Below are 70,770 nucleotides of genomic sequence, written 5' to 3' on the forward strand. Positions count from 1 at the left end.
TGGGGTTGCTTCTCATCCAAGGGAGTGAGCTCACTCAAAATTTAGCCAAAAAACACAGCAATGAATAAAGAATGGTACCAAAAACACCCGCCAACAGCAACTTCTTCCAACAATCCAAGAACAGTTTGGTGAAGAACAATGCATTTTCCAGCACGATGGAGCACCGTGTCATAAGGCAAAAGTGATAACTAAGTGGCTCGGGGACCAAAATGTTGAAATTTTGGGTCCATGGCCTGGAAACTCCCCAGATCTTAATCCCATTGAGAACTTGTGGTCATTCCTCAAGAGGCGGGTGGACAAACAAAAACCAACTAATTCTGAGAAACTCAAAGAAGTGATTATGAAAGAATGGGCTGCTATCAGTCAGGATTTGGCCCAGAAGTTGATTGAGAGCATGCCCAGTCGAATTGCAGAGGTCCTGAAAACGAAGGACCAACACTGCAAATACTGGCTCTTTGCATAAATCTCACGTAATTGTCAATAAAAGCCTTTAAAACCTATGAAGTGCTTATAATTATATTTCAGTACATCACATAAACAACAGAAACAAAGATCTAAAAGCAGTTTAGCAGCAAACTTTGGGAAAACTAATATTTTTGACAGTCTCAAAACTTTTGGCCAGGACTGTAGACTTTTCTCTGCCTGAAGCAATCTTGTGAGGCTGTGCAGATGGCAGAAGGCACATGGAGAGAAGGCAGGGCTAGCAGAGAGCAGTGCATATTTAATTAAGGGGCATGCCAGCACACACAGACTCAGTGCTCCATGAGTCAAGCAAAAATAGCAGCAAGAGTAGAGGAAGAGACTGAAAAAGTTCAGCTGAGTGTAGAGATGATGCTGCCCTCTACAGTCTGCCGCCCTGAATCATGTGATTCAGTCGGCTTCATGGTAGAGCCGGTCCTGTTTCCATGTTACTCAAATCAAGTACTTTTTGGCTTCTGCTTATGGCTATCTCAGAAACACCACATTCATAACCTGTTGAAGCAAAAGCGCAAAACTGATTGGACAGTGAGGGGACAGCACTGATTCCTGAGTAGAATTGATATTGGGCACACTTGTGAATTAGGGTCCTGTATATCAGGACCGGTTATGTAATTTTATGCCTGCAGTGTGTTTTTTAACTATTTTTTTGTAAGTGAGAACATTTTTCATTGGAAATTGCTGTACAATAATAATAATGCCAATGTTTATATAGTGCTTATCTCCTGTCGGACACAAACCGCTTGAGAGGCAGACACTGGAGCGCACACAGTAGGCAGTAGCAGTGTTAGGGAGTTTTGCCCAAAGAGCTCCTTACTGATTAGGTGCTGGCTTAGTGAATAGAAACAGCTGATTTAAACCCAGGTCTCCTACATCAGAGGCAGAGCACCACTTCACAACTGAGGGGTTTTTCTCCATCTGTACCAGAGCAATTTTCACCTTTCAGCGCTCCTTCCATTCATTCACCTATAACTTTATTACTACGTATCACAATGAAACGATCTATATCTTGATTTTTTCACCACCAATTATAATTTCTTTGAGTGCTTCATTTTGCTAAAAATTATTTTATTATAAATGCATTTTAACTCAAATAATAAGAAAAAAAAATGCAAAAAAAATATTTTTGTAAGGCTTGACAGGCTATGTCCACAATTATTTTCTCTGCCCCAATCTATTGACACAGGAGACCTAGGTTCGAATCTTGGCTCTGCCTGCTCAGTAAGCTAGCACCTATTCAGTAGGAGACCTTGGGCAAGTCTCCCTAACACTACTACTGCCTATAGAGCACGTCCTAATGGCTGCAGCTCTGGCGCTTTGAGTCCGCCAGGAGAAAAGCACAATTTAAATGTTTTGTGTGTGTCTGTGTGTGTATTGCCATGACTCTGAGACCGGCCCAAGGTCTTCACCTATAGACAAGCCCCCGCGTGAACAGGACACTTTATTTGTCTCCTGACCACGGTTACTCACAGGTCTTAACGCGCAAGGCATCCAGACTGAAGTAGAGAGGACAATAACCCCTCAGAGCCCCACTGAGCTAGTATCACTACAGTCACAAGTTCAAATATGAAAGTACCTGGGATGATGAGAATGAGGCCCACAATGGTAGACAGGTATGCAGCAGTATGATGATGCACAGTCCATGCAGTATGCAGCAGTATCCAGGTATTAGACAAGGAAAGGTTCAGGCAGCAGGCAAGAGTGTCCAGGTAACAAGCAAAGGTCAGTCCAGGCAGCAAGCAAGAGGTTTCCAGGTCACAAGCAGAGGTCGGTTCAGGCAGCAAACAAGAGTAGTCAGTAAACAAGCCAAGGGTCAAACAGCAATTCAGCAATCAGGATTCAGAGTGTTCACCCAGCAACTAGCCACAGCTATGCTCATCACGGGCGATGACTGGGAGCACTCAGGAAGTTTAAATACAACTTTCATCCGATCAGTGGCCGGCCACACTCCGCACATCCAATCAGAACACACAGCTGTAACCTATCTAGGTGTCAGCTGTAACGTCATCTGACACTGCGATGTCAGCTGACCGTAGTCAGCTGACTATTGTTTACCTTTGCGGAGGGTGTACTGGGAATGCGCCCTCCGCCTATCAGGATGTGCATTGCATTCCAGCAGCCACGTCATCAGCGGGGAACAAGCACCAAGACCCGGAAGTAGCCGTCTCGCATGAACACTCCCAGACACATGTAAGTTCCTTACAATTTTTCAGTTTTAGGCCATTATAGTTTTAAAAGAATACATCCCAATCGTAATTAAAATCCACACCTTTTATTTGCGCAGTTGTCCCAGTTATTAAAATGTTTAAAATATTTCCCTAGTACAATGTAGGACGCCAACAATTTATTTGGAAACAAAGGTGCATTTTTTTCAATGTTGCATCCATCCCTAATGAAAAGACTATAATTTCATAAATTACATTAGCTTGAGCTTAGTGTTAGGCAAAGGAGAGTGGAGACTAGGGTTAGGCATTAGAGAAGTGAAGTTAAGTGCAGGTCACACATTTGGAAGAAAATGTTTTGGGTTTTTTTTCTTGTTTTTTTTGTCACCTCAGCAGCCAAGGTAGGATGTATTCTCTTATTTCTAACCTTGGCCACATCTCTTGGCCATTTTGCACATTGGCTGGCCAATTTGGGAACTGGCCACACTCTGGGCTTTGGCCAAAACATACTGTATACATAGACACAAGCAGGGGCATAACTAGGTACCCCCGGGCCCCCTGCAGAAATTCTGACTGCCCCCCCCCCCCGGGGCCCCTCGGGGGCCGTTTTTGGGGGCTGGAGGGGTCGCAGCATGAGGGGAAAGCCATACTGCACTTTGGTGGGGACCCCCCCTTCCTCACCTCGGGTTCTCCTCTCTGCGCTCCCCTCCAGCATCAATACATTTGTCTGTGCAGTGGCAGGCAGCGGCAGATACATACCTTCCTTGTGCTCAGGCGTGGATGTTCTTCTCGCTAGCCTCTGATGCGACTTCCTGTATAAACAGGAAGTCGCGTCATACACTAGAGGGAGAAACATCCACGCTGGAACGCATGGAAGGTGTGTATCTGCCGCTGCCCGCCTCTGCACAGATAAATGTATTGATGCTGAAGGGGAGAGCAGAGGGTAGAGCCAGAGGTGAGGAACGGGGGGACTGTCCCCCCTTCCCGCCAAAGTGCAGCATGGCTTTCCCCTCATGCTGTTACCCTTCCAGCCCCCAAAAACGGCCCCGAGCGGGTCCCGGGGGGGCAGGCCCCCCGTGGCTGTAGGCCCTATTGTTACGCCAGTGGACACAAGCACTCTCATAACTTCATGTTTTTTTATTTTTATACAGGTGAAATTCAAAAAAATTTGAATATTGTCCAAAAATCTATGTATTTCAATAATTCAACTTAAAAAGTGAAACTAATATATGAAATAGACTCATTCAATGCAAAGCAAGATATTTCAAGCCTTTATTTGTTATGATTTGATGATTATGGCTTACAGCTTATGAGAACCCCAAAATCAAAATCTCAGACCATTAGAATATTGTGAAAATGTTCAATATTCTAGGCTCAAGTGTCAGACTCTCACCAGCTAAAGAATGCAACACAACTGCAAAGGGTTCCTATTTCACATATTAGTTTCACCTTTTAAGATGAATTACTGAAATAAATGGACTTTTGCATGATACTCTAATTTTTTTTGTGTTTCACCAGAACAATAAATAATGTTTTCTATATACTGAATAGTTACATACAATCTATTCAGTTTGAATACAATTTGACAATCTATCACACACCATACAATTCTTAGTAAAGTTAGTCTGAATTTTCCAAAACGTCCAATCTCAAAAATGTGAAGAAAAAAAAAATGAGAAATTGAATCAGATTTCTCAGGACAAACAAACAAAAACCTTCTTGTAAAAAAATAAATACATTTTTTTTATTGTTCTGTACAACCAATCGTTTTCATCAAATTGAAGTAAAATTGAACAGAATAAAATTGTAATGTGTGTGGCTACCTTAACACAGGCTCATATCTATTCTTTCCAATTGATTAAACTGTATCATCCAATAAACTGTTAACTGCCTTTGGCCTGCAGGCGAGGGTTATACTGCCCTACATAAATTCAGGGACAGATAAGCAGATAACCAGAGTTATTGCAAAATCCCTTACAGATTGTTCTCTCGTTCACCTGCTCAGAGTCCAAAAGCTCGTCCAGTATTATAAAAATAAATTAGGTGTAATAGTTACACAGTCCAAATATTTGTCTTTGAGCTGTGCATAATTTATGAATGCTTATTTAAAGTGAAAACTAAAATTTCAGTAACTACTCTCAAGGCCAGATTTATCAAAGCATTTTTTCTAAAACTGTTCTAACCAGCAGGGGGAACTGTTTTGCATGTTAGTAAGAAACTTCTCAAATCCTACTTAATATAGCAGCAGTTTAGTGTGGATTTATAGAGCTGCACTACAGTTAAGAAAAGTGCAAATGCATCCCTAAACTGCTGCAGATTAAGAAGTGCTTCACAGCAGTTCTCCAGATAGTGCAGTGCATGATAGATGTGATTTGTGAAGGGCTCCTCCCCCTCACTCTGCTGACAGCAGGTGTGTTGGTTACCTCAGCAACAGTAATTTCCCTCACACACACACACTTCACTGCCTGAGAGACCTTCCTAACTCCTCCTATTCCTATCAGTTTAAGAAGGAACCTGCACTATTTAGTGATTTCTTAGGATATCTGAGACAGTTCTCCATGGATTTCTAAAAACCTACCAATATTTTGTCTCAGACATTGTTGATAAATGTCCCCCTTAGTTACATGAAAGAACATTTGAAGGCATTCCAATCTGTTCCCTGTGTGTAAAATAGTTTATTTTCCACTGCAGAGTGCGGTTTGCATACATTAGCCAGAAATGATAATTTCACCCACTACAATGTAGAAATGTGAACATGCCCATAATCAGGGCTGCCATCAGAAATTTCTGGGCCCCATACTGGATACACCTACTGAGCCCCCCTCACTCACTCCCCCCCCCCCCCCATATTCCATATTTAAGGTGAACCCCCTATATTTATGTGGTCGCTGTCAACTACAGATGGCCCGAACCGTTCGCCAGGCGAATCTCCCTGTGCTATGTACTACTTCCGGGGCGCTATGACCCGGAGTAGTATGCCTGCGCTGGCCCGGCGGTGCGCGTCCTAGATCGCGCTCCTGTTGCTGGGCACTCTCTGCGCATGAGCATGACGTCACGCACATGCGCAGAAAGTGCCTGGCAACAGGAGCGAGATCTAAGACGTGCACCGCCGGGCCAACGCAGGCGTACTACTCCAGGTCATAGCGACCCGAAAGTAGTACATAGCACAGAGACACGGAGATGTTCGTCGGGCAAACGGTTCGGGAACCGTTCGCGACATCTGTACTGGCAACCAGCAAAGCTTTATGATACATGTAATCCTATGGGATTACTCTCACTGCAGTGCTTGAGCAACACTTGCGTAAATCACAAATGTGCTGCATGCAGCACATTCTTAGCGATTCACTGAAATGAGAATGGCACAAACATGCCAAAATCACACACAAAAAAAAAAAAAACCACAATGCACCGCCACATTCACTCACAGTCTGTACTGTGAAAGACTTGCAGCTGGGGCCCATGTGCGTCACTTTGTTCACCGAGCCCCAGACTCACTTGGGCCCCATACTGTAATCCCATCTGTGATACCCTAAAGGCGGCCCTGCCCATAACAGTAGTATAGGCAATGCTGTTTTTTAAGGGTATTATATTCTTTCCATGTCGTTTTAAATTCCTGTATTTTCCGGCGTATAAGACGACTGGGCATATAAGACGACCCCCAACTTTTCCAGCTAAAATATACATTTTGGAATATACTCGCCGTATAAGACTACTCCTCTTGACTGTTGGACATTTGTATACTGTACTCTATGTACTGGTGCTATCCAACCTAATAAGAGACAAGTGTCCCTGCGTACACTGTCTGTGTCCTTGGGTCCGTGCTTTTTCTCACTGCGCATGTGCGCAGCACGGACCGTTAGGACAAGAGGATGGAGCCAGTCAACCGTGCGGGTGCGCGCATTCACGTGCGACGGGTGCGCGCGTGCACATGCGGTAATACACTAGAGCCTATTTTTAAATGGGCTAAGGTGGCTAGTACTGTATAAACAGGTACAGATACTGGTGCTGTACTGTATGTGGTACCCAGTATACAACAACCAACCAATCACGGCAAGCGATGTACCTTACCTGCAAATGATCTGCTTGGATTGGTCAGCTATCCCTGTCTCCAAGACTATCAGAGCAGTAGCGCAAACACGCCTCTTTCATCCGTCTGACCTGCCCTTGTATATTATTACCTCCTTCTCTACCTCTCAGAACTCACACATGTGCGCCTGCTCCGCTTTACTGCAGTCCTCAGTAGTGAGATCTGAGAGACAGAGAAGGAGGTGTGGTAATAGGATACAAGGGCAGACCAAATGGGTGAAAGAGGCGGTTTTTTCTGGGCACAACCCCGCTCTCTTTTTTCCATACCCCGGGCATCCCGGACGCCTGCAGCTTGCTCCCCCCTTCACTTCAGCAAAAGCTTGGTATACAGAGGCGCCAGAGTAGAGTAAAACGTTTTAAAAAACCGTTTCAAAGCAGAGGGGATGTTAGGGTGGACTTACCTCCCTCTTACAAAAAAACAAAACTCACTTGAGTCACGATAGAACAGAATTAACAAATAATTTATTGAACTCCACAAATGCAACGCGTTTCACGGGCGTGACCCCGCTTCCTCAGGCAAAAAGTGGCGCACAACTGGAATAAAAACAAAATGCACACAAAATAACTACCCACAGAACTGCAACAATCAAATAATTGCTACATAAAGCATTGCTACAAAAAAGATTTTTGGCCCACATAAACACAGGGCCATGCCAACAAGCTTAGATGTCAGAAATAGCTAAGGCTTAATGCTCACAGATTAGAGGGTTCATATTGTATGTCTCAAAGTGAAACAGTTACATGGTAGAGCTGGGTATAGGCCACGGTCTATTCCCAGACAGCATATAAAGCTTTATATGGACACAAAAAGGATTAATATAAACTGCAAGCATAAAGTATATGATAATTTACCTCGGTGGGTCAAGCAGTAGGTTTGAGTGCCTCTGTGTCACTATGAAGTGAGGCTTGCTTTAAATAGGGAGAGAGGTTAATCTGACAGGACTGAAGTCCAATCAGGAAGTGTTTGGTAACAGGAAGTGTGACTAACGTCACATAGGAAGTGAGTGTTTCCAGTGGGATAGTTATGGGATACCCAGCAGTGGCTGGGATATGGGATAACCAGCAGTGCCTGGATAGTGTAATGGTCAAGGGCTCTGCCTCTGACACAGGTGACCCAGGTTCAGAACCCAGCTCAGCAAGTCAGCACGTAATTCAGTGAGACCGCGCATGTGCGGAAACTCAAAGACAGGGGGAAATGGCTTTCTTTTGGGCAGCTAGACAATTCATGTAACCTTTAGCAATGGATGTTCATATAAAGATGTCACTGGGTGTGCACTTGTATACATATGGATTCAGGTGTAAAAATGGTAAAATATCACAGTATGAGTGTTTTTAAAAACCATATAAACATGCCAACAGTATATAGTAAAAGTATACATGAGATAGAGCATAAGAGGCCACTAATGATAAAAATGCTAACACAATGTTATTATAGAAATGTGGGTAATGATAATATAAAAAAAACAATATAAAACATATAGACGTATAAAAGCAACATATAAAAATATAGAAATTAATAATAAAAGGGGTCAAGAGTAAGAAAGATATAAAAGAGAGGACCATTAAAAGCATAAAAAAGGTTTGGAGTATAGATGGATCTATTTAGCTATAATTAAACACTAGGGTGGTGGGATCAAAATACTTTTTCTAAGACCTCATTTAGCCCTGTTGGTGTTAGGGTTTTGAGGATTTGTATCCACATCATCTCCCTATGCCGTAAAGTCTCAAAAACGTTAGTGGTGTTGGGGGGTAGAGATTCAATCAGAGTGATAGTGAATAGGAGTGGGTTGTTTTGGTGATGGGTGCCAAAGTGTCGGGAAATGCTGTGGAGTGCATAATTATTAATGATGTTCCTTTTGTGTTGCCTAATTCTGGTTCTGGTGGTCTGGGTGGTCCGACCGACATATTGCAGTTTGCAGGGGCATGATATTAGGTATATTACACTTTTGGCTTCACAGGTGATGTTTTGTTTGATTATGTAATGAGTGTTGGTGGTATATGATTGACTACACAAAGAATTGAATGTGTGCATTAAACACCAAGTGAACACCTGACATATCTGGCTAAGCAAATTTGGCCTAATTGGCTATTCATGAGGCAATGCTCATGCAAATATGCAGGGTCAAAAACCAATACCGCAAAGCGGTCACCCTGCAGGAATTAGTTCATGCTGCAATAGCACTATCCAGGAGCGCCACGGGGAGGCTTCCCAATGCCCCCATACAACTGGCCAGTGCCGGGGAGAGTTGTCCACACCCACCTCCCAATATTTAAAACAGGCACTTACCTTAACGTCTAGAGATGAGCGTAATGACCTAATTACGATTTCGCGAAATTTCGCGTAATTAGTGTAATTACGATTATGGCCGTAAGTACATAATCGTAATGAAGAAGGATTTCGCGAAATTTCGCATAAGCGTAATTTTCGCGTAATTTTCGCATTACAGTCGTATCATGCCGTACTTTTGCATTAAACGCTACCGTAATTTCGCGTTAAACCGTAATGCTCCGTATAATATAAAAAAGCCGCAGACTTTAAGGGTTAATAGCAAAGCCCCCTTAAATGCTAAGAGCCTCAAATTTGGAGAATATATTAAGGAGATCAGGAGGAATAAGAGGAAATTTTTTTTTTTTCAAAAAGACCTTATAGTTTTTGAGAAAATCGATGTTAAAGTTTTAAAGGAAAAATGTAAACATTTAAAAACCCGCCGACTTTAACGGTTAATAGCAAAGCCTGCTTAAAGTTTAGGAACACCAAATTCCCAGGGTATATTAAGGGGATCAGTGGGAATAAGAGGAAAAAAATTTTTTTCAAAAAGACCTTATAGTTTTTGAGAAAATCGATTTTTCAGTTTCAAGGGCGAAAATGTCTTTTAAATGCGGAAAATGTCAGTTTTTTTTGCACAGGTAACAATAGTGTATTATTTTCATAGATTCCCCCAAGTGGGAAGAGTTTTACTTACTTCGTTCTGAGTGTGGGAAATATAAAAAAAAACGACGTGGGGTCCCCCCTCCCAGACCTCTTTAACCCCTTGTCCCCCATGCAGGCTGGGATAGCCAGAATGCGGAGCACCGGCCGCGTGGGGCTCCGCACCCTGACTATACCAGCCCGCATGGTCCATGGATTGGGGGGTCTCGGAAGGGGAGGGGCAGCCAAGCTTTCCCCTCCCCCTCCGAGCCCTTGTCCAATCCAAGGACAAGGGGCTCTTCTCCACCTCCGATGGGCGGTGGAGGTGGAGGCCGCGATTTCCTGGGAGGGAGGTTCATGGTGGAATCTGGGAGTCCCCTTTAAAAAGGGGTCCCCCAGATGCCCACCCCCCCTCCCAGGAGAAATGAGTATAGAGGTACTTGTACCCCTTACCCATTTCCTTTAAGAGTTAAAGTAAATAAACACACAGACACTTAGAAAAAGTATTTTAATTGAACAAAAAACATAACCACGAAAAAAGTCCTTTAATATTCTTAATTAACCATTAATACTTACCTGTCCCTTTAAATAAATGATCCCTCGCAATATCCTCGGAAATGTTCTATCAGTTACAATGTAACAAAGTTATTACAATGTAACAACTTTGTTACATTGTAACTACGCCGCACCCAACGTCACTCGCCACCGCCGCCGCGTCTGTGCTGCAGGACCCGACAGAGCTCTGAGCTATAGCTCAGAGCTCTCTAAGCATCTTTGTATTTGGGCTCCAAGGAGCCCCATTGGTCCTTAGCAGACCAATGGGGTTCCTTTAAATCAGAAGGAACCCCATTGGTCTGCTAAGGACCAATGGGACTCCTTGGAGCCCAAATACAAAGATGCTTAGAGAGCTCTGAGCTATAGCTCAGAGCTCTGTCGGGTCCTGCAGCACAGACGCGGCGGCGGCGGCGGTGAGTGACGTCGGGTGCGGCGTAGTTACAATGTAACAAAGTTGTTACATTGTAATAACTTTGTTACATTGTAACTGATAGAACATTTCCGAGGATATTGCGAGGGATCATTTATTTAAAGGGACAGGTAAGTATTAATGGTTAATTAAGAATATTAAAGGACTTTTTTCGTGGTTATGTTTTTTGTTCAATTAAAATACTTTTTCTAAGTGTCTGTGTGTTTATTTACTTTAACTCTTAAAGGAAATGGGTAAGGGGTACAAGTACCTCTATACTCATTTCTCCTGGGAGGGGGGGTGGGCATTTGGGGGACCCCTTTTTAAAGGGGACTCCCAGATTCCACCATGAACCTCCCCCCCAGGAAATCGCGGCCTCCACCTCCACCGCCCATCGGAGGTGGAGAAGAGCCCCTTGTCCTTGGATTGGACAAGGGCTCGGAGGGGGAGGGGAAAGCTTGGCTGCCCCTCCCCTTCCGAGACCCCCCAATCCATGGACCATGCGGGCTGGTATAGTCAGGGTGCGGAGCCCCACGCGGCCGGTGCTCCGCATTCTGGCTATCCCAGCCTGCATGGGGGACAAGGGGTTAAAGAGGTCTGGGAGGGGGGACCCCACGTCGTTTTTTTTTTATATTTCCCACACTCAGAACGAAGTAAGTAAAACTCTTCCCACTTGGGGGAATCTATGAAAATAATACACTATTGTTACCTGTGCAAAAAAAACTGACATTTTCCGCATTTAAAAGACATTTTCGCCCTTGAAACTTAAAAATCGATTTTCTCAAAAACTATAAGGTCTTTTTGAAAAAAAAATTTTTCCTCTTATTCCCACTGATCCCCTTAATATACCCTGGGAATTTGGTGTTCCTAAACTTTAAGCAGGCTTTGCTATTAACCGTTAAAGTCGGCGGGTTTTTAAATGTTTACATTTTTCCTTTGAAACTTTAACATCGATTTTCTCAAAAACTATAAGGTCTTTTTGAAAAAAAAAATTTTCCTCTTATTCCTCCTGATCTCCTTAATATATTCTCCAAATTTGAGGCTCTTAGCATTTAAGGGGGCTTTGCTATTAACCCTTAAAGTCGGCGGCTTTTTTATATTATACGGAGCGTTACGGTTTAACGCGAAATTACGGTAGCGTTTAATGCGAAATTACGGCATGAACGAAACGCGAAATTACGCGTTGAAAATTACGCTTACGGTATTTTCAATTACGATTTTAATGGCAATTACGCTACTGTAATTTCGCATCGTAATCGCAAATTTCGCATGCGTAATTTTAGTAATGCGAAATTACTAAAATTTCGGCTCAACTTTATTAACGTCCATTGCGTTCTGCTACTGAGCATAGCTTGGGTGCAACACATTTAAAAAGGAAAGGAATGAAGTATGGGTTGCACTGAGCTTTGAAGCTCAGGGCTGGCTCACACACAGCACTCCAAGGGGGGGGGGGAAGGACAGGCGCAGACAGCCCACTCCAGGGCTCACACCACCTGGAGTGAGCCATCCACCACCTGCGTCCAGAGGGGGGGGGGGATAGTGCTATTGCAGCATGAACTAATTCCCGCAGGGCGGCCACTTTGCGGGATTGGTTTTTGACCCTGCATAAGTTGGCATGCGAAAGCGAATGCATATTTGCATGAGCATTGCCTCATGAATAGCCATTTAGGCCAAATTTGCTTAGCCAGATATGTCAGGTGTTCACTTGGTGTTTAATGCACACATTCAATTCTTTGTGTAGTGTATATAAATGAAAGGAATCTGTTTGGGTAATAAAGGAACAGGCCTGGCAGCGGGACTTTTGACAAGCCCGTGATCCTAGGAGTAGTGAGTTGGTGTGGTGGATTGGTTCATTGGGTTGGATCATTTTAAGACTGCTGGGGGCTAATAGGTTCCGGAGGTTGGGAGCCCTCCGAAAGGTAAGTGTTGGATTTTTAGGTAATATGTAGAGTAGATAAGGATCCTGCTGTAGGATTTCCCATCTTGATTTTAGAATGGTTCTGATAGCAGTATGTTGCATACTGAATTTGGTGATAAACCTTGGAAAAAGGGCGGAGGGGTTGGCTGATTGTGTGGGTTGGGTCTGGGCTAGTTGACAGGTATTCATGGCCCTGTGTTTGGCATCTTTCAGGAGTTTGCGTGGATAGTTGCAGTCAGTGAATTTGCTTGTAAGTATTCTGGATTGGTCATGGAAGTCCTTAATGTCTGTGCAGTTCCGGTGTATACGTCTGTATTGGCTGTAGGGTGTGTTGGTTGTCCATGGGCGGTGATGATGACTGTGGATGTAATTGTTAGCGTCTACCTTTTTAAAGTGGGTTATGGTTTTGATGTGTATGGAATCAATGAACAGTAGGAGATCTAAATATTCTATGGAATTATGGTTATATATTGACAGGTAAATTGAAGTCCGGCTGGGTTGATGTTAAGGAATTCTAAAAATAAATTAATGCGTGTGGGGTTGCCAAATAAAGATTAGGTCGTCAATATAGCGACGGTAAAAAATTATGTCTGATGAAAAGGGGTTGTCGGGAGTGAATTTTAGATATTCTAGGTAGCCCATTGTTTGATTTGCATATGAAGAGGCAAATAGGCTACCCATGGCTGTGCCTGTTTGTTGGTGATAATGGTTTCCTGCAAATGAAAAGCATTATGTTTTATGTGTATGATATAAACTGGCAATCAGATTTCCTTTGGTTAACCTGTGACGTCACCTCCTTATATTATTATTATTTATTGTATTTATAAAGCACCAACATATTGCACAGCTTTTGACATTAATTTAGGTATATACAAATATACCTCACCCATTTGGACTCACAGCTCTAAATTTCTTCCTAAACCAAAATCCAGACATGCCCATTGCCCAACACACTTTTCTAGTACAATGTGCAAAATTTATCTTAAAACATAATGCTTTTTCATTTGCAGGAAACCATTATCACCAACAAACAGGCACAGCCATGGGAGGCTGATTTGTCCCTTCATATGCAAATCTAGCGATGGGTAAATCTTTTTTGTAGCAATGCTTTATGTAGCAATTATTTTATGTGCTTTCTACCAATTATCTGCTGCGCCGATTGTACATTTTGTTTTTATTCCAGTTGTGCTCCAATTTTTGCCTGAGGAAACGGGGTCACGCCCGCGAAACACGTTGAATTTGTGGAGTTGAATAAGTTATTTGTTAATTCTGTTTTATCGAGACTCAAGTGAGTTTTCTTTTTTGTAAGAGGGAGGTAAGTCCACCCTAACATCCCCCTCTGCTTTTAAATGGTTTTTAAAATGTTTTACTCTACTCTGGCGCCTCTGTATACCGAGCTTTTGCTGATCTTCTAGTCCACCCTGGGTGGAGGGGTGCATCCCCATCTACTATCTACAGAGAGCGACTTCTTAACCTGAGTGGGGTCAGGTCCTAATGCTTCCCACCTGCATTTAAAGTTGTTGCCTATGGGTAACACGTGTTTGTGAGTATATACACATAAAATTGTATTGAACTCTTCATTTTACCTGACAATGCACCATATTGGGCTCTCGATTCTCTTCTTGTTTTTAAGCATTCCCCCTTCACTTACACCTTCCCAGTGAGGTGCCCCCTCACCTCATCATCAGGACCAAGTTGAGTCACTTCTTTCCACGAATCCTTGAGAGTGGATTTTCTTCTACCCAGGGGCGTAACTAGAAGTCCCCGGGCCCCCCTCGAGAATTTGAGCGCGCCCCGTTCATGGCCGTTTTGGGGGGCAGGAGGGGTCGCAGCATGAGGGGAGAGTTTTGCACATCAGCGGGGAGGGGGGACATTCCCCCCCCCCTCACCTCAGGTTCTCCCCTCTGCGCCCCCCTCCTGCATGTAAGCGGCAGCAGCGGCAGCTATAAATACCCCTGCGACCCCTGCTTTGAGAGCCCCTCCTCTTCCCCAACCGCAAGTGCAGCCAATTAGCAAAAAAAAAAAAACCTCCCTGTTCGCTAACAATATGCAGGAGTGTGTGTAATTTTTATCTTGCTTCACAGCATAACACTCTCTGCTGCCATTCTCTGGCACCCGATCACGTGAACCATATTAGGTCGGGGTCCAAGGGGACCCCATGCTATCATTTTTGCAGGGGGGCCCTATTAAGTCTAGTTATGCCTCTGGTCTCCGCATCCTCCCCAGACCCCCACCCCAGTAGATTTTGGCCCCTAGAAACGGTTTGTTTCTTCACTAATGTTAAGTTTCCGGTCCGCTGGGCTCAGTGATCCGGAAAATTTGGTCCTGCAAGGAAGTTGCGGCCCATTCAACTGAACAGACAGACCGAATTGATTCAAATGGACGCTTGTTAATGGTTCCATAGGTTAACATTGGATCAGTTTACATCCGTTCCGTTTGTACAGACAAAGTAAGGGAGGAAATGATGTCAGGATTGGCTTCAAGATAGACACATACAAAATGGAAAATCCTAAGAAGGATTTTCTCTTTTTTTTTTACTATAGAAAAATCACTATAATCAAAATGTGGACAGTGCAATGCATATGTAAGTATTTATCTACTTATATATGTTTTTTTTCTGAGGTAGTATGGCTGACACAGCTCCACTTTAATAGATGATAACATGAGAATGATGCTGTTATTTACATCAATTATTTAGGTAAATGAGAAAAATATAATTTGTATAATAATTTGGAGCAGGGTCAGGGCCGGATTTACAACTCAGAGGTCTGTAGGCACAGGCATCTCGGCGCCCTAAACTCCGCCACACCCCCAAGTAAATATATTCTGAATACTAATCCTTGTCTTATGTCACTAACTGTCCTTAAGAATCTTACATTCTAATCACTGCCTCATATCATCCTTAGTCAGGGCCGGCGCTACCATTAAGGCAAAGGAGGCAGCTGCCCCAGGGCCCCAGAGCTTGTAGGGGCCCCCAGTGGCTACAAGAGGAAAAAAAAATTTGCAAATCGGCCTTATAGTTTTTGAGAAAATCGATTTTAAAGTTTCAAAGGAAAAAAACAAAACACATTTAAAAACCTGTCGACTTTAATGGTTAATAGCAAATCCACCTTAAATGCTAGAAACCCTAAATTTGCAGGATATGTTAATGAGATCATTAGGAATAAGAGAAAAAACAATTTTTCAAAAAGACCTTATAGTTTTTGAGAAAAATCGATTTTAAAGTTTAGAAGGAAAAAAGTATAGTTTTAAATGCGGTAAATGTCACTTTTAGTAGCAAACCTAACGGTAGTGTAATTTTACATGCATCAAACGAAAGTGCAATAAGTTTCCTGACGGGGTTTCCAGGGGTCTATACGCAGCCGCAGCGCTTTGGCCAGGGATCGCTATACAGCCGCAATATGGCTGTATGAAGATCCCTGGCATTTTTTCCTATTTTCCCAATTTTTTTTATGTTTAGAGTGTGGGAATTTAAAAAAAAAAAAATTATGTGGGGTCCCCCCTCCTGAAACTTTTTATCCCCTTGTCCCCCATGCAGGCTGGGATAGCCAGAATGTGGAGCTCTGACCGATTGGGACTTCACACCCTGACTATACCAGCTGAAAAAAAGGTCCCCTAATGCCGATTTTTGTTCCGGGGTATATGTTGGGGGGGCCCCCCAGGTTTATTTTGCCCTGGGGCCCCATTGTTGCTTAAACCGGCCCTGTCCTTAGTGACATGAGACAAGGATAGTGCCTGAGGTCAGTGATATGAGGCAGGGATGTAAATTCAAACCAAAAATAACAAGAAGAGAGAGAGAGAGCGAGAGCGAGAAAGAGAGAGAGAGAGAGAGAGAGAGGAGTAAAGAAGAAATACAAGAAAAAATAGCCGTGTTTCTCCAGAGCATTGTCCAGGAGTCTAATGATGTAGTTGTATTAAAGGTGGAGTCCCAGTACTGCTTATACCTATGGTGAAAGTCAGGGTTGGTGCACATCGGATCGTTCACCCAATCATATAGCAAAGAAATGATGCCTTTTTGGATAAGGCCTCCTTCCCAGATAGATTCCAATTCAGTTTTACCAGGGAAAATCAGATCATGGGAGAGTGAACATCAAAAAATATGATGTAATTCCATACACCGTCGGTGATTTAGATCATATAGACCAATACGGTCTTTTAGGCCTTGTTCACATTATAAATCGTCAGTGTAATCGCAAGCGCTTTTGTAAGTGCTTTCCCCACCGCCCCTGATCTCCCCGCTGCCAGCCACCTGTACAGCTGCCATGCCAGTATTTGTATAGATGAGAGCGGCTGGGCACATCCAGTTAAAAAAGACCTTTATTTGTTTGAAATTAAAATGTGTACATCCACAGCAACAGTGCGACAGGAGAGAGAGGGGTCAGCATGAGAAGAGGTCTTCTCATGCTGACCCCTCTCTCTCCTGTCGCACTGTTGCTGTGGATGTACACATTTTAATTTCAAACAAATAAAGGTCTTTTTTAACTGGATGTGCCCAGCCGCTCTCATCTATACAAATACTGGCTTGGTGGAACGGTTTTGGTGGGCTTTGAGCACTCCGGAGGAACCTGACACAGGGACCCTGTGCACCTCTTTTTCTCTACATTGGTGGACTGTATAGCTGCCATCTTGCTCTCTGTGCACGTTGGCGTTATGGCGGGCAGCTATGGATCTGGGCAGCATTGGAGACGGAGGGGAAGAGGAAGCTTCTGCACTGGAGACGAACAGAGAAGTGAGTGACGCCGATGGCTGCTGCAATGTAAAGGCGAGCTGGCTACCTATACTGAAAGAGGGGGAGTGGGAAAGGGAGGGATTAAGGGAGTCATCCGGCTACCTATACTGGAGGGGGGTGGCTGGTGACATTGGCCTTGGGCGGTATAGAGTACAAATCTGGTCCTGCTCTGAATAGTGCAAATGCTTCCTGCACCGACCATTACTGCTCCGGGTCCCTCGGTTTCTTCAGTGTGTGAGCAAGGCTGTAGACAAGCTAGGGCATACTGCGCATGCATGAGTACAGTCTGCGCAGATTGAGTAGAATGAAGGTTCACAAACAGCTTTCTTCTACTGGGCATGCGCAGACTGATGCATGTGCAGTAGGGACACGCTCACACACTTAAGGAATATATTAGATGGTCCCTGCACCGAAACAGTATGGTGTATGAAGATATGAGAAACCACTGGAGGCTTCCTATTACCAAGGTTAGCATCTATCCCTTTTTTTTAACCACACTTTAGGATTGCTTTAAAGTGTACTTTAGATGAAAGCCATCTTACCTGGGGCTTCCTTAAGCTCCCTTGAGGCTGCTCAATCCCTCATGGTCTCCCTGGGTGGCTCCTGCCCCCGCAGTACTGCTTGAAAGCCTGGCTGAGTCGTGCTTTGTAGGGCATGCACGGCCCAGCCAGGTGCACTCCCCCATCATGCTCCCGAGGCTGGAAGCGTTCTGCACTTGCGCAGTCGCAGAATGCTCCCAGGGACGGAAGCGCAACCAGGGAGTGCACCTGGCTGGGCATGCTCAACTCAGACAGGCTTTCAGTCAGTATTGTGGGTGACAGGAGCCACCCAGGGAGACAGCGAGGGACTGAGCAGCCTCAAGGGGGCTTCAAAGACACATCCGATGGGGCTTCCTCCAGCCCCTGCCACAGCTCCGCTCACCGATGGTAGCCCGGGTTCCCCTCCGGCGCAGGATGTCCACTGCGCCTGCGCAAGAGGCTCTCTGGCATCATCCGGACTGTACTGCGCAGTGCAGTCCGGATGACGTCAGCGCGACCAGTGAGCCGCATGCTGGAGCGCAGAAGAAGCCAACCTGGGGAGGTCAGCATCTCCACCGGAGGGGACCGGAAGCCACCAGAGCTGCAGCGAGGGAACAGGAGGAAGCCCGAGGTAAGTGTATTTTTTATTTTTAGGTTGCTCTGACCTTCCCTTTAAAGTATGGTGAAACAGAGGCGCCAATGTAGAATAAAACTAGATTAAAAACATAAAAGGGGGTGAGGTAGTAATGGACTACCTTCCCTCAAAAAATCTCGGTAATCAGAGTCCATGCAAGAACAAACATTTATTTCATACTCCAGTAAAAACGTTTGCTGCAACACATTTCACAGGTCCACAGCTCGCTTCATCAGGCAAAAATACAAATGGAGCAGACTCAAAGATCGATGACACAACATGGTCAACCAATTGAACAAGTCCATTGATCTTCAGCTAAAACCATCAATCCAGCATGTGGGAAAAATCTTGGTGTAAAGAGCTTGTTTGGGTGCACAAGGGTTACGTCCACAACCAACAGACCCCTAGCCTAGTCTCCACCCAAGTGTATGTGTCCCCACCCCCAAGCCTGTGGAAGTAGCACACCTGTCACACCGGTCAGCCCCCTCCTGTGGCATCTTTCTTCATTGTCCCTGGGGTGCCTGTACCACGTGATACTGCCGCATGTACTGACATCACTATTCAAAGAGATTCCCTCTAGACTGCTTATAAAAACTGGCATTATGCATGGTAGAGTAGGACTCACCAGATCGGGGACACTTTGGCGCAGTTGGTGAGCTTAAGCGCGTTAAAGCGTAACCAAGAGCCCCTGTCACTGTTTTCCTGTTGTGTGCTGCAGCCCCTCTGTAATTAACTATTCAAAGAGATGGCGGACTCAGGAGGATGTGAGAATTTGCACCGTCTTGACAGGTGAGCCTGCAATGTGGCAAACAATCGATTCCACACTGAATCGATTCCTACCACATTCAGCACATAGGTTTTTAAAATATCCCTGCAAGACATCAATTAAAAATTGATTGAACTGCAGTATTGCACTGTTCAATGCAGTGCAGCATTTTGGCCCGTGGATAGACCACCATATTTTTTATATTTAACACAACATTTAAGCCTATCAAATTGTTACATTGTTAGTGGGTGTGTTGATAGATAATGTCAGTTGGTGCTGCCTGAGTGCCTGTTTTTTGTGCTTCTCTGCCAGTTGTAAATATAATGACCTGCAGGCTTACGGTGGATCAAACAAGAAGAACAAATAAATTGCACTGTGGATATCAATCATTTCTCAATCTAACTTCCCACTTTACAATGTGTTGTTTTATTTCAACCCCCCCCCCCTACTGTACTATGTTTTGGTAAAGTTCCTCTCTAAGTCAAACATCTGATCTGCATGCTTGTTCAGAATCTGTGACTAGACGTATTAGGGGCAGAGAATAAACAGTCATTTCTGGATGAACTTGCGGCCAAAGCCCTTTCTGTATGTTAATGTATAACTTAAGTTGAGACCTTGACAGTTGAGTAGATGGCAAAGGTCACTTTCCTGGGATGTTTAAAGTGTTTCTAGGAAAAATCTTTATAGAGTGGTGAAATAGTGTGAGTGTGTATTAAAGCATACCTGAACTGGAAGTAAACTTATTTTATAATTATGCATGTAGTACTAATAGTAAATAGAACATTAGTAATATAGAACAGAGTCTCACATTTTTATTTTCAGTTAAAGGCTGAATATTCAAAGCTCAATTCTTAACAACCATCATGACAGTGTGATGTAAAATATGCTTCATTCAGCTGCAACAGAAGTAACTACTCTCTGAACTTTTCAGTGTCAAAATGCTATCTGCCATGTTTTCTCAGCCAAATAGAAGTGTTTTGGTTTCTCTTCTCTGTCTGTGAGGTAAGCCACCTCATCCTTTTTTCATTTTATTGATTTGGGCGCCTCTTTGCCCTCTACTGTACCTTACTCCCCCCACCCTTCTGGGAGGGGAGCCTTGCGCACCTATCCAAGGGGCGCAGGTTTTTTGCTAAGAGAGCGACCAAGTCCAGGACTGCTGGTAGACCTGAGTGGAGTCAGGTTTAAAACACTCCACCTGCCTGAAGTGGTCGGTTGCCCCCTTTGCAACCCACCTTTGTGAGTACCCTTCTATAAAGTACTTTTTTATACCCAATACTTGTGACATACTGCACCATTTGGGCTCCCGTTTGTCTTGTTTTTTTCCCCTCCAGTACTGTACAAGCTATTTAACAAGCTGTTTTGACAGCTCTAGTTTTTTTAGCACTTGCAGTGCAGGAAAACACAACGGCACTTAAAACAATTTCTTAGTAAGGGCCAGTTTCCACTACACGCAGATTGGATGCAGAAAAACTGACTCTAATGAATGTCTATGGGCCTGTTTCCACTACACGCAATTTTTCTGATGCAGATTTTCCCATAGGTACTCATTGGAGTCAGTTTTTCTGCATCCATTCTACATCCAATCTGCATGTAGTGGAAACAGGCCCTAAGGCTAGTACTATATGTACCTGTGTTTATCTCATCATGTCACATGCACATTTCAGTTACAGGTACCGTAGTGAAAATAATGTAATATATAAAATTACTTTTTTTTTTAAATATTAATTTATTATTTTCTCTGTGTTTGTCCATTGTAAAATATTTCTTCAACTGGATTTAAATTATTAAATTTATCACAAGTGGTGACATCTTTAGTCCTGCTAATTAATCTCTGTGGAATATTCATTTACTCAGAGTTATATGTTCAGAGGAAGGTTGACTCTAGTAGTAGACAAAAGAGGCACAGGGAGACCGGGAGCCCGATCTGGTGTATTATCGACGAGGCACCAGTATATGTGTATAGTAAGAGATATACTCACAAAATTAGGTTGCTATCCATAAGCAACCACTTTACTCGCATGTGAGGAAGTACCGTCCTCACTCGGCCTTGCTTCCGATAATGGGATTGGTCGCAGCTCCAAGAGAAAAATATGCCACTGGAAGGACTTCCAAGTGTGCACCCCTGTGCAGGGGTAGCTCTTCCCATGTTCAGAGGAAGACACTGTTTGATTGGCAGTTGGAAACAGCTATTATCTCCCACAATGCAACAAGGTTCACATACAGGAAACTTTCATGACCATGGTCCTGACATCACACTGTGGGAGGCAGGGGCATAGCAATAGGGGGTGCAGAGGTAGCGACCGCATCGGGGCCCTTGGGCCAGAGGGGCCCCAAAGGGCCCTTCCTCAACTACAGTATTAGCTCTCTATTGATCCTGTGCTCATAATAATCACTTCTATAGATACTTTGAATAGTGGTAATCATTAACAAACTGTTCCCCATCCCATTCTTGCACCTCTGACACTGTAGTTGCCATTGGCAGATTTTGGTGCGCCATATAAATTGTTATGTATAGAGTGCTTGGGGGGCCCCATTGTAAAACTTGCATCAGGGCCCACAGCTCCTTAGCTACGCCACTGGTGTGAGGGGTTTCACCACAATATCATCCACACCAATGTCCCTGACTATCTATTTGAGAAAAGATTAAGATTTCTCGTGGGAAAGGGGTAAACAGAAAGAAGTGGCTGGACCACTTTCCATCTACTGCATGATTTCTGCAGACATTCAAAATGGTTTAAGTACACACAGAGGAAAATTGTCACCAGTTGGGGAACTGGAAACAATCCCTCGGGCGAGAATTCTGTGAACAGAGCTGTACACACACATCCCTAGGCTTCAGTCTAGCAATGTGTTTGTGTTCTGTTACTATGGAGGGGGGGGGGGGGGGAAGGGTGGAGGGACAATGATCGGCACACAACTGAGCGGCTTCTATCGGTCTGTGCGGGTTGAAAACATTGCAATTTGTCCTTTTAAGGTAATGGGGTCATTAAGGATGCAACAGGACGACCCCCGAGCAGGATCAACTGGTGGCCACTGTACACACAGAATAATCATCGGCTGAAACGGTCATTATCGCCTGTTTTAGCTGGCGGTTATCACATGTGTACATGTGTACCATTACGATGTGTGACGTGGTGCAGGAAGTTGTGGACTATGGCACAAGGAGTTGTGGCATGTGGCTCTATGAGATGTGGGAAGCATTGCAGGAAGCTGTGAATTGTAACACAGGAAGTGACACATGCTGTCACTCAGAAAAATCATTCAAAAACATGGTCTGACATACAACAGCTATGCAAATGGCACCCAGCTATACTGCATATATTTCATTCAAATCCAACATAACAGACCCATTTCAAAAATAAAGACATGCTTAGCTGAGCTTCAAGAGTGGATGAAAGAAAACTGGCTTAAACTAAATGCTGACAAAACTGAGGTTCTCGTTATCGGAGGCCAGCGACTAACAGCAAAGCAACTTCAGACACAGTCAACACCACTGAGGGCAGGGAACTCAGACCTTACTAAGCTCCAACACTGTAAGTAGCTTGGGTCAGAGGCTGCCTTTGGGGGGGCAAGTGGGGCAATCGCCCCAGGCTCCATGCCTGAAGTGGGCCCTCTGCAGGGGCCTCAGATGTCTCGGTGACAGTACCTTGTCACGGAGCAGCACGCAGGGGGAGACTGGCCAATAGCAGCAGCACCAGCTTCCTATTAGCCAATGCTGGAGCTGCCATGGCCATCCAATCATAGAGGAGGGAGGATCAGTATTTCAAAGAGATATCGCTCAACTGATATGCAGCAGCCTGCAAGTATTGCTACATCAGAATAGTGTCCCACCATGCTGCCAAGCTGACCCCTGTACTACAAGAAGGAGACCCCCAGCCATGCTGCTGACGAGGAGGAGGTCCAGGAGGAGAGAGACCACCAGTAATATTGCAGATGTGTGCTTCCCAGCCAGTGTTTACATTGCTGGGCAATGCGTCTACAGGGCTGCTATGGCTGACAGATTACCTGGCCCCCAGCGAGGACAGTAGGAGCTGAGAGGCGAGCTCAAGGTGGAGGGAGTCTGAATGTGGAGGCGCACCTGTGAGAAAGGAAAGGCAGAGAGATTGGCCTCACCCACCTCCTCCCATATGGTAAAAGATAGGCATTGCTACTGTGTAGGGTAGAAGAAAGGTCATGTGCTGGCTCGGCCCTTGCAGAAGACAATAGACCTCATTCTGACAGACCCTGAGGGGTGTGTGTGTGTGTGTGTGTGTGTGTGTGTGTGTGTGTGTGTGTGTGTGTGTGTGTGTGTGTGTGTGTGTGTGTGTGTGTGTGTGTGTGTGTGTGTGTGTGTGTGCGTGCGTGCGTGCGTGCGTGCGTGCGTGCGTGCGTGTGTGTGTGTGTGTGTGTGTGTGTGTGTGTATAGTGTGGTGTGTGACCACATCATATATGTGTGTGCGTGCGTGTGTCCAGTGTGTCTGGTGTGTGTAGTGTGTGTGTATATGTGTATCTATAGCATATCTGTGAATATGACACTCACCCCAGGCCCTGCATACTGTAAGGCCGCCTCTGTTTGGGTTTACTGACTAATGGGGAATCAAACTTCAGGAATCAGATTTCAGCTGTTGTAAAATATTATTTTTTTCACCTAAGGAATACTGCAAGCACCTCATTCCCTCAGAGGATCTTCCAAGCCTAGTTCACGCCTTTATCACATCACGGCTCACATCACGGCTGGACTATTGCAATGCCCTCTATGCAGGCCTTCCAAATAAAGACCTACACCGCCTGCAGCTAGTACAAAATGTTGCCACAAGCCTTAACAAGCCAACCCTGCCATTGCCACATAACACCAATCCTTTGTTCACTACACTGGCTACCCATAAAATGGAGAATCCTTTTCAAAATTAGCATGCTAACATTCAAACCCCTACATGACCTAGGCCCTGGACACCTGAAGGATTTGTTGCAACTGCAACACACCTCCCACAAACTCAGATCAAAGGGATCCAATAACTTGATCCCCCCCAGAGTCCAACTGAAAACCTTTGGAGCCAGAGCTTTCTGTCATGCTGCCCCTACCCTGTGAAATGCCTAGCCAAGCTTAATCAAGAAAGCTCCAACCCTGGACACGTTTAAATCAAAACTGAGAAGGCACCTGTTTTATCTGGCATTTATGATCGCATAACTTTTTCCCCTGTACACATAACTATGTTCTGATCTGAGATAAGCTTATGTGCTTTGGGTCCTACAGTAGAAAAGCGCTTACCAAATTTTTTGTTGTTGTTTGGGTTGAGGCACACTAATTGTGGGATGTGGCATAAAGGAGGTTGTAAGATGCAATATGAGAAGTTGTGGTGTGTGGTTCAGGGGAACTGTGGGATGTGTGAGGAGATTTGATGTGGAGAAATTTGTAGGCTGCAATGTGAAAGGTTGTGGGACATGGTGTAGGGAGAGGTGGAATGTAGAGCAGGAAGTTGTAGGTTGTGGTGTGAGGAAATTTAGTGGGGTGGAAGTTGTGGAACAGGGAAATAGATGTGATGCAATGTCCTATGGAGGAAATTAAAGGTTGTAGTATGGTAAACTGTGGTATGTGATGTAGGGAGATATGGAATGTCATGGAGGAAATTATAGGTTGTGGTGTGAGGCGATGTGGTGTGGTGGAAGCTGTAGGTTACTGTATGGGAAGTTATGGGATGCGGAGCAGGAAGCTGTGGGTGGTGGTGATTGGACATTGTAGCATGGGAATTTGTGTGATGCAGTGTTGGAAGTTGTAGGTTGAAGTATAGTGAGTTGTGGGATGCGGTGCAGTAAGTGTGGGTGGTGGTGATTGGAAATTGTAGGTTGTGGTATGGGAATTTGTGGGATGCAGTGTTGGAAGTTGTAGGTTGAAGTATGGTGAGTTGTGGGATGTGGTGCAGGAAGTTGTGGGTTGTTGTGAGGGGAAGCTGTAGAATGCAGTATGGGGAGAATGAAATGAGTGTGCATTGCTTTTGGGTACAATTCCCCTCATAGTCAATCTTGCTGACACAGAGAGCTCCAACATAGATCTAATGGAAGCGGAGAATGTCACTAGGAAAGGAAATGAGGGACAGTGATGAAAAGATAACAACAGTTCCACATCATCTCCATTCTGCTATTATTCGTTAATATTGCTGCCCCTATACAATGAGACGTACCCCGTCTGGAAGGAAGGTGGCCAGCTATCTGGACAAGAAGTGAGGGAAAACATGTCCCCAGTGGGGATACAGAAATTAAACCTGACAGATGTTCCGATTCATTTTCTAGTCTATTCAAAAGACCAACATACAAGTTTTGGCTGAAGTTGAGAATCCATTGCAGTGTTATCACCTGTTTGTCAGCCATAAATTCATGGTAGGCTTCTTCACGTCTCCATCTTGTCTTTACAAGACTGAAAGAGCAGTTCACACAGTTATCAATTTCCTTATAACTTATTCCGACGAGAACATGGTATGCTTTTACGAAGAAAGTCCTGTGTCTCTTTCCAGCTGCTTTCCTGGGCTTTGCCATGAGCCAGAAGCTCCCCTCCCCACATCAGTGGAAGTGGAAAGAAAGGAGATTGGGACACGGGACAAAAAGGGGATCCAGGGGGCTCTAAAAGGTGACCAGCTCCAGGGTAGGTCCGTAAATACACATCCTTCTTGCCATATTTCTGAGCCCTGGCCAGCGCCTCCTTGGCAAAAAATAAGCTGTCATAGTTCTGGTCATCTTCTGCCACCAAAAAGAGAATGGGGCCTCTGGCTTTCTCCAGTGGATAGACAGAGTCCTGATGTTGAGGCAGTCTTGGATCATCCATTGCCCGAGAGAGGTTGAGGGTTCCTCCATGTGTGAGCATCAGCCTCTCCGAGCGATAGGGAATTCCAGGAATCAGGAGATCACCGTAACTGAGATTGTTACCATTGACAGCATTAGTCCCATTGATACAAATGGTCGCAGCAACTTGGGGCAAGTAACTGGACATTCCTAAAGCCATCTCTGCCCCCTTACATATAGCAATGACGCCAATACCGTCTCCTGAAACCTGAGACAGAAAACAGAATGATAACAAGGAATAGTAAGCAACTTCAATACAATAATCGCTTTTAAATTCTAAAAATAGTTAGATACTCATCTATGTTGCGGGAAGGCTCTGGATCCCATAGAGCCTTCCTGGTCCTCTGTGTGCCCTCAATCCACTACTGTCCTCCCCCGTAAAAGTTATTTGACCAACCAGTTGAATACGTCTTCGGGAGCCCTCGTGAAGGCTTCAGAAGCACTCGCGTCCCAGAGTAATTTTTAAAGGTGAGCCGGTCTGTACAGTGTATGCGCAAGTGCATGTTTGCGCAGTAGGAATGCACTCATCTTTGGAAGCCTTCCAAAGAGTACCAAAAAAGTTGTGGACTTTCATGGGGGTACAGCGGCAGACCGAGGGCATGGAGAGAGGACTGGAAGGGATCAGGATTTGATGCGTCAAACTAGAGGGAGTGAGCCAGGAGGCAATGCCGGATTTGTACTCTTTACCACCCAAGGCCATTGTCAGCAGCCACTCCCCCCTCCAGTATAGGTAGCCAGACGACCCTTCCTCTTCCTCCAAAGAGTACCAAAAAAGTTGTGGACTTTCATGGGGGTACAGCGGCAGACCGAGGGCATGAAGAGAGGACCAGGAAGGGATCAGGATTTGATCCCTCAAGCTAGGGGAGTGGGCCAGGAGGCAAGGCCGGATTTGTACTCTTTACCACCCAAGGCCATTGTCAGCAGCCACTCCCCCCTCCAGTATAGGTAGTCAGACTACCCTTCCTCTTCCTCCAGTATAGGTAGCCCGTTGACCTCCCCCCCCGCCCCCCCCCCCCCCACCTCCAGTATAGGTAGCCAGGTAAGCCTTCCATCCCCCTAGTTTCGATATCCTTATGACCCCCAATTCACTCCTTTATAGGTAGCCTGATGACCCCTCCCCCCTTCCTTATACATAGCCTGATGACCCCTTCCCCCAGTATAGATAGCCATGTGATTCTTCCCTCCCCCTTCCTGTAAAGCCTGCTTCCCACCTGCCCTTGATCCTGTGGTGCCCTAGGCCAGGGCCTATGTGGTCTTGGCTTAAATCCAGCCCTGGCAGGAGGTAGAGGGGCGAGGTCCCATACATAATTAATGCTTTATTCATACCTGCTCCCAGCGTGATACATGTCTCCTCCCTGTTCAGTTTGCATGTGCTGTGCAGCCAGCCAATCACCATATGGGGACACCTTGCCTGGACCCTCAATGTCCCCACAGCTTCCAGCCCTATTCCCCCCCCCCCCTCCTTCCCGACTGCAGGGGTCGAGAGGGCTACAGTCACACCGGTTCCTGAATCAATCATTTGGGGTCGCACGATGGAGTTGTAAGATAAAAGATGATAACAATAGCACCCAGGATGTCTCCATTACATGTTGAGGAGGACCAGGCCATAGGCATGGTTCATTGTTGGCAGAGGTGGCCACGACCAGTGCCTCAGTTAAGGACCTTCTAGTGTGAGTACAAGGCTTCAGGCTGGGCACACAGTAACAAGATGTGCAATAGCTACCTGTAATCAATCATTTACATCATTTACCACTTTTACTTGTCAGGTAATGCAATGTTAGGTAATGTGACCTGCTGTGACCACTCTGCATATATTTACATAGGGGGAGAGTGGCAACCTTTGGGAAGGAGGGGGGGGGGGGTAGTGAGACAGATGATTTTGGCACCCGCTCAGCCCCGCTTGCACTGGATTTGGGCACCACCAGAGGCCGTAATAATAATTATGGCTATAGCGTCACAACCTGAATCACAATAAAATCACAGTAATTCAGGTTCTGGCAATAGCAGGTAATATTAGTTAAGTATATTTGATATATTCCCCATATTACCTAATGCAGGAAGAGCCATCTTTAGGCTGCGCCCTGCACCTAAATGACCATGTAGCTGGAACATAAGTACTCAAGGAAATACATTAGTGCAGGTAGGGTGCTGGGACTGGGAGGTTGCAAAGGGGGCAATCAACCACTGGAAGCAGATGGAGACAATAATATAGTCACTCTCCTTGTTAAAAAAGAGGGACTGGTTCTCACACTGGTGTCAACCAGGTGGGTCCAGGAGAGAGCCCTGTAACCTCAATGGGATGGTGGGTATATAAAGCACAAAGGGGTAAAGAGCCAAGTTAAAAACACTAAAATCATAAAAAGTGAGGTTGTTTACTTCAATGAGGACAGTATTGTGAGAGAAACTAAATATTTTCTCCCAGGAGACTGTCGTCATTGAGGTAATCCACCTCACTTTGGCTCGTTACCATTTTGTACTCAAGAAAAGGGCCACAGTGACTACTAAGGGGGTAGTTTGGCAGAAGAAGGGGACTACACGGATTAAAAAAAGAGGGGGACAGACACTGGCCATACTGCTTACTGGAGGGGGGGGGGGGGGGGTGGATAATTGCTGCACTTGGGGACTAGTGATGCTCATGAAGGAGCAAGTGATCAGTTTGGTCAGGTGATAGATATGGATTTGCTATTATGATTGCTAGTCATGATCATGTGCTAACGCAGGATGTGATCACACCAAATCAGAGCTTTGCAAATCTGTCAGCTGATCAAACAAACCACATGCTTCTCCTAGACATGACCATCACGATTGGGGACCCGGAGGGGTTACTATTTGTTGTCTTTGGTAAATAATATCCTCAGCTGTGCCAATACAGGTGCTGCCATAAGAATAACTTACCTTCGGATGGTTACACAGAAATTGGGCAGCTTCCTCAAAGTATTTTAGGTCCATGTCTCCAAGGAAATCTGGCAGATCTTCATAGGCAAAATAGGCCAAGGCAAGAGAGGCAAACCCACGGCTGGCCAGGAGGCTGCTTCTAAACTCCATCAGACCTCCAGCTCCACCGAACATGTCAATGACTCCGAGGAACGGACCTTCACCTGTATATAAGGAAGAAAACCTTAGTGAGCACAATAAACTCTTCAAGCAGCAAGTTGTACAACAGAATACGAAACAAGAACATCGTGTCCCTGTCGGGGCCCAGTTGCACGTTTCGACATTTATGCAGTTTTGACATTTTTGTAATGCAGTTCTCAAACAGTACCTTACTACTGAGTGAGGACTGTATCTGCAGCTCTAAGCTCCAAGTAAGAGGCATGCACAATTTTAAGAGGCACTGTAGTCACAAATAGTAGACTGCAGTAAATTATTCAGGATACCCACTTTTACTGTAATTTCCTGGTTTCAGCATTAAAAACACTTCCTATAGCTATATATGCTAATGAAAATTGGACAGTACATGGCCCCAAGATGCAGCAGGGCAGACAGACTGGAACAGGATCCAGTAGCGTGCTCATCAATCAGGACAATTTGCAGACGAGAAAAAAAAAAATAGCTGCAGCGCTGCACTGTTCCTTAACCTCCTTGGCGGTATTCACGAGCAGAGCTCGGGCTGACTGACACATGTCAGGAGCGGTAAGCCCGAGCTCTGCTCGTGAGGTAAAATCAGTGGCTGCAGCTATTTCCTGGGTCCCGCGCGCGATCAGCGCTTGTCAGCGGGACCCAGGCTTCTTCCCCCCGGCCGCCGGAGTCCGCATTACCTTTTGATCTTCCGGGACCCGGCGGCCAATTAGCTGGGAGGATCGGCGGTGCGTCGTGACGTCGCGGGCGGCGAGAAGGCATGGGGAGGGTGGCTGGGAAAAAAGTGCCTGCATCTATTTCCTGGGTCCTGCGCGCGATCAGCGCTTGTCAGCGGGACCCAAGCTTCTTCCACCCGGCCGGCCGGTGTCCCCATTACTGCTCTGATCCTGGGGGACCCGGCGGCCAATTAGCCCAGCCGATCAGCGGCAAGTGACGTAGGGGGAAGCGTAGGGTCACAGGGGAGGGGAGGGAGGGAGTATAAAAAAAAAATTAAAATAAACAGTTCTGATTGGCCCAAAACAGCATTGTATTGGATACAATGGGATTTTGTATCCAATGCAATGTTGCCTTCTGCTTCCTGGATTGCTGAGAGGAGTTGTGGCTGTTGAGCTGGAGAGGAGCTGGCTGTGATCTCTGTGATTTGTGAGTGCTTATCTTATCTGATTTCTGCCTACCTGTTACCGATTTTTGCCTGGACTTTGACTACTCTTTCTGCCTTCTGCCTGGATTTGATTGATTACCCGTTGCCGATTTTGCCTGGACTTTGACTACTCTTTCTGCCTTCTGCCTGGATTTTGATTGATTACCCGTTGCCGATTTTTGCCTGGACTTTGACTACTCTTTCTGCCTTCTGCCTGGATTTGATTGATTACCTGTTGACGATTTTTGCCTGGACTTAGACTACTCTTTGCCTGCTGCCTGCACCGACCTCTGCCTGGATTTACTATGGCATCATCCTCCAGAAGGCGTCTCACCGCGGAAGCGCTGACGGAGTTGGAGGACAGCGATCTGCAGTCACTGGCGGACTCCAGTGACAGCGACGCACCTGGGGATCTGTCATCCGACCCAGATAGCGACAGCGACTGCGACTCCATCACCAGCGATGTTAGTGATGTCCGGGTTTGGTGCCCCATCGACCTTTCTCAGGCTCCGCCACCGCCCCCACGTTTCCCTTTTACTGGGGAGCCTGGCCTGAAGAAGGAATGCGAGTGCAACCCCCTGGCATATCTGCAGCTTTTCTTCTCGGAGGCGATTATTGAGAGGTTAGTGGAGGAGACTAATCGCTATGCGACCCAACAATTGGCTACTCCTCAAGGACCCTTTTCCAGAAGCAGGACCTGGGAGCCGGTAACAGCAGCGGATATTTGGCTGTTTTTGGGCCTGATCATTCTGCAGGGAGTGGTGGGGAAGCCCCTGCAGAAATGGTACTGGAGCACGAATAAGATCATTGCAACCCCCTTCTTCGGTACAGTTATGTCCGAGTACCGTTTTTCCCTTATAATGAAATTTCTCCACTTTTCCAACAATGAAACTTTTGATGAGTCGACTCACCCTGCTCCAAAACTAAAAAAAATCTGGGAGGTCTACCAGATGGTGGTGGAAAATTTTAGGACCACGTATGTGCCACAGAGGGACATCAGCGTGGACGAGAGCCTGATGGCCTATAAGGGGAGGCTGAGCTGGCTCCAATATATTGCTTCAAAGCGGGCCCGCTTTGGGATAAAATCATACACGCTATGCGAGTCAAGTACCGGATACATCTGGAATACTATTTTGTATACGGGAAAAGGCACAAAATTTTGTCCCAGGTTTAGCGAGTTTGGAGTGGCGACATCGTCTGTATTGTCCCTTCTGGAGCCTTTGTTGGACAAAGGCTACTGTCTCACCACAGATAATTTCTACACCTCCCCTGAACTGTCTGAGATTCTTATAAAGCATAAGACTGACATCTATGGCACTGTTAGGCCTAACAGGAGGGAGATGCCGTCGGCCTTTGCCAAGCAGAAGCTGAAGACTGGGGACATAGCTGCTTGGCAGAAAGGGAAGATGTTAGCCCTCCGGTGGCGGGACAAAAAAGACGTCTGTCTCCTCTCTACTGTTCATGACACCTCCACTGTCCCCACCAGAACGAGAGGAGGAAAAGATATTGTAAAACCGCAGGTCGTGGTGGACTATAACCACACCATGGGTGGTGTGGACAAAGCTGACCAGGCGGTGACCTTTTATCCTGCTGTCAGGAAACAGCAGAAAAAGTATTATAAGAAGATTTTCCGGCACCTACTGGAACAAAGCATTTGGAATGCATACATTCTGCACAAGCAGGGAAGTGACAGGCCAGTGACGCACGCAGACTTCATCTGGAAACTGTGCGAATGTATCTGTCTAAGGTACCAGACTGCATCGGATGCCAGAGTTGGACGCCGTGCCTCTTATGTGGTTAATCCGGAGCGCCTCACTGGCCGTCATTTTATGGAATACATTCCACCAACTCCCAAAAAAAATGCCCCAACTAGGACATGTCATGTGTGCTGCAGCAAAAGCGACGAGAAGGGGAAAAGAATCAGGAAAGAATCACGATTCTACTGTCCAGACTGTGATGTTGCCCTGTGTGCAATTCCTTGCTTTAAAATATACCACACACGGGAGGTGTATTAGGAGTATATATGTACATACTGCATAATCTGCTGCATTATTTATACAGTTTTATTTCAGATTATTGATAAATTTATTTACTTCAACAATTTTGTGTTCCTGACTTTTATTTATATGCAGAATGTCTACCACACTTTTATTCTGATGTATTTTGGTGAGTTAAGACTTAAAAATCGGAGGCGTAAAATTCATGAAAAAAAATGTACTTTTGGTGAGTTAAGACTTAAAAATCGGAGGCGTAAAATTCATGAAAAAAAATGTACCGCTTTTGACTCCTAATTCCTGACAGAAATGCACCGCCAAGGAAGAGAACCAGAGATGAAGCACCCTCTTGTATTTTACCTTATAAATCAGTGGGAACATGACAGTAAACACCTAATCTGCCCTTTGTTTCATTGTTCTCTGTGTAATCTGACTGTTATCACGTCTGATAAGAATCCCCGACTGAGAAGTCAGGCTGCTCCGTCTAGCTTTGCTACAGAAAGATTATAGCTAAGTCAGTCTTCTGTGGTGTTATTTCAAGCCCAAGCCTGCCCCCTTGTGGCTTTGCTATAATGACTCAGCAATAATCATTCCCAGCAAAGCCAGATTTAATTGCTCAGTCTGGGATTCTTGTGACTGCTGTTAACAGACACTTTTAGCAGTGAGGAGGAAACAGTGAGCATGGTAAGTGTTTTCTCTAATGTTCTTACTGATATACATGGTAAAATACACAAGGGTGCTTCCTCTCTGGTTCCCTTTAAAGTACCACTGTCACGAAAAGCTTAACATTTAAAATATATGTAAACACATATACATAAAAAGGACGTTTCTTCCAGAGTAAAATGAGTCATAAATTACTTTTCTCCTATGTTGCTGTCACTTACAGTAAGTAGTAGAAAGCTGAGATTACCGACAGGTTTTGGGCTAGTCCATCTCTCCATAGGGGATTCTCAGCATGACCTCTATTCTTTATAAAGACACTCTCTGAAAAAGATGTATATAAAGATGCTGGCCAGCCTCCCTGCTCACCTTACACTTTTTTGGCAGTTGGACAGAGTAACTGCCATTCTCTAGGTGCTATTGAAAAAATTAAGAAAACCCTGAGAACCCCCCATGAGGAGATGGGCTAGTCCAAAACCTGTCGGTTCTGTCAGATTTCTACTACCTATTGCAAGTGACAGCAACATAGGAAAGAAGTAATTTATGGCTCATTTTACTCCGGAAGAAACTTACTTCTTATCTGTATATGTTTACATATATTTAAAATTTTAAGATTTTAAGTACTTACCTCTGAAGAAGCAGGTCTAGCCTAGGTCTAGAGGCACCTATACTGGTCTACCTATACTGGGGGCTCCTATACCTAGTTAGCTATATTGAAGGCACCTACACCTGGCTAGCTATAATGGGCGAACCTATACCTGGCTATATTTATACTTGCTAGCTATACTGGAGGCACCTATACTTGGCTAGTTAAACTGGAGGCACCCATACCTGGCTAGCTATACTGCAGGCACCTATACCTGGCTAGCTATATTGCAGGCACCTATACCTGGCTAGCTATACTAGGGGCACCTATACCTGGCCATCTATACTGGGGACACCTATACCTGGCTAGCTATAGTGGGAACACCTATACCTGGCTAGCTATACTGCAGGCACCTATACCTGGCTAGCTATACTAGGGGCACCTATACCTGGCTATCTATACTGGTGGCAACTATACCTGGCTAGCTATACTGCAGGCACCTATACCTGGCTATCTATACTGGGGACACCTATACCTGGCTAGCTGTAGTGGGGACACCTATACCTGGCTAGCTATACTGCAGGCACCTATACCTGGCTAGCTATACTAGGGGCACCTATACCTGGCTATCTATACTGGTGGCAACTATACCTGGCTAGCTATACTGCAGGCACCTATACCAAGCTAGCTATGTTGCAGGCACCTATACCTGGCTAGCTATACTAGAGGCACCTATACCTGGCTATCTATACTGGGGACACCTATACCTGGCTAGCTGTAGTGGGGACACCTATACCTGGCTAGCTATACTGCAGGCACCTATACCTGGCTAGCTATACTAGGGGCACCTATACCTGGCTATCTATACTGGTGGCAACTATACCTGGCTAGCTATACTGCAGGCACCTATACCAAGCTAGCTATGTTGCAGGCACCTATACCTGGCTAGCTATACTAGAGGCACCTATACCTGGCTATCTATACTGGGGACACCTATACCTGGCTAGCTGTAGTGGGGACACCTATACCTGGCTAGCTATACTGCAGGCACCTATACCTGGCTAGCTATACTAGGGGCACCTATACCTGGCTATCTATACTGGTGGCAACTATACCTGGCTAGCTATACTGCAGGCACCTATACCTGGCTAGCTATATTGCAGGCACCTATACCTGGCTAGCTATACTAGGGGCACCTATGCCTGGCTATCTATACTGGGGACACCTATACCTGGCTAGCTATAGTGGGAACACCTATACCTGGCTAGCTATACTGCAGGCACCTATACCTGGCTAGCTATACTAGGGGCACCTATACCTGGCTATCTATACTGGGAACACCTATACCTGGCTAGCTATAGTGGGGACACCTATACCTGGCTAGCTATGGGAATGGGGCACATCTAGCTAACCTACTGGTGAAGGAGGTGGGAGTCCTTCTGGCTACCATGCTGGGGTGGGAAGAGGGGAGCTCATTATTTATTGCAGGAATGGGGGAGCGCGGGTCCTAATTCCACATAGGGCCCTGAAGTTTGTAGCTACGCCACTGACGATATGCAATAATACATTAACTGTAGTGGTATAGTTAATGTATCATTATTGTATGAAGAACCTCTCCTTATGCTACATACGCACTTGAGATAAAAGTCTTTGGAAAAGGCAAGATCACAGACCAATGTTACCCCCTTCCATGTAGTATGAGAGCCATACCTACACAGTCTATTCTATGGAGCTGAACTCCCCATCAGACAGAAATCTTTGCAAGATGCTGCACACAAAGATGCTGTACACATTCAAAAGATCATTATCTGCAAAAGATCTGTTCCTGCAAAAGATCCGTCCCTGCAAAATGCATTCATAGTCTATGATATCTGCAGACCCTCATACACACCTTGTTTAACAGGCAATCATCTGCAGATCAGATCCACCAGGATGGATTTTCAGATCTGCAGATGATTGCCAGATATGCAGATGAAGTCTGTTAAACAAGGTGTGTATGAGGATCTGCAGATCTCATAGACTATGAATGCATTTTGCAGGAACGGATCTTTGGCAGGAACAGATCTTATGCAGATACTGATCTTTTGAGTGTGTACGGGCATCTGTGTGTGCAGCATCTTGCAAAGATTTTATCTGATGGGGAGTGCAGCTCCATAGAATAGACTGTGTAGGGTATGGCTCTCATACTACATGGAAGGGGGTAAAATTGGTCTGATCTTGCCTTCTCCAAAGACTTATCTCAAGTTTGTATGCAGCATAAGAAACGCGTTGTAGTCTATTAGCATCTTGTTTATTGGAGCTTTTTCCCCCCAAAAGGAAGTAACTGTCACGGAACAGCCGTGAGAAAGGCAGACGAATCGGAAGGATTCGCAAAAGTCGATTCCCTGATCGCTTTCTTGGTTAGATTCGCCAATCATTGCAGCGATCAGAGACTGACATTCCTGGTTTTTTAAAAGACAGGGGTTTTTTTTCCCTCCTTTACCAGCTGGCAAGAAACCTGGCCCTGTGACTTGCTAATTAAGCCAGAGGTGTAAAACTCAGAGTTTGTTCAAGCTGATCTCACACTCAGATGTTAATTAACAAACCAGGAGTCTTTTCAGAGCCAAGGAAGCTAATCCCAGCAGGGGGCAGACTTAGCGGAACCATTCAGCCAGGATAGGAAAGCGTGGAGTTATGATCTTTACGCATGTTTTAGAAATACCATTCATAGGAGAGATGTGGAAGTTATCTCATTCTGTTGGTCCGGATCTTGTGAGTATTTTGATATTAACTTGGGGTCACTGACATAACCAGAACTCGAGGTATTCCACTGTTTTGTAACCGGGCATGCAAATGTTCCCCAGTTTGGTATCATATGAACTGGCATATTTTGAGGAATATGAATATGTGATGGTCATGTGTGTGCGGAAAGCGTAAGCCGAGATATGACAAATGTCATATTTGGTGGGCATGGGAAACCCACCCAGGAGCTTAACCGCCCCTGTCCAACCCCTGGGCTGGACCTGAGACTCCACCCAAAGATGTACATTGTTCAAAAGTGTCTGCGAGGGACTCCTCCCTTAGTCCTCCCCGGTGTACCATCACCTGATCAAGCCAGCCAGAGGACCATGTGGCTGGCGGCCATTTTCTTGAACTGAAACAAAGGACAGTTTCCATGTGCTCAGATTTTCCCAGAAAGAACATATTTCCACGAACTTTAAGTATCCGTTTTTCTCCATTTTTATTTTCTATACTGTGTTATCATTTGCCTCTATAATTGTTGATTTTAACGATTTTCTGTATATATTAATTATTTATATTGCATTTTATTCCGCTACCCTATTATTCAGCCACACACAGAAACTGAACTCGGGTCTCTGGAGAGACGCTACTATTGTCGCTAGCTAGACAGAATATAGTGTGTTTAACCGTTTTTACTTGCAGGTCTAGACTTAGCCAGTCAGTGGGCTCCTCTGTCCCATGGTAACAGAGGTGGTGGCAGTTATACCCTGAAATAATGTGTAATTTGTAATTACCGTAACCCACAGGCTCCCTTCTAGTCGGTCTGCTGCCCAAATTCCAGCGGTTTCTGCGCACCGATCGCGACCACAGCTTGCATGGAAGGCAATTTGCGGTCCGGCCACTAGGGGTCCTGTGACAGTATGTTTACCTTTACCGTCTCAATTTTTTAAAGTTTTTAATAATTTTATTTCTCTTTGGCGCCCCTGAGCCACAAACATAATCATACCACCTTCTGTGGAGGATATATATGGCTTTGTTGTTTTTTCTATAACTGCAAATAAAATAAATACCAGTACCCTTAGGCTGCGCTTCACAATCCTTTCGGACAAAAAGCTGTTACACAATCCAATAGTTCAAGTCTCAGGTGGTGCGCACTATTTAGACAACCACGTCCATATACTTCAATATTCCCTATAGTTGCGCTCAGTCCCTTGATCCTTACATCCAGATTCCAGGGGCCAATCAGATATTGCACCTTAATGAACAGAGGATATATATAGTGTAATATGTTCTGACAAAAAAGATTAGCACCCTTTTAGTGACAGTCACACTCTGGGAGCAGTGTATATGTATAAATCGAGGTTAGATGCCCGACACCACCTATATCAAGCACTCCCCCCCTAGTTATCCCTGCTCACCAGCAGCAAAACACAGCAGGTATCACATCCAGTTCACCACACTGCTAAATGCTCAATGTTGCCGTCATCAAGGTTAATATGCTTTGGACATAATCTAGGGCTCAAACAAGAAGGATCATGTGTAAAACCGTATTATTTAATACAACTTTTAAAACCAGTAATGCCCGTACATGAGAAAACAAGTAAACAGCATAAATATCACCATCTCTGGATCAGGAAGATAGCAGCGTCCCGCATCCCCTCTCCGTATGCTCCTCTTGGTGTGTAGGCCTTGGCTCCGCCCTACCGGTTTCGTCATACAATGACTCATCAGGGGCTAAAGGTCATATCCCACACCAAGCTTATAAGGCCCTCCACGCCGCCCTATCCACGCCCCGCATCAGCGAGCGCAATGATCTACAGCGGCGTCTTCACTCCGTCATCCCCGGCCCTCCCATTCTCACGATGGATACCTAAGCGTACGTTATTACGTACGACGCATGAAAGCCGCTGCGTGCCAACATGCGTTCCATACGTACTTCCCCTGTGCGGACACGTCTGCGCCCATCCGGACACAGACACCTCCACACAAATAGTTCCGCACGCCATATCTTCTCCTATACAGCCTGATGGCGTTACAACCTATGAAAAATAAAAACACCAAAGCCCTCCCCCTCCCACTGTAGCCACCCCAATCACATATCAACTAGCCTATCACAACATAGATTACTCCTGCAGCCCTATATACTTTAGGTCACAATTATACAGTGATTATTTCTTCCCCCAAACATTTCAATAACATATTTATTAGTATAAATTTTACGTGCAAACATTTCCATAATAAACAATCCCATAATCCAACACTCATAATAAGCATTAATAATCAATCTTAACTCTAATACCTTTGTATCATATTTACAGTGCCCCATATACACTTATATATAAATGTGATCATATATTAGACTCAGACCCTCCTACAAAAATTGTGACATCCCTAATGCAGACCCATTGTCTACTTCATAGCACATCTTCCCCCCTGTGCAAAGTTTTTGTGCATAGATCCATTATCTACAAAACCACTCTCTACTTCATATTTCCACCCCCCCCCCCCCCTTTTCTACTCCCTGTGCAATTTTAGTGCATAGATCATCTATTAATTCCTCATTCCAAAAGATGGCTCATAGCCAATTAGCTTCATAAAGTGCATACCATATCCTAACTATACCCCCTATGCAGTGCTGTTAATCATTATTCAAAAAGCAATTGATGTCAATATCTATATTTAAACCGTCAGGTTTCAATGTTTGCAAGTTATATATCCATCTTGTTTCTGCCTTACTTATTTCACGCAATTTTTGACTCCCCCTCCAATTGGGGTTCAATTTCTCAATCCCACAAAATTTCATTTTTGCTGGATTGCACTGATGACTTAATTTGAAATGTGAGGATACACTGTGATTATCATGGCCTTTCGAAATTTTATATATATGTTCATTTATTCTTTTCTTAAGTGTGCGTGTGGTTCACCCCACATATTGGTATCCACATTCGCACCACATCAAATATACCACATGATTACTCTGGCATGTTATGAAGTCCCTTATTTTAAACGTCATCCCATTTGTCTTAGATTGAAATTCCTTAGTTTTAACTGCAAGTCCAAACTCGCAGCCCCTACAATCTCTGCAGGGAAAGAATCCATCACTTTGCCAATGATTCCTCTTTTTAGATTCTGGAGGGTTGACACAACTTGGGACCAGAGCATCCCTCAAATTTGGGGCTCTTCTATAGATAAACTTAGGGCTTGGAGGTAAAATTCTACTGATCACCGGATCACTGATCAGTATTTTCCAGTTCTTTTTTATAATACGCTCAACTTTTTTATATTGTTTCGAGTAACTTGATATAAATGCCAACTGAAATTCGCCTTGTTTATCCCCTCCACTCCTAGTTTTTAGGAGATCTTTTCTCTCCATATTTTGGACTTCCTGTATCACTTTGTCCAGTCCCTCTCCACGATATCCCTTTTCGATGAACCTATACTTAATTACATCTGTTTGTCTTTGGTAATCCTGTATGTTAGTGCAATTACGCCTCACCCTCATCATTTGGCCTTTTGGTATTCCAAAATTTATGCACATCAATATATGTGTCAAATTTATTTATATTTTTTGCTGGTGCAAATTTCAAGCCTTTATTTAGCATTTTTACTTCTTCCTTATTCAAGTCTACTCCACTGAGGTTATATATACCCTCAGAGTTTATTCCCTTCTTCTTTTGTTCACGTCGTCCCCCCCTGCAACCTCTTCTATTCCTCTTTTTCGTGGCTGCCCTGGGGAGCCGAATGAATCTGTTAGATAATTGTTCCTGTCTCGGTGTGGGGGAACATAGCCCCTCCCTAAAAAATGTTGGTCATTTGTCTCATGATTGAGATTCCCATACCGGTTAGAAGTCGGGACCCCATAACGTGGGTATTCTTGGGATTCCAAGGGGTTCATAGGGGTTGTAAATAATCTGGTTCCAAATATTAAATTAACGGTAGAAATGAGCTCAGAAAGCATTCACTTCCTAGATCTGGAGCTTCGAAAGGAAGGAAATGATGTAATTACCCAATGTTTTTTCAAACAAACAGACAGAAACGGGTATATCCCTGTAACGAGCTGCCATCACCCAACCTGGATAAGAGGAATACCAAAAGGCCAAATGATGAGGGTGAGGCGTAATTGCACTAACATACAGGATTACCAAAGACAAACAGATGTAATTAAGTATAGGTTCATCGAAAAGGGATATCGTGGAGAGGGACTGGACAAAGTGATACAGGAAGTCCAAAATATGGAGAGAAAAGATCTCCTAAAAACTAGGAGTGGAGGGGATAAACAAGGCGAATTTCAGTTGGCATTTATATCAAGTTACTCGAAACAATATAAAAAAGTTGAGCGTATTATAAAAAAGAACTGGAAAATACTGATCAGTGATCCGGTGATCAGTAGAATTTTACCTCCAAGCCCTAAGTTTATCTATAGAAGAGCCCCAAATTTGAGGGATGCTCTGGTCCCAAGTTGTGTCAACCCTCCAGAATCTAAAAAGAGGAATCATTGGCAAAGTGATGGATTCTTTCCCTGCAGAGATTGTAGGGGCTGCGAGTTTGGACTTGCAGTTAAAACTAAGGAATTTCAATCTAAGACAAATGGGATGACGTTTAAAATAAGGGACTTCATAACATGCCAGAGTAATCATGTGGTATATTTGATGTGGTGCGAATGTGGATACCAATATGTGGGGCGAACCACACGCACACTTAAGAAAAGAATAAATGAACATATATATAAAATTTCGAAAGGCCATGATAATCACAGTGTATCCTCACATTTCAAATTAAGTCATCAGTGCAATCCAGCAAAAATGAAATTTTGTGGGATTGAGAAATTGAACCCCAATTGGAGGGGGAGTCACAAATTGCGTGAAATAAGTAAGGCAGAAACAAGATGGATATATAACTTGCAAACATTGAAACCTGACGGTTTATATAGATATTGACATCAATTGCTTTTTGAATAATGATTAACAGCACTGCATAGGGGGTATAGTTAGGATATGGTATGCACTTTATGAAGCTAATTGGCTATGAGCCATCTTTTGGAATGAGGAATTAATAGATGATCTATGCACTAAAATTGCACAGGGAGTAGAAAAGGGGGGGGGGGGTGGAAATATGAAGTAGAGAGTGGTTTTGTAGATAATGGATCTATGCACAAAAACTTTGCACAGGGGGGAAGATATGCTATGAAGTAGACAATGGGTCTGCATTAGGGATGTCACAATTTTTGTAGGAGGGTCTGAGTCTAATATATGATCACATTTATATATAAGTGTATATGGGGCACTGTAAATATGATACAAAGGTATTAGAGTTAAGATTGATTATTAATGCTTATTATGAGTGTTGGATTATGGGATTGTTTATTATGGAAATGTTTGCACGTAAAATTTATACTAATAAATATGTTATTGAAATGTTTGGGGGAAGAAATAATCACTGTATAATTGTGACCTAAAGTATATAGGGCTGCAGGAGTGATCTATGTTGTGATAGGCTAGTTGATATGTGATTGGGGTGGCTACAGTGGGAGGGGGAGGGCTTTGGTGTTTTTATTTTTCATAGGTTGTAACGCCATCAGGCTGTATAGGAGAAGATATGGCGTGCGGAACTATTTGTGTGGAGGTGTCTGTGTCCGGATGGGCGCAGACGTGTCCGCACAGGGGAAGTACGTATGGAACGCATGTTGGCACGCAGCGGCTTTCATGCGTCGTACGTAATAACGTACGCTTAGGTATCCATCGTGAGAATGGGAGGGCCGGGGATGACGGAGTGAAGACGCCGCTGTAGATCATTGCGCTCGCTGATGCGGGGCGTGGATAGGGCGGCGTGGAGGGCCTTATAAGCTTGGTGTGGGATATGACCTTTAGCCCCTGATGAGTCATTGTATGACGAAACCGGTAGGGCGGAGCCAAGGCCTACACACCAAGAGGAGCATACGGAGAGGGGATGCGGGACGCTGCTATCTTCCTGATCCAGAGATGGTGATATTTATGCTGTTTACTTGTTTTCTCATGTACGGGCATTACTGGTTTTAAAAGTTGTATTAAATAATACGGTTTTACACATGATCCTTCTTGTTTGAGCCCTAGATTATGTCCAAAGCATATTAACCTTGATGACGGCAACATTGAGCATTTAGCAGTGTGGTGAACTGGATGTGATACCTGCTGTGTTTTGCTGCTGGTGAGCAGGGATAACTAGGGGGGGAGTGCTTGATATAGGTGGTGTCGGGCATCTAACCTCGATTTATACATATACACTGCTCCCAGAGTGTTACTGTCACTAAAAGGGTGCTAATCTTTTTTGTCAGAACATATTACACTATATATATCCTCTGTTCATTAAGGTGCAATATCTGATTGGCCCCTGGAATCTGGATGTAAGGATCAAGGGACTGAGCGCAACTATAGGGAATATTGAAGTATTTTTCTATAACTGCGACTGTTTAACCCCAGTGGGGTCAGCTTTGTACTCCCCACCTGCCCACAAATGTGAGTATAATTTTTCATGTCGTCTTAATCGCTGTGTTACAAACTTTCGACATTAGATCGGCTCTTGGTTTCCTCCCACATTCACCTCACAGCTTTTTTCCTACCTACAGAATCGACTCAAAATTTTAAAAATCAGTTATTATTTATAAAGGGCCAACATCTTCTGCAGTGCTGTACAGAGTATGTTGTCTTGTCAGTTAAAGGAGTGGTCAGAGGAAATTTAAAATAAAAAATCCACTTACTTCGGGCTTCTTCCAGCCTCTGGCATCCGTCCTGTGCTACATCTGTCCTCGCTGCAGCTCCGGTGGCTCCCGGTCCCCTCCGGTGGAGAAGTCGACCTTGCTAGGTCGGCTTCCACGTCGGATTCCTCTGCGCTCCAGCGTGCGGTTCACTGGTCGCGCTGACGTTATCTGGACTGTACAGCGCAGGCCAGATGACGTCAGCGTGACTCTGAGAGCCGCTTTTGCAGGCGCAGTAGGAATCCTGCGCCGGAGGGGACCCAAGACCACCATCGTGGAGCGGAGCTGCGGCGTGGGCACAGAACAGCCGGCAGGGGCTGTAGGTAGCCCCAGGCAAGTGGATTTTTTTTTATTTCCAAAGTCCTTAGATGTGTCCTTTAACTGTCCCACAGGAGAGCTCACAAACTAATCCCTAACATAGTCATATGTCTTTGTATGTATCCTAGTCTAAGGCCAATTTAGGGGGACGTCAATTAACCTCTGTGTATGTTTTTGGGGTGTGAGGAAGCCTCAGTGTCCGGAGGAAACCCACGCAGACATGAGGAGAACATACAAACTCTGTGCAGATAGTGTCCTGGCTGGAATTTGAACCAGGGACCTAGCATTGCAAGGCGAGAGCGCTAACCACTTAGCCACCATGCTGCCCCTCAATTGGCCCTCATACCACATGACAGACGGGAGTGGGTGAAGGACACCCTTGGGAAAAAAAACACAGAGACAAAGGGAGCCCAATAGTGCAATATGTCACTGGGTATAATAGAGAAATAAGCTTTCTGCAGGACATATACTCAGAAAGGTGGGTTGCATAGGGGAGAACCAACCACATAGAGCACGTGGAGTATATTAGCTCGTCTCCGCTCGGGTACCTCCAGGAATAGCCAGATGTAAGGTGGGCGCACTCTTGAAAAGGGAAAAAATGCTACCAGCAGGGGAGACCCACTGGCCGACTATGCCTCAGAGGCATTCTTGATTCTTTCAGTATTGTTAATGGCCTGATGAAGTGGGCATGTATCCAAGAAACGTGCTGCCTGTGCTTAAAGTGGATCGGAGATAAACTTTTACTCATTGCATAATTGTGTTCTTTTCATATAGTTTATAGGGCATTCCTCAAGCTAAATCCTTTTTTGTTTTGCTTTAATACTCTAATTCCCTATAAACTAAAACCACGCCCACAGCTTTTCCAGAGTGCCTTGGCACACTGAGCCTTAGTAGCAAGGGCTTATGGGAGCTCAGTCTGGGCAGGAGGAGGTTACTAGCCAGAGATTTCAGAGGCAGAGGGGAGGAGGAGAGGGGAGTGAAGTTTTCACAGGCTGAGGGCTGGAGATGCAGATCAGCTTGCCTGTGTGTAACGTGACAAACAGAACATGGTCGCTCTCATTGTATCACAGGAATAAATAATCATAAACTGTTGAAGCTGTTTGCAGCTAGATATGCAGTGTAAACTATCTAAACTTTAGATAACATATATAGACAAGTTACTTGTTATAGTTAGTTTTTCATCTCGGATCCGCTTTAATAGAAATTGTTCTCTTTTCACAAATTGGTTGTGTCATCTGAGATGTAAGCCACCTCTATTTTTTCGATTTTATTTTGTTTTTACTCAGTTTTATCCATTTCTGGGCGCCTCTTCATCCTAGTTGTGCTCATACTACATGAGGTGGTAAAATTGTCCAATCAAAATTGGATGTGTGTACATAACCTAATGGATTTGCTTATATCATACCTGGAGGAAGAAACAGAGCTCCGCGGACCCGTCCTTCTCTGATCTGCACTCTCTGGACACCGGGACTCACATACCACCTCTCTATAACTTTACTGACCAGAGGAACATCGTCTGGTGATGGAGTAATTACCAGGTGGGAGTAAAGTTCCAGATGAACATATAAAGGACTTCCCATCACATCATGTTTTATCAGCCTTAAAAATGGAATAGCTGGCCTCAGCGCCCAGAAGAGTCCCATTGGATGAATTCCATAGAAGTCTCCACCAGTGGATGGGGAACGTTCCAGATTAATCTTTCCCTCGTCGTCAGTCAGGTAGAAGGCGATGGAATGGAATATTCGGCCTTTCTCGTCCTTCAGCCAGGCTCTCAGCGCAATGTTCTCTCGTGGTGGGAGACCCCAAGCCTGGATCTTCACTGGTTCATCTACGAGAGACACTTCCGGGGAGACTGTGAGGCCAATCATAGCTGAAGATCTAGAATGATAAAAAAGGCCTTCACCCAAAGCTGACTTATGTCGTAGTTTGAAAAGTTTAAACTCTACTTCCTAAAAAGAGCTCAGAGCAGGATTATCCACCAGGCAACCTAGGCAGGTGGTTGGGGTATAGTGGGTGGCACCTGCCACAATCTTTGACCTCTGTTCACTTTAGCTTACCAAAAGGACCATAAGTGGGGGGCCAAGTCTACTACCTTACCCATTACACCTTAATCCATCTCTGAAAGAGCTAACTAAACATATTCCAACCACAGTCAAATATTTTTTTCTTTTTTGGTGGGAACAACTATATTCATTTTTCTCCTGTTCCTTTGACTTTCCTTCCCCTGGCGGTATGTGCCTGTGCATGTGTTTATACTGCCTCTCTGTTATGAGCTTTAGTGACAGTGAAGCTGGTGACCATTTTGTGCCACACACACAGGAGACAAGACAACAGTTACAGCCAGAGCTGGATCATCCACAAGGCAAGTTAGGCAGTTGCCTAGGGCCTGGAGAGACTAGGGGCTTGGTTGATGCTAGCCCCCACCAAATCTCAACAAAAAAGCCATGTGACCATGTAGGGTGGGCCCAAAGTGGTTGCTTGCCTGGAGCTCCATTTCGCCTTAATCCATCTCTGGTTACAGCAATAGCGTACAGCAAAACCTTGGACTGAGAGTGACTTGGTTTAAGAGCTCTTTGTAAGACAAGCAAACATTGATAAGCAAGCCACATCTTGATATACAATTACAAAACATTTCACGTCATCACAACTGAGCTGATAATTCTTCTCCCTTTGATGCTGCTGGATTGTATTTAATCTGAGTGCAGGGATGGCGCAATGTCACGTTTCCCTGAAATCCTCAAAAGTAGACAAAAGCAACTATGATTGGATTAGCTATACTGAAAGTCTTTTTCACATTTTTACTCTATACAGAACAGTACTTTGTATTGAAGAGACAATGGAAGAAAAAAAGAATACCTCCGGGGGGCAGGGCCGGTTCTAGACTCTTAGCTGCCTGAGGCAAACTTGTGAGGTTGCGTTACCCCCCCCCGAACTGGAATGATCGCACAGCACCTGACAATTTGCACCGCATGTTATAGCTGCGTTGAGCCCCCCCGAAAAATCACCCTCAGTATAGGTAGGTGGCCAGGTATAGGTGCTCCCCATATTGGTAGCTAGATTCAGTTGCCCCCAGTATAGGTTGGCCAGGCACTCTCTTCACATTAAAGCTTTTTTTAAAGTCAGAAAAATGCAACATACAGAATCTGCTTAAAGGGACACTTAAGTCAAACAAAAAAAATGAGTTTGGGCTTCCAATAGCCCGCTGCAGCTGTCCGGTGCCCTTGCCATCTCCCTCCGATCCTCCTGGCTCCGCCGGCAGCCACTTCCTGTTTCGGTGACAGGAGCTGACAGGCTGGGGACGTGAGTAATTCTTCGCGTTCCTGGCCACAATAGCGCCATCTATGCTGCTATAGCATATATCATATACCATATAGCAGCATAGTGTTAAGGGGTTATGCTGCCACCTACTGGCAGCCCAGATATTATCACAGGAAATGTTTATTAGATGTCATCACAGGAAGTACTTCGTTGTTGTAACCTCTTTGCTTCTTACAAGACTAGCAGCATGAATAAAGCAGCTCTGAGTTGATTTGCAATCTGCACCTTCTCTGCATTATTGAACTAACAGAAACATGGTGTCAGAAGCCTGAAACACACACACCATCCAATCATCCAGCTGGAAAAGAAACCTTCAGTATACAGAATAGAACTCAGTATTCAAGCAACCATGTATGCAAACACAATACCTCCACCATCTGAGATGAAGATGTCTGGTGACCTGGCTAACAACTGGGAAACTTTTAAAGCTGAATTTCAGGACTTTATGTTAGCTTCCGGACTGCATGAGAAACCGGCAGAGGTACAGGCAGCCACTTTGAGGCGTGTAATGGGAAGTGAGTGCAGACACATCTATCGTTTTAATCTGAATTTGAATGAGGAACAGCAAAAGAGTGCTACTGCTATCTTGGATGCCCTGGAGGGGCATTTTAAGCCAACAAAAAATGTCATCTTTGAGCGCTTTGTTTTTGGATCCCTCAAGCAGGAAGAAGGTGAGACAATTGACTGTTTTGTAACTAGATTAAGGGAGAAAGCAGCCACATGTGATTATGGACAGTTAAAAGATGACTTGATCAGAGACAGGCTGGTGTTAGGTATTGCTGATGAAAACGCACGCCGTCGCTTGTTAAGAGAAAGGACACTTACTCTGGCGTCTGCCATTGATATTTGCCGAGCTGCAGAGCAAACAGACTTGCGAATGAAAGTGCTGACGCAGGCCAGAGTGGATGCCAGTATTAATGCGACAGTTTCCCAAAAGCCAGTGCCTCAAAGCAACACAAAGCCAAGCACAGCACGATATCCTAACTACCCCAGAATCCCTGAAAAGTGCAAGTATTGTGGCAGCACACACAACCGGGGGAGATCCCAATGCCCAGCTTTTGGCAAGAATTGCCGACTTTGCGGAACCCCCAACCACTTTGCAACAGTGTGCCTAAAAGCAAAACGAGACCAGCGTCAGCTGCATACAGTAGATGATCAAGCTGAGCTTGAACAGGAGGCAGATGATGAAGATAATGGACAGATATACACTGCTAGTGCTATGGGGTCACCCAGCTCCCGAGGGAAAAAGTGGTTTGTCAACCTACAGCTCCACGGCACCCGACAGCGTTGCCAGCTTGACTCAGGAGCAACATGTAACGTTATGAGCCTGCAGGATAAACGCAAGATAGCTCCCAAGGTAAGACTGAAGCCTAGCCAGACAAGACTGAAGCTGTATTCAGGTGAGGTGATGAAATCATTGGGCCTTTTTCAGACTGAATGCTTCATAAAAGGTCTCTGCCACAAACTGGAATTTGAAATAGTCAAAGCAGACCAGAACCCACTCCTATCAGGTTCAACGTGTGAACGTTTGGGTCTGATGCACATTACTATTCCAGATGAACTCCACAATATGGAAAGCCATACCACAGGGGTGCTAACAGAAAAACAGCTTACCAGCACATACCAGGATGTGTTCAATAGTCCAATAGAGTCTCTACCTGGGGAAGTGCACTTTGACCTAGATCGAACTATCACACCAGTACAATGCTCTCCACGCAATGTTCCAGTTGCACTTAGGGAAGCCGTCAAAGCCCAGCTGGACAAACACATACAGGATGGGAACCTAGCCTCAGTGACTGAACCCACAGACTGGATAAGTAACATGGTTATAGTCAAAAAAGCTGACAAAATTAGAATTTGCATTGATCCAAGGGCATTGAATAAAGCACTGAAAAGGTCCCACTATATAATGCCGACACTTGAGGATGTCCTTTATAAACTGCCCAAAGCCCGCATTTTCTCCTTGGTGGATGCCCGGGATGCATTTCTACAAATCAAATTGGACACAGAGAGCAGCTTTCTGACCACCTTCTGGACACCTTGGGGCCGAATGCGCTGGCTCAAACTACCCTTTGGTGTGTCGGTAGCCCCAGAAGTGTATCAAAGAAAACAGCATGAACTACTAGCCGGCCTGCGAGGTGTGGAGCCAATTGCAGATGATATACTAATAGTGGGTTGTGGAGACTCACTAGAGGAGGCCACTCGTGACCATGATGCTAACATGATTGCTCTTATGAACCGCTGCAGAGAAGTGAAGCTTAGACTGAGCATCAAGAAGCTACAGTTTAAACTAAATGAAGTTCGCTTTCATGGTCACATTCTATCAGCAGGGGGGTTGAAGCCAGATCCTGAGAAGGTAAGGGCAATAAAAGACATGCCTGCTCCAACCGATTCCAAGGGAGTACAAAGGTTTATCGGATTTGTCACCTACCTGTCAAAATTCATGCCCCATCTCTCGGAGGTTTGTGAGCCTTTGCGCAGGCTTGTGGATAAAGACACACTATGGCACTGGCTGCCAAAGCACCAGGAAGCAGTTGATGAAATCAAGCGACTAGTCTCCACAGTGCCAGTACTAAGATACTATGACATTAGCAAGCCAATTACAGTTCAAAGTGACTCCAGTCAGAATGGCCTCGGCTGCTGCCTATTGCAGGATGGACAACCTGTAGCATTTGCTTCCAGGGCTCTCACCCCAACTGAGCAGAATTATGCTCAGATCGAGAAAGAATGCCTAAGCATTGTGTTTGCTTGCCACCGTTTCCATAGCTACTTGTACGGTCGGGAAAAGATCACTGTTGAAACCGATCACAAACCACTAGTCGCAATATTCAACAAACCTTTGCTTAGTGCTCCAAAACGACTTCAAAGCATGTTACTCTCGCTTCAAAATTATGCTCTAGCGGTAACCTACAAACCAGGCCCATATATGTATGTGAGTGACACTCTGAGCAGAGCCACACCACGCTTGCATCCAGCAGACGCACCTCATGTTCAGCATTCAGTCTGCAGCTTGCACAGTGAAGAACTTGACATAGAGTGCATAAACCAGGCTGACTATTTAAATGTCACGCATCAGCGTCTGTCACAGATCAGAGAGTCCACCGAGCAAGATGAAAACCTCAAGATCCTTAAATCAGTTGTGCTCAATGGATGGCCTGACACAAGGGCAGAGACACCTGTTGCTATCAGAGAGTATTGGGCCTACCGGGATGAAATAAGCCTACAGGATGGAGTGTTCTTCAAGGGACAACGTATTATCATCCCAAAGCAACTACGTGCAGAGATGCTACGACGCATTCATTGGAGCCACATTGGTGGTGAGGCATGCTTCAGACAGGCTCGAGAAACGCTGTTTTGGCCGAATATGCATGGGGAGATTAAAGACTATGTAGGGCAGTGCACTGTATGCAACGAATACGCACATGAACAACAAAAAGAGACTATGATGTCACATCCCCTCCCTACACGGCCATGGCAAATTTTGAGCATGGACATATTCAACTACGCTGGCAAGGATTTTCTGCTGATCGTTGACCACTATTCAGACTTTTGGGAAATAGAACTATTACCAGACCTGTCAGCAGGCACAACCATTAAAAGATGTAAGGCTCAACTTGCCAGGTATGGCCAACCTGACCGAGTTGTAACAGACAATGGTCCACAATTTGCTTGTGCTATGTTCGCCAGGTTCGCTCAGGAATGGGGTTTTGAGCATGTTACATCGTCTCCAATGTACCCTAAAGCTAATGGCAAAGCAGAATCGGCAGTGAAGATTGTCAAAAGCCTGTGCAGGCGAGCAAAACGTGCAGGGGATGACCCATGGAAGTCAATCTTACTTTGGAGGAATACACCGACAGCTGGCATGGACACTAGCCCTGCACAACGTCTAATGGCCCGCAGGCTGAAAACTCCTCTCCCAGTGACTGATGCACTGCTGGAGCCATGTGTTGCTGTAGAGGTACCCAGAAAGCTGCAGTACAAAAGACAAGTGGCAAAACATACCTATGATAAAACGGCCAGGGACCTTCCTGCACTAAATGTGGGACAAAACATAAGAATGAAGCCTCTTCCAGGTGACAGGACCAGACTATGGAGATTAGGAACTTGTCTCCAACAAACAGCTCCTCGCTCTTATCTGGTTGAGGTGGAGGGTACACTGTACAGGCGCAACCGGGTGGACCTCAGACCAGCAGAGTCTAGTCCTACTAGGCTTACAGGAACAGAGCCCAGTGAAACGCCAAGACCAGAAATGCCAATGGAGGCCACAGAGGAGGCAACAGTGGAAGTTCAGCCGGAACGTTTGCCTGAAACTGACAGCACATTGGCCTCTCAGTCTGGGGGCACACCTGAGATCCCACGCTACACACGCAGCGGCAGGCGAATCCGGCCACCAACAAGACTTGACCTCTAAATAGTTGTAAGCAGTCATGTTTAGCTACCGTTGAGCATTTACATACTGTATATGCATATTAGTAAGTACAGTGGACTAAATAACCTTACTATTTGAATGCTTGAAAGTTTGTTTTAAAGTATGTTATATATATAGTTAGAAAAGGGGGATGTTAAGGGGTTATGCTGCCACCTACTGGCAGCCCAGATATTATCACAGGAAATGTTTATTAGATGTCATCACAGGAAGTACTTCGTTGTTGTAACCTCTTTGCTTCTTACAAGACTAGCAGCATGAATAAAGCAGCTCTGAGTTGATTTGCAATCTGCACCTTCTCTGCATTATTGAACTAACAGAAACACATAGAGGGTGCTAATGTGTCTGGGAACGCGAAGAATTACTCACGTCCCCAGCCTGTCAGCTCCTGTCACCGAAACAGGAAGTGGCTGCCGGCGGGGCCAGGGGGATCGGAGGGAGACGGCGAGGGCACCGGACAGCTGCAGGGGGCTGTTGGAAGCGCTGGGTGAGTAAAACTCATTTTTTTTTTGTTTGACTTAAGTGTCCCTTTAATGGATACCCAAAGTGACATGTGACATGATGAGATAGACATGTGTATGTACGGTGCCTAGCACACAAATAACTATCCTGTGTTCCTTTTTTTCTTTCTCTGCCTGAAAAAGTTAAATATCAGGTATGTAAGTGGCTGACTCAGTCCTGACTCAGACAGGAAGTAACTACAGTGTGACCCTCACTGATAAGAAATTCCAACTAGAAAACACTTTCCTAGAAGAAAATGGCTTCTGAGAGCAGGAAAGAGGTAAAAAGGGGAATTTCTTATCAGTGAGGGTCACACTGTTTCAGCCTGGTGCTGTCCCCAGACTTCTGCCGCCTGAGGAACTCGCCTCACTTAGCATCATGGGTGGACCAGGTCTGCCTGGGGGATACTTACCACGGGATGTGAAAGCCTCTGTATCCTAATGAGGTTTCCCTATCTTCCTAAGCCTCAGGGATCCAGCACTGTCTCTCCTAAAAAGACAGCCAGCAAGGATGTCGGCTGTGGCGCAAAGTATTTACCTACCGCGATTCTGCGCAGATGTAACTCGCCTGTGCGGTAGAACGGAACCGGTTGGCTTGGCTATTTCTGTGTGAGCGGAGAGCCACTACTGCACTTGGGCAGAATAGCGGTAGGTAAATATTTACATCGCCGGTGTTCGGGGGCTGCCAGCGCTGGATCCCGGAGGGTGAAGAAGACAGGGAAAGCCTCACTAGGACGCAAAGGCTTCCCCCTCCCAAGGTGAGTACCCCATAGGGGCGTTTTTTATTTAAAGGATACCACGGCGCACAGGCTGTGGTAAACTAAATGCTGCAATGTCTAGGGGAAAAAAAGGACATACCCACCGCTTCCCTCGCTCCCTGCCGTCATCCCCCGCTCGGTTCAAACAGCTGCCGGTACCGGCCGACTCTCCTGACCCCTGACCTGGACATACTGTGCTGCGCATGCGCAGTACGTCCTATAATCTTCCCTTCTGCCGTCGCAACGTGACGGCAGAAGAACAGACACTCCCCCGCCTCCTCCCTTCCCAGCGTGTGCGCTCCAGGATAAAGCTAGCGTGACACGTTGCGACGGCAGAAGGGAAGATTATAGGACATACTGCACATGCGCAGCGCAGTATGTCCAGGTCAGGGGTCAGGAGAGTCGGCCGGTACCGGCAGCTGTTTGAACCGAGCGGGGGCCGACGGCAGGGAGCGAGGAAAGCGGTGAGTATGCCCTTTTTTTCCCCCTACACATTGCAGCATTTAGTTTACCACAGCCGGTGCGCCATGGTATCCTTTAAATCTTATGGGGAAAGTTGCTTTGATAAAAGAGAGTTTTGGATTACAAGCATGTTTCTAGAATTAATTATGCTCACAAACCAATGCCCCACTATATATTGAAAATAATGTGAAATATATACAAGAGAAAAGTGAACAAATGGATAAATGCAAGCACAGCGAAACAATCTCACATGCACACACCACACAAACCTATATAACTAACAATAACAAAACTATGTACACAATGGACAGAACAGAGTATGCAGGACCAAGTCATCAACCAATGACAAGTCAGAACAAAATACAATACCAAATAGGGCAACACAGTACAAAATCGGGATTCAAAGACAAGGTAATAAAAAGGCAAGAGTTCAAACCAGGGACATCAGCAATGGTATAAAGTCCAGGAGTTCTGGCAGCTAGCAGCAAGTAGAGTCCTAGTATTGGCTGGAATGTGTAATGGTTAAGGGCTCTGCCTCTGACACAGGAGACCTGGGTTCGAATCTCGGCTCTGCCTGTTCAGTAAGCCAGCACCTATTCAGTAGGAAGCCTTGGGCAAGTCTCCCTAACACTGCTGCTGCCTATAGAGCGCGTCCTAGTGGCTGCAGCTCTGGCGCTTTGAGTCCGCCAGGAGAAAAGCGCGATATAAATGTTCTGTGTTTGTTAGTACTACTGAAGCTCTGGCAACTTCCAAGTAGCGGTGGGGGTCTTTAAATAGGCAGTTACCATCTGCTGCATGATCACTGCTGCAAAGTACTGCTGAGGACACCTGGTGGTGGCCAGTGAAATGACAAGGTAGTCTAAGTAGAAGATACCACCCGCAGGTAGAACAGGAAGTTGCAGTCTCAGGAGGGCCACCTGCTGGTAAGTCAAAGTCCAAAAACACTTTAAAATGTGCAATGCCACCACACACCTGCTATAGCACTAATGCTATAGTGCACAACCCGCACAAGGGTAATTCAGGGTTTTGGCAATCATTCGCCAGCCCCCATATTACTTCTCCCTCCAAGTTGCTCTGACCCGAAGGGGGAATAGTATTTAACGCCGTCGGGAATTTGAGCAGCAGAAGGGTGAGCCTTCCATTCAGCTCACTGGCAGCAATATCACATGTACTCCACAGCGGACCATTGGAGCGGACAGTACACAGTCCGCTCCCACTGGCCGCACATGATCCGTCAGCAGGTGGGAACTGAGCATTAAAGGGACCCAGAGCAGAGGCATACAATTAACCACTTAAAGGGGAACTGAAGTAAGAGGTATACGGAGGCTGCCATATTTGTTTCCTTTTAATCAATACCAGTTGCCTGGCAGCCCTGCTGGTCTATTTCTCTGCAGTAGTATCTGAATAACACCAGAAACAAGCATGTAGCTAGTGTTGTCAGATCTGACTTTAAAGTCTGAAACACCTGATCTGCTGCATGCTTGTTCAGGGGCTATGGCTAATAGTATTAGAGGCAGAGGATCAGCAGGGCTGCCAGGCAACTGGTATTGCTTAAAAGGAAATAAACATGGCAGCCTCCATATACCTCTCTCTTCAGTTGTCCTTTAAAGACCACAGGCTTACACCCCCTTAGTGACCAGGCTATTTTCTACAAATAAGTGCTCTGCAATTAATGGCTCGCTGCAGAGCCACACAACCGGCACACAAATGAATCCCACTTCCCTTTTCTGCCCACCAACAGAGCTTTCTGTTGGTGGGCTCTAATCGCTGCTGCGATGTTTATTATATTTTTTTTTGTTTTAAATAAATTTTGCAATTTTTTTTTATTTTTAATACTCCCCTCCCTCCCCCAACAGCCAATCAGACCGATCCTCTTTCATAGGCATTAGCCTATGACAAGGGATCGCTCTCTGAGCCTCCCCAGGGGACAGCTGAGTGACACGGCTGTCCCCAGTACAGCACTGCAGTAGATCACAGCGCTGTACAATGTAAATAGTCTGCTAGCGGCAATCACCGCTGGTAGACTGATGACGGAACGGAGCTCCATCATTCAAGTGGGAATGTGCACACGATCCTCTGCAAAACCCCACCCCAGGACTTGACACTTTTTGGCGTTAGACGGTCCTGGGGCTGCCACCTTCCCGACGCCTATTGGTGTTAGGTGGTCAGGAAGGAGTAAAAATCTGGTCTTACCCGGGGCGTCCTGCGCAGTTCAGTCTTTAGAGATGCTTACGGCGATCAGTGTGATGATGCGCCAGTGCATGTGCAACTTCAGCCAAAGTCACCAGATTACCAGAGCCGCCATTGGGACCGCGACAGGGACCCAGAGGATGCCGGAAGACCTTGCGGGCTACAGGGAGCTGGAGGAAGCCCCTGGTAAGTCCAGATTTAAGTGTTATGCCTCTGCTCAGAGTCCCTTTAATTAGGCCTCGTTCACACATAAATCTGTACATTTCAAGTCCAGTCCAGTCCTGTCAGTTTTGCATCAGTTTTCTGTCAGTTTTACCTGACAGGATTGGAACTCTCCCATAGAAAACGGATGCAAAACTAACAGGACAGGACTGGGCCGGAAATGTACACCTTTTATGTATGAAGCAAGCCATAGAAAACTCATACGATACATAACTGGCGCCAAATGTCAAAAATATAGGACTGGACACCTTTTTACGAGTGAACCCAGACTTAGTAGACATAGTAATCCCGGTAAGGACTCAACCCTCAGCGGATGATTATCCAGTAATATTTATTTCATATGATTTGCAGTAGTACAGAGCATACTAGCCAGCACGACTGTCATGTTATCACAGCTAGTTATGATGTTGGGGTGATATGCAGAACACAGAAGCCATATTTTCCCATTTTTATGTTTGCTGTGTACTACTGTATCATATGCGATTGTCTGCTAGCCAGTCTGGCTTTGAAGGTATTGGCAGCTAGCTTCATGGAAACTGTTAAAGGAATACTATCGATGTATGCATTTATTTTTAAATTCTGTATGTTGTAGCACACATTAGGACAAGTACTAGGAGCAATTTGATTCCTCACACAGCTGTTCCTCTCAGCTGTAAAATCCTCCGGTTTTGGCGTCAGTGTTGGATACAAAATGTATCTAAATACTGAGGGCTCCCAGAGGGCTAGACCATGTCTCTTCACAGGGGAGTTGCTATCAACTCCTCAGTTTATAGTTTAAATATCACCTTGCTGAAATAATCTTGTTGATATGGGGGTAAGGGGTTAAAGATTCTAGCAATGTGTGTTTATTATCTTTGCTTCTCTTGACTGATACAGATACTAATAATGCTAATTGTAAACAGTGGTCTGCCCCTCTCAGCAGCTTGTAAAGTGGATGCAGCCTGGAGTGAATCACCACAAGCAGGCAGCCAGGCAAGCAGTCTGAATGTAAACACAGACTAGTGTTATAGCTAGTTATATTCCAGCAATATTCCAGCTCATTTAGTTACCTGTTACCACCTCAGATCAGCCTGTTTCTCCTCATGTCTCCTGCATGCTGTGAGTGACACAGTGACATATATTTGTGAAAATTTGGACAGAGGCGCCAGGCAGGTTAAAATGATCTAAAAACAACTAAAAAGGAGGAGTACAGGTGGACTTACCTCCTGAAATGATGGACAATCGAGATTGTTCAAATCGCAAATACAGAGGCGCATTGCCACTATTGGACCTTTTTGAGCTTGCACTCCTTGCCTGATGAAGCGGGTTATACCTGCGAAACGCGTTGCGGAGTGCCAAAATAAATTGTTATTTGCGATTTGAACAATCTCGATTGTCCATCATTTCAGGAGGTAAGTCCACCTGTACTCCTCCTTTTTAGTTGTTTTTAGATCATTTTAACCTGCCTGGCGCCTCTGTCCAAATTTGCACAGTATATAGTCCACCTTGGGTGGAGGGGACTGTCCCCTTCTTTCTATCTACAGAGAGCGACTTCTTAAACCTGAGTGGGGTCAGGTTCTAATGCTCCCCACCTGCATTTCAAGTGGTTGCCTATGTGGTAACCCGTGTTTGTGAGTATATCCACATCTGTTAATTATTTCGCCAACAATTGTTAGACTTACTGCACTATATTGGGCTCTCGGTTTTTCTTTTTGTTTCAAGTGCATATATTTGTGAGCTGTGTGACAGAGTAACCAAGCAGCTCAGGGTGACCCAAACTACTATGAGCTGTGTGAGAAATTAATTTTTAAGCAGGGATAGCGAGAGAGAGACCTGGGTGAATAAATAAAGTGCCCCTAGCACTAGTGGTAATGTGTACACTAATATAGAGTATTAAAAAAAAAAAAGTCTTTTCAATCGATAGTATTCCTTTAATGTTATTGTGTGTGTCAATAGACCTACATTTGCATTGAATTCCTCTGGAAGCAGGGAGCTTGGACATTAGCATACAGTTCCTCTGGACAGCCAGGAACAGGTAATTAGGTAACGATTCCCTTTTGTCTGGCATCCTGCAAAGGTGGTGCATGGCTTTGATCTTTGTATTAATGTAAACAGCTGCCTGTTGGTCAAAACACTATCAGACTAATTGAGTCTGCCAGGTTCAAAGTGGACAGGAATGTTTGAAATTTACATGGCAGCCTACTGGAAGTGGGTGAAGGGTTGAAGTCCTTTTGATACAATTTTTACCTGTGGAAATTGGGTTTATGGAAGTGCTCTGAAATCTCTGAAAAGATCAAACGCTATCACAGGAACACATTGAAGTTGCACGCGTTAAACAGGAAATTGGATTATTCCTGGACCTGGGACATTGGGGTGGCCCCGGGCCACACAACGGACTTTATAAGTGGCCTAGGATAGTCACAACTGGTAGCTCTTTGGAGATAGCAAACGCTAGGGCTATCCTGGTCTGACCAGAAGCTGCGTTCTGCCGCAAACAACGTTTAGACCTTCAAGTTGGTAACGTTTTGATTCCTGTTATTTTTATGCAAATATCCTTGTGTGTATCGTTGAAACTTTTATTTTGTAACTTTTTACTTTTTGTAAATCTTTTGTATATATTATTTTCTGCATTGTTCCACTTTTTCCTGGAATATTAAATTGTTATTTAATAAGTTCGACTTCTGCTGTACTAAACTAACATTCATAGCCTAGTAGAGGAGACTGAAGTGTAACTGTGTGTATAAGTCCATGCCTGATTGTATGATTGAGCAACACTACCGTATAAGATTGTAATTGCATTATGTGTATGTTGCACTTCCGCACTCGACCGCAGAGTGGGAAGTCGTGGAGTGGCTAACAGTATCGTTCGGAGCGACTGTTAGTGGTTTTGCTTCACTACAGTGTAAGATTGCAATTGTGCGTGTGTGTGGGGCGTTTGTCATACGTTGGCCTAAAGCGTGCAGCTGACCCAACGTACGAAAACGCCAGTGCGAATAACTCGACAGCAGAGTGGAAGTGTCAAGCAACCGCTAGTGGTGGCAGTGAGAAGTGTTCTGAGGGGTCACAGCCTTGTTTTAGCTTGACTAAGGCTGCTTCCCCTCTCGATCTGGTCAAACCCGCAGTCGGGAACCGTACAGGCGTGCCGCGGGCTGGTTCCTGACAACGACGTTTCGGGCTATCGCCCTTTCTCAAGTGCTGACTGTGGAATTCAAGGAGATGTGATGGACCTCCTGCCCTATTAGGACTCCCCAATATAAGCACTTTTTACCCTTGAGGTGGGCAGACTCATCGTTTGCTTTTGGTAAACCCAGCCTTGGGCATCGTTCTCATTGGTTGCGTATGGAAACGTATTATTCGCATGATAAAGAACGCATGTGTTGATGCTCGTTTCATAACACGTTTCAGAGTTTTTAAAGCTGATCATGCGTTTTACATACGTTTAAACGGGCTTGAATGCGTTTTTTTTTTCAGGATGTTTTGCTTGTTTGAAGTAGCAGTTGACAATAAAGAGGTTTTCATTTGAATTTTTTTTTAATCAGGGGTAAAAAAAACAATCTCCAAAGCGCTTGCTATGCGCTTCTATGTGCTAAAAAAAAGAGCACCGATTCACTTCCATTGCTGCTGTGGGCTTCACAGCACAATGCATAGAAATGCCCGCAACAGCACGTTTCTCAAATGGACAGTAACAAAGCACATAGATGGGAACGTAGTAAAATAGAATCAATGTAACAAACTGTTCCTAGCAAAGTGCACAGCACAATGCAATGGGAAATGCGTAGAGCAGCGCCCCTAGTGTGAACGAGGCCTAAGTGGACATCGACATCTACAAGCAGTGTTGTGCTTCGAATAGACTTTCTATCATTTATTAACAAACACAGTAAACCATAGTAAACGTAAAATGGAAATTAAGGACCAGGGGATTTTGCTATGATCGGTGCTGCGTGGGCTCTCCAGTCCACAGCACCGATCAGGATTGAGCCAGGGCGACCAGACTTCCCCCCTTTTTTCCCCACTAGGGGGATGTCCTGCTGAGGGGGGTCTGATCGCCGCCGGCTATATTTGTGTTGCGGGGAGGGGGGGGCTCCTCAAAGCCCCCCTCCGCAGCGTTTTCCGCCCTCCCTTGCTTTCCCTCCCTCCCCTCCTTTACCTGAGCGACGCAGGACGAGATCCGTCCTGCGCCGGAACTGACAGGCTTCAGCCTATCATATGCCGGCGATCCCCGGCCAATCAGAGGCCGGGGATCGCCGATCTCCTTTACGGCGCTGCTGCGCAGAAGCGCCGTATGATGTAAACAGCAGGGATTTCTTCCCCGCGTGTTCACATTTAGCTTGCAAGAAGCGATTGGAGGCTCGCCGGCTGTTCACGGAGACACCCTCCGTGAACTGGCATGGTCCATGCTATACCACTAACGACCCGCCGACGCCTATCGGCGTTAGGCGGTCGTTAACTGGTTAATTTGTAACAACGGTAAATATATACAGATTTGTACAGCCCTCAATTACATTCATGGTATTTTTATGGCAAAATACTGGAATGTATTTGGACAATATTCACAGCTGGGCCCACATGCAATTCACCTTTTCTCCTTAAGTTTTCTCCTAGGAGATAATTTTTCATCATTGATTTAAAAACACTTTTTAGCACTTAGCAATGGAAAAAGTACCAAAAAGTAGGTGAAAAAGTAATGTCAAAATTATTTTGAGTATCTGTTTGCTTGCTGGGGGTTTAAAAGGTATTTTATTTACAAGTTGTGAAAATGTCACCTAGGAGATAACTCAGGTGAAAAAGTGAGTAGCCTATGGGCCTTATTGTCTACGTAGATTAGCAAGAAAATCTTTCACTGACCTGTTGTGCTGGAATGACAGCTCCGAAACACAGGATTCCTTTCCTGCAGGGAGGAAAGGAGGGAGGAATCTGTAGTAGGCTGAGCAAAGGGCAGCTCATGTAGCCAACGTATTATACACGGACAGGGAGGTGCGTAATTCAATGAGCAAGCACAGGTCGTGGACTTGGCTGCTACTTCTTGTTCAGACTTGCACTTGATTTTCATATGTCCAAAAGCGAAAGAAACTAAAGCAGTCTTTTACTGGCATTGGTCAGTCCTGCTACTAGCGTCTTTGAAGTGTTTTAGACAGGGCTGCCATTTAAATCTGTAAAATCACCCCCCCAATGCTGAGAAGCAAGGGGCTGTACCCCACATCCGTACCCCTAAAAAAAAAAAAATATGTGTGGGTAATAGAATGTTGGGACTTGCTTTGTCACTGCTGAATATTTTCACAGTGTGCAATGGGAAAGCAATAAGGGTTAAAGAGGTTGCAATCCCTCCCAGGAGGGCGCTGTAATAACAGTGCAGGACATTTGGGCGCAGCTGGCGCCACCGTAGGCTGTAATAGGAATTACGGCTATAGCGGCGCACAGTGAGTAACTTCGGAGGCGTCAGAAGACGGAGTTGAAGTTACTTTTAAAACACTGCAATTCGGCCGCCAGCAACAGCAGGAAGCCGAATTATATAATTCCCACCATCCATGGCGGCCTGGAGGGGGAATAGTAATAAACGCCGCCGGGACTTGTGCAGCAGCAGGATAAGCCATATATCGGCTGTATCCTGCGCCCAAGTCTCCCGTTGGCTATTTCATAGGTACTCTTCCGAGGCATCTGGACCATAGGCCCCCTTAAAGTGAACCCAAGGTGAGAGTGATATGGAGGCTGCCATATTTATTTCCTTTTCAACGATACCAGTTGCCTGGCAATCCTGTCAATCTTCTGGCGTCACAACCCTGAAATAAGCATGTGGCTATTCCAGTCAGACTTGAGTCAGACCTGATCTGCATGCTCAGGCCCAGATTTACATCACAGGAGCCTATAGGCACAGATGTCCTGCCACCCCAGACTTTGCTCTCCACGAACCTACAAAAATCTGCCAAACCGCACCGCAAGTGCTGGCTGGTCCAACAGTCACTTCTACCTTCATTCCCTTGCCTGTCATTGGTAGCTACAGGTGTCTCTTAATATTAGGTAGCCAGAGGTACCCTCAGTATTTAGTAGCTAGAGGTGCCCAGAAGTATTAGGTAGCTAGAGGTGTTCCTGACTGAAGGGAGATCTGATCAGTGTGTAACCTCTCATTTACACTCTCATCAGGACTCTGCATAGGGAAAGAGGGAGGGAGGCCACTGGGGAGGGAAGTGAGCCAACTTTCCATCATCAGGCGCCTGTAGGCACGTGCCTACAGTGTCTTGTGGTAAATCCGGCCCTGTGTATGCTTGTTCAGTGTCTATGGCTTAAAGTATAAAGCCCCCTCTACACCATTCAATTCCAGGCGCGATCGATCTCGATCGATTAAATCCGACATGTCCAATCGAGATTTGATCGGCATACGGTCGATCATGTGATCGATTTGCATTGAAAACTAGCCAAAATCCATCACGAATGATCGAATCCCAATCAGACATGTCAGATTTAATTGATCGAAACCCGAATTCGATCGATCGCCTGGAATTAAATGGTTTGGAGGGGGCTTTAGAGACAGAGGATCAGCAGGACAGCCAGCCAACTTGCATTGTTTAACCACTTCAGTCTTCAGTGTTTTTTCACCTTATGCATGCGAGCAATTTTCACATTTCAGCGCTCCTCATTAATCCGCCAATAACTTTATCACTACTCATCACACCTAAATGACCTGTATCTTGTTTTTTTTCCGCCACAAATTACACTTTTTGTGGGTGATATGTTTTTTTCCCGTAATTATGTTATTCTCTATGCATTTTAAAGTACAAAAATAGGGGAAAAAAATGACAAATTTACTATTTCTACATTTCCATCCACTATAGTTTTAAAGAGTAACTGTCAGGCTGCAAAAGCTAATTTAAACCTCTATTCTCCTGTGTTAAACAGTTTAGAAGGAAGCCAAAAAGGCAATGCTGAAGTTAAAAATCTCTCTTACGTTGATGATTGCTGAACAGCAAGGCTCATTATTCCCAAGCTCCTAAGGAGGCCGGCAGGACGCATAACAGATACTGCAAAGCATTCTGGGGCTGCTTCTCCCCAGTGCACTCACTTGGTCCTCCCCTAAGGCTGCTTTCACAGTGAGAAGTTACAGGCTCATGTTACAGCAGCCTGTTCCATTAGAGCAGGGCTGCCCAATAGGTCGATCGCGATCTACCGGTAGATCGCGACCGCCTTCTTGGTAGATCGCGGCCTCTCGGCCGCGTCTCGTAAAAGTAAAGTTTGTTGCAGCCAGCAGCTCATCGTTTAGCTGCTGGCCAATAAGGATGCAGGCGAGGAGAGAGGGAGGAGAGAGGCGGCGTGGCTGCTATGTCATGGCTGTGGGCGGCGACGGGCAGCCCGCAACGTGCGTGCTTGTAACGTGCCCGGCACCGCCCCCAGCCATGACGTAGCGGCTGAGCCGCCTCTCTTCGCCGCCGCTTCTCTCCTGCATCCCATTGGCCTGCTAGTCTCTCCTCGCCGCCTCTTCTCCTCTGCCTGCCTGCTAACCTACGCTGCAGGTAAATACCCCTGGAGGGCCCATATACCTGGTTAACCTACACTGGGGGCCCATATACCTGGCTAACCTACACTGGGGGCCCATATACCTGGCTAACCTACACTGGGGGCCCATATACCTTGCTAACCTACACTGGGGAACCTATACCTTGCTAACCTACACTGGGGGCCCATATACCTTGCTAACCTACACTGGGGGCCCATATACCTTGCTAACCTACACTGGGGGCCCATATACCTGGCTAACCTACACTGGGGGCCCATATACCTGGCTAACGTACACTGGGGGCCCATATACCTTGCTAACCTACACTGGGGGCCCATATACCTTGCTAACCTACACTGGGGGCCCATATACCTTGCTAACCTACACTGGGGGCCCATATACCTTGCTAACCTACACTGGGGGCCCATATACCTTGCTAACCTACACTGGGGGCCCATATACCTTGCTAACCTACACTGGGGGCCCATATACCTTGCTAACGTACACTGGGGGCCCATATGCCTGGCTAACTACACTGAGGGCACATATGCCTGGCTAACCTACACTGAGGGCACATATGCCTGGCTAACCTACACTGAGGGCCCATATACCTGGCTAACTACACTTAGGGCCCATATACCTGGCTAACCTACACTGAGGGCCCATATACCTGGCTAACCTAAACTGAGGGCCCATATACCTGGCTAACTACACTGAGGGCCCATATACCTGGCTAACTACACTGGGGGCCCATATACCTGGCTAATCTACACTGAGGGCCCATATACCTGGCTAATCTACACTGAGGGCCCATATACCTGGCTAATCTACACTGAGGGCCCATATACCAGGCTAACCTATACCGAGGCCACGTAACCTATGCTGCAGGCACATATACCTGGCTAACCTAAGCGGGGGGGGGGGCTGGGGGTGCTTAGCATTTGGGACGTTGGTAGATCTCCTGGCCTCAGCAAATTTTAAAGTAGCTCGCGAGCCGAAAAAGTGTGGGCACCCCTGCATTAGAGTATACTGCGTGAGTCCGCTATTGTTTCTAGCCACATTGCTAATTAATATTCACTGCACAGTAGTGTTGTCCAGATCATGAACCATTAGGATCTTTGATCCTGATCCGAATCATCAGGAAGCAGGGAGGATATGACATCACAATTGGCTTCATACGAGACAGACAAACATGGAACCTGCCATGAGCTGTCAGAAGCATCATTCTCTGCAAATACTATATAAAAATTCTGTGAAATCCAAACGTGGACAGTGAAATGCATATGTAATGTAAGTACAGCCAATCTTTAGCTACTGATATGTGTTTTTTTTCTCCGAGACCTTATACCTAACAGCTCCTCTTTAAAATAAACAATGCTATCAGAGATAAAACCCACACATTTTATTTGCCCATTTGTCCTGGTAATCCCAAAATTTAAAGAGACACTGAAGTGAAAAAAAAAATATGATATAATGAATTGGTTGTGTACCATGAATAATTACTAGAAGATTAGCAGCAAAGAAAATATTCTCATACTTTTATTTTCAGGTATATAGTGTTTTTTCTAACACTGCATTATTCTATATGTGCAGATTACACAACACTCAGCATTCAAAATGAGTCTTTCAGAGCAGTCTGTGAAGTAATGACCTCTCCTCTGGCAGAGGAAAAGTAAATAGTCCAGGAACAGTTGAGATAATAAAAGTCAGATAACAGCCCTCTCCACGACTAACTTAGTCGGAGAGCTTAATGGCTTGTTTGCATAGAGATAACAACTGGAGTTTCTCAACTCTTCCTGTACTGGAAACAATTAGACTGATGTATCTGATCTTAATGTTTTATTTCTAAAGGTGCCCATACACTCGTCAGATTGGCAGCAGATAGATAAGAAATGCATCTGATGATCTATCTGATGCGTTTTTAGAACATTTTTTACCAGGATAGAATTCCAATAGATTTCAGTTTGAAATCTATTGGAATTCGATCTGATGGCATTTTTTTGCCATCAGATTTCCATTAAGGCCAATGCAAACTGATAAGCAATCTCATCAGATCGACCTAAATTTTCCACCCTGCAAGTTCGATGGAAATCCATCGAAATCGATCGAAATCGGCCGTCGATCGGTCGATTGGCCAACCGATTTGCAATCGATTGATCGATCGATCGATCGGGATCGATCGGTCGGCCAGAAAATCGGCTGAGTGTATGGGCTGCTTTAGCTGTACTACACATACAAATCATAATATCATAATTTTTTTCCGCTTCAGTGTCTCTTTAAATTATGTTACTAGTGCAATGTATGGGGATAATATATTATTTGGAAATAAAGATGTATTTGTTCTTTATTGTGTTTTTAGTTTTCTCATTGTACCCTAGTAATAACTGCAAATCTTTATTTGCAAAAGTAACAGTAATATACCGTCATGGCATACATATTTAAGCTCCCGAGCGCTAAGCCGCTCAAGAGGGTTTGCAGCCAAGAGTCCCCCGGTATAATTTTAAGCGATTGCATAGCTGTAATAGCCTCAGCTAGCACTAGGCTAGCTAGTAGTGGTGGCCAGCATCCCCCCCCCCCCGATTACTTTTGATCCCCCCAATAGTCCGCTAAGTACATTGCCCAGCCTGGATCCAGCGATCGGCGCAGCCTCCCTGGACAGCTCCGCTCTTCTCTATGGGGAGGATCGTACATGATGTCATGCGCAGACCCGATCCTCCCCATAGAGAGGTCCGGAGATGTGCAGGGAGGCTGCGCAATCGCTGGATCCAGTGGGGGTAATGTATTTAGTGGGCGTTTGGGGGGGATCAAAAGTAATCAGGGGGATGCTGGCCACCACTACTAGCTAGCCTAGTGCTAGCTGAAGCTATTACAGCTATGCAATTGCTTAAAATTATACTGGGGACTCCTGGGGACAACCGCTAAGGAGGTTAAAAAGGAAACTGAAGTAAGAGGTATATGGAGGCTGCCATATTTATTTCCTTTTAATCAATACCAGTTGCCTGGCAGTCCTGCTGGTCTATTTCTCTGCAGTAGTATCTGAATAACACTAGAAACAAGCATGCAGCTAGTCTTGTCAGATCTGACTTTAAAGTCTGAAACACCTGATCTGCTGCATGCTTGTTCAGGGGTTATGGCTAATAGTATTAGAGGCAGAGGATCAGCAGGGCTGCCAGGCAACTGGTATTGCTTAAAAGGAAATAAACATGGCAGCCTCCATATACCTCTCTCTTCAGTTCCCCTTTAAAAGGATAAGTACCTAAGGTAACAATTTATATATTCTATTTGAAATTCTGTCACTGTTTTCTTTTTACAAGCTTTTTTACTTTGGTACACAATGTACAGAAATAAAAATGTTATTGCTTTTGATTCAGTTTGTCACCGTTTGTTACTTCACAAAACATAGGCCTAAACACTAAAGCACCCTAAAATCTATTCTACAACTGATCACAGTTGAAATAAAGCCAAATATCCCTCACTTGATAGCTAGTTGGGAATCTAGCAGGCCATTAACGACTAAAGGTGCGTACACACATGCGACTATAGTCGTTTGTAACGATCGTTCCCCGATCTTTACCAACGACGATCGTTACAAAAAACGAACCAACGACTATTAAGGCAAACGACGAACGAGGCAAATCGCTACAAAACAAAGTTCTGTCTTGGCGGATTTTTACCACCGACGATCGTTAGCAAAAGTGGTACATCGTTGGAAACGATCGCTCGTACCAGGCTGGACATGCGTACTTCACTTTTTCTCCAAGGAACTTTACAATTTTATGCGCAGGCGCATTAAGTGCTTTTACGTGGTGTAACGTTCGTTCTAACGATGTGATCGTTACACACTTTATAGAACTAACTTTACTTCGGTCGTTCTTTCGTCAATTAAAAGTTCGTTCGTTGTCCTCAACGAACGATCGTTGTCGCATGTGTGTACGTAGCATAAGTGTCCATGTGGCTTTGTACAGGCCAGTTTTTTTTCATAAAGTATTTTAACACCATACTTTATTTGCATAACCCCAGAAGAGTCTGGACAGCAGGAAAGGGCCACAAATGTCACCATTATGGAAAGCTAATAACCAGGGCTATTCAAAACTGTGTTTTTTGTAAGCTACTGACTCATGTAAATTTGTAGAAACATTTGAAAAGTTTGATCATAACCTTAAGGGTTGGGAACACACTTAGCAGAAACGCTAGTGTTGCGTAAAACGCAGAGTTTTTGCCTGCAATGGTAGTCAATGGGCCGCATAAAAACACCTATATAAAAAACGCATGCGTTTTATAATATGGGTTTTTAAAAACGCTGGTTTCGTTGCATATTTTTCAAAAATGCATCAAAAACGCACATAATGAAAGTAAATGTTGACACAATGTAAAGGGTCATGTGTGTTTAGATGAGTTTTAAAAAAAAACAAAAACATTTCTGATGTATTTCCGCTTCATGTTGTCTTCCTAGTGATTTGCATAAAACAGTAGAAAAATGCATGGAAAACGCGATATGGGAACCACAAACTCATTAAAATGCACACAAAACGCAAGAAATGTGCCTAAAGGAACGCTAACGCACATAAAACGCAAAAACACCTTACCAGAAAACACGACCTTTCACGCACTGACACCCAGACTGAAAATGACTTTTTTTTCATTATTGAGTTTGTGCCTACCTATTTTTTATATGCCAGGGGTCCAAGCTATAAGACACATCAAAATTTAGCCTCCCCTCAGCCTAGTGTGTAAATGCAGAGTATAGCGCAGCAGAGACTGTGCTCTCACCGCCCTGACAGGGTCCAGTGCCGAGCGACCATCCTCTCTCCTGCTCTCTCTAGTGCTGGCACCTCACTCTCCTCATGTCATGTGTAATCACGCTGCATGCAGTAGGAGATGCTGGGCACTAGGCAGAAGAGACAGGGGGAAGCACAGCACTGAACTCCGGCAGAGAGGTGAGAGCACAGCTTCTGCTGCACTATACTCTGAATTTACACACTAAGCTGGGGGAGTGCAGGAAGGGGGTGTGCAACAAAAAGTGATTGGCAGATTGTTTGTTTGTATCTCAGGGACTCCCTGTATTATGCATTCACCTTATATGCCATGTGCACGTTAAATACACACGCTTGGAAATTTGTGCGCCCAGTAATGCCGATGGTAAAATATCGGCATTAAATTCTGCTATTTAATTATAAATGTGTAAAATAATATTAAATATCTATATTTTACTATGGCCAAACCTAACTTTACTCACACAGAACTCTTCAACCTGACGCCTAACCTTAACACCCCCCCCCTCCATACATACACACACACACACACACTACCTGCCTAATCCTTACCCCTCCACACACACACACACACACACGCACACGCACACGCACGCACGCACTACCTGCCTAATCCTTACCCCTCCATACACACACACACACACACACACACACACTACCTGCCTAATCCTTACCCCTCCATACACACACACACACACACACACACACACTACCTGCCTAATCCTTACCCCTCCATACATACACACACACACACACACACACACAAACTACCTCCCTAATGCCTAAACCTAAATACCACCCCCCCCCCCCCCACACACACACACACACACAATCTACCTCCCTAGTTCCTAAATACCCCCAACCCCCCCACACACACACACACACACAACCTTATTAACATGGGCGTCCGCAAAAAATTTTCCCCGGGGGGGGGGGCAAAAAAGGGGGGGGGGGGAGAACAGCGCGCCGCACTGAAAATTAGGGGTACGTTGTGTGCGAAAAATGGGGTTACGTTGTGCGGCGCGCCGAAAAATGGGTTTACATTGTGCGGTGCGCGTAACGCGCCGTGCCAAAAAATGGGTGTGGTCATGGACCAGAATGTAGGTGTGGTAACGGATGAAGACAAGTTTACATGAACCTAGCAATGGTAGGACATTAGATTAGGACAGTGGTGGCGACCCTTTTGGAGGCCAGGTGCCCAAACTGCAACCAAAAAGTGCCAACAGCAATTTAAACTAAATACAAACGTTTTAACTCATACATGAACATTATGGAAAATCCAAGTTGAAAATAAACTGTGAAGATAAACAATTTCATCCATCCGACTCCTGAAAAATGTATTCTTTTTTTAAAACCGCCCAGTCTCATTTTCTGTTTTAAAAACTGAAAAAGTAGGTTAATGCTATTGTCTCATATGATGATGATTCAGCTTTTTCCATAGTCTCGCAGTTAGCAATCATGTGACCCCAACAAGACAAATTCAGCAATCATGAGGCCCCCCCCCCCCCCCCGTCAAGAAAAATTCAGCAATCATGAGGCCCCCAACATGACCAACTCAGCAATCTCACCCCCCCCCCTCAACTTTGGGGTCCCCACTCTCTCTCGCTCCCCCCTTTAGAATGAAATGATGCGGGCGGCAGGACACTTACGGTGTGATGTGATGGTTGCATTGCATCCACGGCAGAAAAAAAAAAAGTCTCGGGCGCTGCAGAATATTGGCATTTGGGTGCCCGATATTTACAGGGCATCCAATTTTCCACTCTAGCATCCCAATTACACTATTTTCTATTGGTGGCTTACCGGCTTTGGCTGAGCACCGCTGCATGCGCCCTTTTTTACTGCTTTGATATGCCACATGGTTCATATTCTCTAGTGTGTGGGTGTGTGGTTTGTTTCTTTTTTTTCAGGGAGGAGGGGGGGGGGGGGGTTTGATTTGACACATGACTTCTTGCCTGGAGTGAAAAAAGGGCTAGAAATGGCCCTGGGCAGGAATAGAATGTAGCTTATATACACAATGCACTGCACTGGTATGCAAAAAAAAATTAGTACACTTAATGTATACACATTCAGGTGGTGTGCGTTCAATATATATATATATATATATAGGAAGTAGCAGTATTGAGTTCTAGATTGTATCAATAGGAATATAATGTACACAGCATGCTGCATCTGGAGGTTACACAGCAGCTATGCTTACATCTTCACATATTACAGTCCTGATTTCCAGCATTATGACACAGGACAATACTCCCAAAAACTTCTCTTGTAACAAGTTCTCAGTGCAGATAAAGGCAGCACCTCACACAGCACTCACTCTTCCATGCTACACATGCAATAACTTGGCTTCTCCCGTTCTACACAGTAACCTGAGAGCTGGGCGAAGCTAGGGCGAGAAGGTAGAGTGACCATACGTCCCAGATTACCTGGGACGGGTCCCAGATTCGGGGTCCCCTGTCCCAGGCTGGCTTGGGTCCCAGGAAAAGTCCCACTTTTAGATGCAGGACGTCCCAGCTGCGGGAGTATGTGACATCAGTGTTCCGTCCTCGGCCCACCGCCGCCCTGCTCTGCCCTGCTGCTACTGCTCCCCTCCCTCCCTGTCTTCTGCCTGCATTGAATTGGCTAACAACTGGATTCCTGTCGCAGTCTGCCCCGCCCCCCGCTGTTTAAAGGGAACCTAAACTGAGAGGGGTATGGATTTTTCTTTTAAACAATACCAGTTGCCTGGCAGCCTTGTTGCTCTCTATGGCTGCAGAAGTGGCTGAATGACACACCTGAAACAAGCATGCAGCTAATCCAGTCTGACTTCAGTCAGAGCTAGAGTGACCAGACGTCCCGGATTGCCCGGGACACGTCCCGGATTCGGGGTCCGCTGTCCCAGGCTTAATGAGGTCCCGGGAAACGTCCCGCTTTCAGCAGCGGGACGTCCCGGCCTCGGGACTCTGGCCACTCTCTCCTCAATGAACTGGCAGCGGCGTCTATAGACGCCGTGCCAGTTCATTGCCCGCAGCCCCGCTCCAGCCTCGTCTTCCGGTGTCTGTTTCCGACACCGGCAGGCGAGCAGGGCTACGGCAAGATGGCTGCCGAAGCCCTGTACTGGAGACCTATTTGTGTCACTAGTACAGGGCTTCGGGCGCCATCTTGCCGTAGCCCTGTCAGCGCGGGAGAGAAGAGCAGGAGGAGGAAGACGGTCCCGGGACGGAGCAGCGCGCCAGAGGCCGGACACTTCTGCCAGGTGAGTAAATGCTTTCTTTTCCAGGTGAAATGTTTGCCCGCATTGTTTCTTTTCCAGGTGAAATGTTTGCCCGCATTGTTTCTTTTCCAGGTGAAATGTTTGCCCGCATTGTTTCTTTTCCAGGTGAAATGTTTGCCCGCATTGTTTCTTTTCCAGGTGAAATGTTTGCCCGCATTGTTTCTTTTCCAGGTGAAATGTTTGCCCGCATTGTTTCTTTTCTGG

At 45.4% G+C, this 70,770-nt stretch overlaps 2 protein-coding genes across 2 annotated transcripts in view; both read right to left on the minus strand.

Annotated features, from left to right (window-relative positions):
* LOC137560657 (acyl-coenzyme A amino acid N-acyltransferase 1-like) overlaps nucleotides 1-8,109 on the minus strand; it is a 46,943-nt gene extending 38,834 nt beyond the window's left edge. Inside the window, exon 1 of the mRNA XM_068271880.1 lies at nucleotides 7,578-8,109. The gene's annotated coding sequence lies outside the window, so the exon portion shown is untranslated. The remainder of the gene's footprint in view (nucleotides 1-7,577) is intronic.
* A 17,308-nt stretch (nucleotides 8,110-25,417) lies between these two features.
* On the minus strand, nucleotides 25,418-59,987 carry LOC137531220 (bile acid-CoA:amino acid N-acyltransferase-like). The gene is made up of 4 exons (XM_068251371.1): nucleotides 59,904-59,987; nucleotides 44,609-45,081; nucleotides 28,871-29,073; nucleotides 25,418-26,183 (listed from the first exon to the last, which is right to left on the minus strand). The coding sequence occupies exons 2-4, from the start codon at nucleotides 45,069-45,071 to the stop codon at nucleotides 25,587-25,589; spliced, it is 1,263 nt and encodes a 420-aa protein (XP_068107472.1). The 5' UTR covers nucleotides 45,072-45,081; nucleotides 59,904-59,987; the 3' UTR covers nucleotides 25,418-25,586.
* Nucleotides 59,988-70,770: the final 10,783 nt, after the last annotated feature.

This window comes from Hyperolius riggenbachi, chromosome 1, assembly GCF_040937935.1.
Source record: "Hyperolius riggenbachi isolate aHypRig1 chromosome 1, aHypRig1.pri, whole genome shotgun sequence".
Classification (NCBI taxonomy): Eukaryota; Metazoa; Chordata; class Amphibia; order Anura; family Hyperoliidae; genus Hyperolius; species Hyperolius riggenbachi.

What these genes read in the sequence shown, in the direction of transcription:
- LOC137531220 (XM_068251371.1), bottom strand. Translation starts at nt 45,071, where the DNA reads ATGATTGGCCTCACAGTCTCCCCGGAAGTGTCTCTCGTAGATGAACCA. An exon ending in AGCTCTGTTTCTTCCTCCAG is followed by an intron (nt 29,074 to 44,608) that starts GTATGATATAAG and finishes CCTTATATACAG; the next exon opens with GTGAAGGTCCGTTCCTCGGA. An exon ending in TTCTGTGTAACCATCCGAAG is followed by an intron (nt 26,184 to 28,870) that starts GTAAGTTATTCT and finishes TTTCTGTCTCAG; the next exon opens with GTTTCAGGAGACGGTATTGG.